This window comes from Alternaria hordeiaustralica (assembly GCF_023758085.1).
Source record: "Alternaria hordeiaustralica strain BMP 2776 chromosome Unknown scaffold_21, whole genome shotgun sequence".
Taxonomy (NCBI): domain Eukaryota; kingdom Fungi; phylum Ascomycota; class Dothideomycetes; order Pleosporales; family Pleosporaceae; genus Alternaria; species Alternaria hordeiaustralica.
Genome location: NW_026056793.1, coordinates 1 through 60,772, shown reverse-complemented (window position 1 = coordinate 60,772; position 60,772 = coordinate 1). Strand labels below are relative to the sequence as shown.

General features: G+C 48.5%; 17 protein-coding genes across 17 annotated transcripts; 11 read left to right on the top strand and 6 right to left on the bottom strand.

Moving 5' to 3' along the window:
• Positions 1 to 5,439: 5,439 nt before the first annotated feature.
• On the top strand, positions 5,440 to 7,688 carry J4E84_008335 (uncharacterized protein; the record flags this gene model as incomplete). Its single annotated transcript, XM_049390911.1, has 5 exons — positions 5,440 to 6,989; positions 7,041 to 7,053; positions 7,108 to 7,361; positions 7,449 to 7,610; positions 7,664 to 7,688. The coding sequence occupies 5 exons, from the start codon at positions 5,440 to 5,442 to the stop codon at positions 7,686 to 7,688; spliced, it is 2,004 nt and encodes a 667-aa protein (XP_049241253.1).
• Positions 7,689 to 10,334: 2,646 nt separating this feature from the next.
• On the bottom strand, positions 10,335 to 12,005 carry J4E84_008334 (uncharacterized protein; the record flags this gene model as incomplete). The annotated part of the gene is made up of 1 exon (XM_049390910.1): positions 10,335 to 12,005. One exon carries the CDS (start codon positions 12,003 to 12,005, stop codon positions 10,335 to 10,337), a length of 1,671 nt encoding a protein of 556 aa, XP_049241252.1.
• A 1,546-nt stretch (positions 12,006 to 13,551) lies between these two features.
• On the top strand, positions 13,552 to 14,049 carry J4E84_008333 (uncharacterized protein; the record flags this gene model as incomplete). Its single annotated transcript, XM_049390909.1, has 1 exon — positions 13,552 to 14,049. One exon carries the CDS (start codon positions 13,552 to 13,554, stop codon positions 14,047 to 14,049), a length of 498 nt encoding a protein of 165 aa, XP_049241251.1.
• A 724-nt stretch (positions 14,050 to 14,773) lies between these two features.
• J4E84_008332 (uncharacterized protein) lies at positions 14,774 to 16,459 on the top strand (the record flags this gene model as incomplete). Its single annotated transcript, XM_049390908.1, has 2 exons — positions 14,774 to 15,043; positions 15,512 to 16,459. 2 exons carry the CDS (start codon positions 14,774 to 14,776, stop codon positions 16,457 to 16,459), a joined length of 1,218 nt encoding a protein of 405 aa, XP_049241250.1.
• Positions 16,460 to 20,725: 4,266 nt separating this feature from the next.
• J4E84_008331 (uncharacterized protein) lies at positions 20,726 to 21,265 on the top strand (the record flags this gene model as incomplete). Its single annotated transcript, XM_049390907.1, has 1 exon — positions 20,726 to 21,265. One exon carries the CDS (start codon positions 20,726 to 20,728, stop codon positions 21,263 to 21,265), a length of 540 nt encoding a protein of 179 aa, XP_049241249.1.
• A 2,072-nt stretch (positions 21,266 to 23,337) lies between these two features.
• Positions 23,338 to 24,933, top strand: J4E84_008330 (uncharacterized protein; the record flags this gene model as incomplete). Its single annotated transcript, XM_049390906.1, has 3 exons — positions 23,338 to 23,392; positions 23,441 to 24,558; positions 24,607 to 24,933. The coding sequence occupies 3 exons, from the start codon at positions 23,338 to 23,340 to the stop codon at positions 24,931 to 24,933; spliced, it is 1,500 nt and encodes a 499-aa protein (XP_049241248.1).
• Positions 24,934 to 25,376: 443 nt separating this feature from the next.
• Positions 25,377 to 26,090, top strand: J4E84_008329 (uncharacterized protein; the record flags this gene model as incomplete). The annotated part of the gene is made up of 2 exons (XM_049390905.1): positions 25,377 to 25,819; positions 25,883 to 26,090. 2 exons carry the CDS (start codon positions 25,377 to 25,379, stop codon positions 26,088 to 26,090), a joined length of 651 nt encoding a protein of 216 aa, XP_049241247.1.
• Positions 26,091 to 29,471: 3,381 nt separating this feature from the next.
• On the bottom strand, positions 29,472 to 31,694 carry J4E84_008328 (uncharacterized protein; the record flags this gene model as incomplete). Its single annotated transcript, XM_049390904.1, has 2 exons — positions 29,472 to 31,073; positions 31,689 to 31,694. 2 exons carry the CDS (start codon positions 31,692 to 31,694, stop codon positions 29,472 to 29,474), a joined length of 1,608 nt encoding a protein of 535 aa, XP_049241246.1.
• A 53-nt stretch (positions 31,695 to 31,747) lies between these two features.
• On the bottom strand, positions 31,748 to 34,480 carry J4E84_008327 (uncharacterized protein; the record flags this gene model as incomplete). Its single annotated transcript, XM_049390903.1, has 8 exons — positions 31,748 to 32,170; positions 32,230 to 32,755; positions 32,807 to 32,994; positions 33,044 to 33,316; positions 33,370 to 33,553; positions 33,600 to 33,835; positions 33,884 to 34,306; positions 34,355 to 34,480. The coding sequence occupies 8 exons, from the start codon at positions 34,478 to 34,480 to the stop codon at positions 31,748 to 31,750; spliced, it is 2,379 nt and encodes a 792-aa protein (XP_049241245.1).
• Positions 34,481 to 36,203: 1,723 nt separating this feature from the next.
• J4E84_008326 (uncharacterized protein) lies at positions 36,204 to 37,621 on the top strand (the record flags this gene model as incomplete). Its single annotated transcript, XM_049390902.1, has 2 exons — positions 36,204 to 36,433; positions 36,478 to 37,621. The coding sequence occupies 2 exons, from the start codon at positions 36,204 to 36,206 to the stop codon at positions 37,619 to 37,621; spliced, it is 1,374 nt and encodes a 457-aa protein (XP_049241244.1).
• A 752-nt stretch (positions 37,622 to 38,373) lies between these two features.
• Positions 38,374 to 39,798, bottom strand: J4E84_008325 (uncharacterized protein; the record flags this gene model as incomplete). The annotated part of the gene is made up of 5 exons (XM_049390901.1): positions 38,374 to 38,967; positions 39,020 to 39,090; positions 39,139 to 39,303; positions 39,356 to 39,441; positions 39,506 to 39,798. 5 exons carry the CDS (start codon positions 39,796 to 39,798, stop codon positions 38,374 to 38,376), a joined length of 1,209 nt encoding a protein of 402 aa, XP_049241243.1.
• A 570-nt stretch (positions 39,799 to 40,368) lies between these two features.
• J4E84_008324 (uncharacterized protein) lies at positions 40,369 to 41,688 on the top strand (the record flags this gene model as incomplete). Its single annotated transcript, XM_049390900.1, has 1 exon — positions 40,369 to 41,688. The coding sequence occupies one exon, from the start codon at positions 40,369 to 40,371 to the stop codon at positions 41,686 to 41,688; it is 1,320 nt and encodes a 439-aa protein (XP_049241242.1).
• A 473-nt stretch (positions 41,689 to 42,161) lies between these two features.
• J4E84_008323 (uncharacterized protein) lies at positions 42,162 to 42,839 on the top strand (the record flags this gene model as incomplete). The annotated part of the gene is made up of 1 exon (XM_049390899.1): positions 42,162 to 42,839. The coding sequence occupies one exon, from the start codon at positions 42,162 to 42,164 to the stop codon at positions 42,837 to 42,839; it is 678 nt and encodes a 225-aa protein (XP_049241241.1).
• An 858-nt stretch (positions 42,840 to 43,697) lies between these two features.
• Positions 43,698 to 46,244, top strand: J4E84_008322 (uncharacterized protein; the record flags this gene model as incomplete). The annotated part of the gene is made up of 3 exons (XM_049390898.1): positions 43,698 to 43,932; positions 43,982 to 45,936; positions 45,996 to 46,244. 3 exons carry the CDS (start codon positions 43,698 to 43,700, stop codon positions 46,242 to 46,244), a joined length of 2,439 nt encoding a protein of 812 aa, XP_049241240.1.
• A 1,897-nt stretch (positions 46,245 to 48,141) lies between these two features.
• Positions 48,142 to 49,149, top strand: J4E84_008321 (uncharacterized protein; the record flags this gene model as incomplete). The annotated part of the gene is made up of 1 exon (XM_049390897.1): positions 48,142 to 49,149. The coding sequence occupies one exon, from the start codon at positions 48,142 to 48,144 to the stop codon at positions 49,147 to 49,149; it is 1,008 nt and encodes a 335-aa protein (XP_049241239.1).
• A 1,012-nt stretch (positions 49,150 to 50,161) lies between these two features.
• On the bottom strand, positions 50,162 to 50,838 carry J4E84_008320 (uncharacterized protein; the record flags this gene model as incomplete). Its single annotated transcript, XM_049390896.1, has 2 exons — positions 50,162 to 50,553; positions 50,616 to 50,838. The coding sequence occupies 2 exons, from the start codon at positions 50,836 to 50,838 to the stop codon at positions 50,162 to 50,164; spliced, it is 615 nt and encodes a 204-aa protein (XP_049241238.1).
• A 1,001-nt stretch (positions 50,839 to 51,839) lies between these two features.
• J4E84_008319 (uncharacterized protein) lies at positions 51,840 to 53,771 on the bottom strand (the record flags this gene model as incomplete). Its single annotated transcript, XM_049390895.1, has 1 exon — positions 51,840 to 53,771. One exon carries the CDS (start codon positions 53,769 to 53,771, stop codon positions 51,840 to 51,842), a length of 1,932 nt encoding a protein of 643 aa, XP_049241237.1.
• Between the last annotated feature and the right edge of the window lie 7,001 nt (positions 53,772 to 60,772).

Sequence of the window (60,772 nt, the reverse complement as noted above, 5' to 3'; positions counted from 1 at the left end):
TAGTTAGCTATAGCTTTATTTTAGTACTCTAGTTACTTAGGTAGTTAGTTAGCTATAATAGTAATATATAGTTCTCTAGCCTCTCTAGCTCTATAAGTAATATTCTTACTCTAATAGCGTAAAGTAGAAAAAGACAGCGTACTAGTTTAAGATAGTAGACTACTAGAAGAAAGAGGTAGAAAAGAAATAGTAGATAATAGTAAGAATAGAAACGTATATGCTATACCTCTAGTAATATTATCTACTCTTCTAGTAATATTATAGAATAGTTCTAGTCTAACTAAAAAAGAAGTATATTTAGTAGCTAATATAGTAGACTTCTACTTAATAAAGTTTCTTTAGTAGCTAATATAATAAGCTTCTACGTAATAAAAGTTTCTTTAGTAGCTAATATAATAAACTTCTACTAATAGATAGTTATTTAGTAGCTAATAATATTTACGTAAGCTAAATAAGTTAAGATAAATTAAGTATAACTTTCTATTCTTTTACGTATCTAGAATAATTAGTAATACTAGTAATTTTATAAAAACTTCTAAGCTAATTCTTTCTAGTAAGTATAATACTAGTAATCTTATAGAAAGTTCTAAGCTAATTATACTAGCAAGATCTATATATAGCCTCTACTAGCCTTAATATTAATTCTATCTTAATATAGTTTTAACTATATAGTAAGTAGATAGTAACTTTATTAATACTATAAACTTATATATACTACTATATACTTCTATAAACTTCTATAAACTTATAGAGTATATTATATATAGCTATACTAACTAAAGACTTATATAAAATTAAGCTAATTAATACTAGTTAATAGATATTTATTAGTAGTAGTATTTACTTAGCTATTATAGCTACTATAAGTAAAGTTAGCGTACTTACTAATATTAATAAACTTATTATAACTATTACTAGGTATTACTACTAATATACTATAAGGTAGAGACGTTAGAGTATAAATATACTAAGTATTAAAGGTATTAACGTTAGCCTTAAAACTATCTATACTATTTATTAGATATCTATAGAATTATATATTCTACTACTAGCGTTAATAGAAGTGTAATAGCTAGTATACTTATCTAAGAATAGATTCTAACTAAGAAAGAATATATTATAAATAGCTTTATTACTTATATACTTACCTAATATAGATTCTCTATACTAATACTTAAGTTTAGTATAGAGTTTACTTAGATACGCGTTATAAAGAGCTTACTACTAGAATATAATATTAAAGTTATATATAAAGTTCTTTTAGTTATAGAGATTAAGCTTATAACTATAGTTAAAGTACTTAAGATATAGATTAATAGCCTTAAAGATAGACTACTACTTATACTAGTTTATAAAACTTAATAATAATATTAACTACTAGAAAATAGGCGTATTTATAAAGAATAGACACTATTAATAATATAGTATCTCTTTACTATAGTTATACTACTTTACCTCTAAGAATATAATAATAAAAAAATTTACTAAGCGCTATAGTATACTAATATTACTATACTTAACTATATAGTATAGTATTAAGAATAGCTTAATCTCTTATAAAAGCTAATATATAGTATAGAAGTTAACGTTTAGACTAGAAGACGTCTAAGCTAATAAAATAAAAGTAGTAGATTAGATATTTTTAATAAGCTTTATAAATTATAGCACTAATAAGTAGAATATAGTATTTCTAACTATTTTACGCTAGAAATTCTACTTAGTATTAACTAGTAGTAGTTTATAGTTCTTTATAGCTATATAAAAGAGTACTCTAATTTATAAAGTAAACTTCTAGATAATAACTAGCTCTATTAAGTAGTACTTTATATTATCTCTAGTACTATATAAATAGTTCTAATATATTATATTAGTAATAAAAGAGTATATAGTGTAAAAACTAAAATTAGCTATCTAATAGGTATAAATAATAGTAGCTAATAAGTTTATCTAGACGTAAAACTAGATAGAAAGTAGTTAAATTTACTACTATCTATTATATAGTAGCTCTACGCAACGCTACTTCTATAAAGTAAACTATATATAGTTAGTAGTAAGCTAGTCTCTATAATATAATATAAAGTAATAAGTAAAGTTATTAACTTTACTAAGCTTATTAGTAGCTTTTAAGTCTAACTAATATAAGAATATATCTTTATATATAGTATACGTACTCTTAATAGTACTCTTATTCTATAGAATACTAGTAAATTACTAGTACTAAGTAATATAAGATAGTAACTATTTAATAATAGAAAAAGCTAGATAGAAAAAGTTACTATTATAATTAAATACTATCTTTACGCTCTCTAGATATAAGCGTTAGACTATATTAGTAATAAGTAAGCTAGATATATAATACCTAATATTATTACCTTTAGTTAACACTAGACTAGTTATAATATTATAGAGAAAAAAAGATATAAATAGATTATATATATCTTAAGTAAGTTTATTAGTAGGTAACTTATTATATATAATAAAAGTTATATTAGTAAAAGCTTAATAGCTTACTATATAACTAGCGTACTTATATTATTTATAATCTATAAAGTTAATATTATTATATATAATAACTATATAAAGATTTTATATCTATTATAGTAAAGTATTAATATAGAGTAGAGTAATAAAATATAGTTAGTAACTCTATATAGTAATCTTAATATAGATATATTTTCTAAACACTTTATACTTACTATATATAACTATAGAAATTAAAAAAACTCTTTCTATAACGTTTACTATAGATATAGTACTTTAATAATAATAATAATATACTTATAAGAGGTAATAGTAATAGAGGCTTTTCTAGTAAACTTAGAAGTAGACTTAGAAGTAGTAATAGGTAAGCTATAAAGCTATTAGACTATAGAAATATTAAAATATTCTTAATTCTAGAATTTAACGTAGAAATAAGCTTTCTAAAGTATAGATACTAATAGTAATAATAGAAAGATCTTAGTAGAAAGAGTAGAAGGTAGAGTGTAGTATAATATTAAATAGAAGCCTTTCTATTAACTATAGAAGTAGATAGAAAACTATAGTAGAGGTAGTGTTAAACTATAGTACTATGTAAGTAAACTTTAGTTAGTAATAGAGTTAAATTATAGTATAGAGAATAGTAGTCTAGAAGAGATTATATAAAACTTTATATATAGAGAATACTTCTCTTTATTCTATATCTTTCTTAACCTCTATATACTTCTAATCTACTAATATATCTACTAAATACAAAGAACTTTCTACACTAAACTTCTCTTCTATACTTATAATAGAGGCTCTAGTTCTTATAATAATAATAATAATAATACCTAGCATAATAGAAAGTGCTACTCTAGTAGTTCTTACTAGTTATACGCGTAGCGTGTTTAACTTTCTAGTCTATTCTAGAGAGTTTTTAATAAAAGACCTATAGAATATAGCTATAAGAATAGAGCTAGAAGATTATATACCTATACTTATAATTAACTCTACTACTAGAGTTAATAAATAATATATAAATAGAAGATTCTAGAAGATTATAGAAGTTTTAATAATATTATAGAAGTTTATATACTAGAAGAAGTTATATAAAAAGAGTACCTTACTTATATAAGTTAACTAATCTTATCTATTCTACTATTAATATAATAGTATATATAGTATATACTAAAGCTAGTAAGAATCTTAATAATATATTAGTGTACGCTAGATTTCTATAAATAAAAACTAATATAAGTAGATAGTATATTTAACTTTTTTTTTACGCGTAAGAAGTACACTATACTAGTAATAAAGTAGAGTTACTACTATAGCGCTTTATAGTTTTTTAAAACTTTTTCTTATTTTTTATTTTCTAAATAGTAAAGAATAAACGCGTACTAAGTAAGTATATATTTCTTAATAGCTTATATAGTAGTATAGTAATTAACTATATTAATACTTATACTAGCTTTAAATATACTAAACGCCTTCTCTTCTATAAGTTATAATAACTTATATTTATAAGCTAATAGTATATTCTTACTATAGATACTATAATTTAACTATAAAGTATATACTACTTTAAGTAGCGTTTATTATTATCTTTTATAACTACTAGCTCTTATACTATTTATTATATACTACTTTATTATCTATACGTAGATAAAGTTCTAAAATAACTATTTATATTATTAAAGAACTTTAACTACTTAAGTTAACTTATACTATATAGATACTTACTATATATATAAATACTAAGTATAATAAGTTTATTTACTAGTATTATCTTTTATTATAGTTTCTTTAGTAGTATCTATTAACTTATTATTACTATACTTATTATAAGCTTTATTTTACTTATACTTTAAATATAGCATAAATATATATATTTAACTAAAATATTATAAGCTTAAAGACTAGAAAAAGAATAGTAGTAATAATATAAGTATTAATAAAAGAAGTAACACGTAAGTAGGTAAACTAGATATAGTAATAATAAATATTTTAAATATAGTTAAAAAAGCGTAATAAGCGCTATTAAATAGTATATCTAATATAATAAAGTAATATTATAGCGTAAGTAAAGTATAAAGTTAAAGTAATAATAGTATATTATTATAATACTAAAATCTATATTACTAATATTAGTACTATTTTCTTTTAGATACTTTATAGAAATTTATATTTAAGCTTACTTATTAGTTTAAAAGTTTTATAGTATTTAATACTTTTATTTTTTAAGCTATAATTAGCTTAGTAGCTTTAAAAAGTTTTTAGTACTATACTAGCACGTTAGTATAGCGCTAGCGCAAGAGTTAAACGTATAGAATCTTAGAGAAGCGTATAATTTATAAGATAATCTTAGAAGGCACACGTAGGTTAGCTAACACGTAACAAGGCTTAGCAGGTCTTTAACTTTCTTAAACTAGAAACGCGCTAATATGCTGCTTAAGTAAACAACGACTTGCGCATGATGCTGTATACATCTGCAGACGCGCTTTAGTTTGTCTGATCTCTTGCGTGTCGCTTCCGCATGATGTGTTCTCAGCCTTGCCCCGCCTTCCTCAGCGGACGTCACGCTGCAGGCGGGCTGCGCCTTCTGCCTGGGATTCTGAGAATGCATGCAGGCTCAAACTTCAGCTCTCGGAAGCGAGCCCCTCTCTCTTTCCCTCTAATGTAGCAGACGACCGTCATAGTTTGCGACAAGTCTATAAAACATGATGCTCACGACCCGCATGAGGGAGCCGCCCAGTCAAACCCCAGCCACCAGCCCGAAGTCATTCCCATCATTCCGCCTATAGACGCGCAAATTCAACAACCAGGGGAGGAGGACCCAGGCAGAAGTTCTGGATACGGGCGCCGACGCTTCCTCATCAACAAAACGCCGCGCGCGGCTGGCCTATTCTAAACCCGTCTAGAGAATTGGAGGGTTTCAAAGTTCCTTCCATCACTCGCGCATGCGACTACACCGACGCAATGCGGCTACTATATACCACAACCGATGGGGGAATCGCATGGACAAAGGACATCATTCGCAGCGAGGACATGCCTCGCTATGCGATCCTCTCACATACTTGGGGGGAGCAAGAGGTAACCTTTGACGATCTCAGAAGTCTCGGTAGTATGAATGATGTGGAGGCTAGAAATGAGGCGATAGCAAGGAAAAGAGAGGGTTGGGACAAGATTCGCTTCTGTGCAGCACAGGCAAAGCATGACGGCATCGACCATTTCTGGGTAGACACTTGCTGCATCGACAAGGCGAATAACACGGAGCTTTCAGAGGCGATCAACTCCATGTTCCGCTGGTACCAAAACTCGCAAAAGTGCTACGTGTTTCTCACGGACGTCAAGGGCAAATCCTCGGACGAGACCGGCGAACCATCTTCAAGATGGAAGGCAGCTTTTAAGACGAGCAGATGGTTCACTCGAGGCTGGACGCTTCAAGAACTTTTGGCTCCGCGCCTCGTCGAATTCTTTGCTGCAGATGGAGCTTGGTTAGGGGATAAAGAGTCGATGGAACAGGTTATACACGAGGTTACCAGAATACCCATAGAAGCTCTGTCAGGGAGTGATTTGTCTGCGTTCAACGTTGATGTACGGCTATCTTGGGCACTCAGTCGCCAGACGACACGTGAAGAAGACGGGGCCTATTGTCTTCTGGGCATATTCGACTGCCACCTGCCTTTGATCTATGGTGAAGGCAAAGAAAGCGCTTTCAAGCGCCTGAGGAAAGAAATACAAGGTGAAGAGCGTCTCAGAAAGATAAGCAGCTGGCTTTTAGCGCCTGACCCGACCATTAACTACCACAAAGCGCACGAGCAGCGGCAAGCTAATACCGGACTTTGGCTGCTGGAAGGCGCAGGCTTCAAGAGATGGAAGCTGAGTGCAGCGTCGAAACTGTGGCTGTATGGGATCCCAGGATGCGGCAAGACGATTCTGAGTTCTACTATCATCGAGCATTTGCAGCAGTACTGCGATGAGGACGATCGGATGGTGACAGTATATTTTTACTTTGACTTCAACGATGCGCAGAAACGGGATCCAGGATTGATGCTTCGCTCACTACTCCGCCAGCTCTTGGAGCATTCGGTCATGATACCCGAGGGTGTTGACGCGCTGTTCTCGTCTTGCGGGAATGGACGACAACCGCCGTCAGTGTACGCACTTCTAGAGGTGGCACCGCAAGTGATAAGGATGTTCACCCATGTCTATGTTGTTCTTGATGCCCTAGACGAGTGTACACAACGTCCACAACTGATGGACATGCTCGAAACAATGTTTGGATGGCAGCTTGGCACGTTACATCTGCTTGTAACCAGTCGCAAAGAGCGGGATATCGAGATGTCTTTGGAAAATTACGTCAAGAAAGATGAAATCATCTGTCTGCAGAGCGATGTAGTAGACCAAGACATATCGCTTTTCGTCCAAGAAAGGCTACGTGAGGATAAGAGGCTGGCAAAGTGGAAGATGAACGCCCGCATTGTACAGGAAATTGAAGCTACACTGATGCGCGGTGCTCGGGGAATGTGGGTGTCATCAACCATTCCTCTAAATGTCTGAAGCTGATTCCAGTCCAGGTTCCGATGGGCGGTATGCCAGCTTGATACTCTAGCAAGGTGTCGCAATCTAACGACACTGCGCAAGTCACTTGCCGCTTTACCGCCAACGCTAGATCAGACATACGACCGAATTCTCACTGCCATAAGCGAGGACGACTGCGTCTACGCGAAGCGCATCCTGCAGTGGCTAACTTTCTCTACAAGACCGTTGTATCTCGAAGAAATCGCGGAAGCCGTTGCTATTGATGTCACTCGCGAACCGGGTTTCGATCGTGACGAAGTGCTCGTGGACCCGCTCGAAGCATTGGACATTTGTTCCAGTCTGGTTGCTATCACAACGTATGAAACGGGAAATAGATGGCGGCCGCACAAGCGGATCATCGCTCTAGCACATTACTCGGTTCAAGAATACCTAATATCAGACAGGATCAAGCAAGGGCCGTCGGAGCAGTACAGCATGCAAGAAGTAGAGAGTCACGAAGCGCTGGCGAGAGCTTGTTTGATTTACTTGAACCAAATTCCACGTAATTTCGTCCCAGAATTCGACCAATTCGACTTTGAGCTCGCTCAGTACTCCGCAGAGTCTTGGTACAAGCATGTCCAGAAGACAGGAGACGAGACGGAAGAAGTGATTCGGCTAGCTATGCGTCTGTTCTCGATGCTTAATCCTGCATACAGGAACTGGAAAGAGTTGCATAATCGAAGCTTGGATCTTCCATGGGGGGAATGGAGTTGCTCGGACAGGGACCAGCAAGCACCTCTTTACTCAGCAGCATTATTGGGTTTAACCAAAATTTCGGGGTTATTGCTAGACCAAGGTGCTGACGTGAACGTCTCTGGTGGTTATTATGGCAGTGCCATCCAGGCAGCGTCAATTGGAGGACATAGTGCACTGGTGGGGTTATTAATTGACGCGGGCGCCGACGTCAACGCCTCTAGTACGGATTTCCAAAGTGCACTACATGCCGCTCTCTCAGGCGCATACGAATCCACAGTCATGTTACTGCTCAAAGCGGGTGCCAGTGTTGGTCTGGATAAAGACTTCAGAGGCGCTATTCATCATGCTGTCGATAATGCGCGGTGTACACCTTCACTGGTCAGCATACTGCAAGACCATAGCGCTGCAACAGACACATTCGATGTGGCTAGCATGACTCCACTGCATTACTGTGTCAAATGGGGCCACGAGACTATCGCAAAACACCTTATCGACAGAGGGGTACCGGTTGACTCCAGGAGTTACCCATCGGAATGGGGATGGAACAGAGATGTACACTATTACAAATCTGGTCAAACAGGAACCCCACCCATGACCCGGCAATATTATGTAACGGGCCATACTCCCCTGCACTTCGCAGCCTTGCAAGGCTCTCTCAAGATGACCAGATTTCTTCTCGACCGTGGAGCCGATCCTAATGCCGTTTCCAAGGACGGTAATACCCCTTTACATCTAACCTTATGCCTCCAAGCTCGGGAGAGGATCTCCTATGAACCGGACCGTACGCCATCAGGGAAACCAGGAAAGGAAATTTTGATCCAAAAATTGATAACGAGTGGAGCGGATCCCTCACGTCACAATTTGAATCAAGAAACTCCGTTGCATCTTGCCATCGCAGCTGGCGATTACGCATCAGTCATAGCTCTACTCAGTGGGGGCGCAAATGTGGCAATGGTCGACAAACATGGTCACAACTCACTCCATTGCGCAGCTCGATATGGACACCACGACATCATAGTGGCTATTGTTGAGACAGCAGGCACGAGAAATGTCGATATTATAGCTTCGAGGGACAACCAAGGGCAGAATGTGCTTCACCATATATTTCATGGCGAAATACCGCAGGTTAAGACGGTACAATGGCTACTTGATCACGGCGCAGATGGCTCAGCCCTTGACAACTCCGGAACCTCCCCGTTGGCGAAATACATTCAAACCTCTACGTGGGCACTCGACATCGAGATCTGCAGGTCACTTCTCAAGAGTAAAGGGACTGCGTCATTGGTCGATCGTCATGGGCAAACGTTAGGACATTTGTGCACTATGAGATCCGATTTCGGGGTTCAGATCCTGCAAGCCCTCCACGAGTACGATGTTGATCTATCAGCAAGGGACTGTGATGGGAGAACCGTATTGTACCGCGCCGCTATGCATGGCCATCTCGATGAACAGTCTCTGGTGTTTCTTGGCGATTGCGTCGGCATCGATCTAGATGAGGAAGATAATTTTGGCCGCACCGCTTTGCAATACGTGGTCGAACAGGCTGAGAGAAGTAGGAGTACCGGTGATTACGGAAGTTGGGCAAGTTGGGATACGATCAGGTACATGTTGTTGGAATATCAGGCTGAGAACATGAGCAAGACTTATATGTCCATCTCTCAGCGCTACTAAGACCTTTTCAATATACAGGCTTCTCGTACATAGGCGTACATCTATGATTACCACGCTTGCCTACCCTCCTTTACAGCTGAGTGCCAATCTTACTGTACTATTGCATGCGAAGACTTGAAGCTCAGTTTGCGCTGGAATAAACGAGGCGGTAAAGGTAACGAAGGAAGTGGAGTGCACTACTATGAGTATGTTTGTAAAATGGAGCACCGTGATCACTACCTCACTCTACCTCGCGCGCTCGCGGATCTGATGTATCATACAATACGGAATCTGTCTTCGACTGTCATTCACGGAACACTGCTTTGTCTCTCTCGCACCCACGCAAGCTTACACATCGCCCCCCTCCCTCTCCATCCTCTCCATCCTCTCCATCATCTCTCCTCCCACATGCCCCTTCTCCACCTACTCGTCATCGTGGATCCAAGACATCGTGATCGGGTTTCTCGGCGGCGGCCTCAAGCACATGTTCAAATCCCTCTGCAACCACGCAATATCCCATATCCCCTTCGCAACAACATACGTCCAGATACCGTACATCAGAGGAAATATGACGGATTTTTTATCCACACGACCATGCCAGCATTTATTGATGAGCACCTTGCAACGCAGAAGAAAGGTTAGGATGAAGAGAGCGAGGATGACCAAGGAGAGATATGAGGGTGTTGTAAATTGAGAGGGGTGGTATTCGGTCGCCATGGTCGTTTGTCTTGGTGATAGCGGTGGTGGTTGGGAGATGGGTAGTGTGTTGGGGTGCGTTGGGGGGAGAGCTTTTATGTGGCGGAAGTTTGCGTGAGAGCAATTGAAGTTGTGTGGGCGCTTGTCTTGGACTGTACTGGATTGCCCAAGAAAGTTGTTTTTGCATGGCGGCAGAAATTGCGAGAAGGATGCGCCATGCGTATGTTCCGGAAAAGTCGAGGAGGATCCTACCTCCGCAACTTAACCTTCCCCTTACTTAGCGCATTCAAATGATACTGACACCCCATCCCCAGCGGCCTCCCCTCCCACTCCTCCCTCCAAAACCTATCCACGACACCCAACTGCGGATCACCCCGATCATAAAGCGTCGTCTCCTTCACCAAATCCCAATGCTCCGCCTTCTTCCACCTCAGCAACATAGGCTTGAGAAGCCTCCCCGTGATATTCTTATTCCGACAAGTCGTCGCAAAGTCTTCGATTTGGCCGTCGAACCACTCAAGCGAAGGATCGGCAGGCTGCCAGACAGACATGGATTCTAGAGTTGGCCAGAAGTCGAGGAGAGAGAGGGAGGCTTGGAACATGTAGGATACGTCCATTCGGGCGTTCATCAGGCACTGCGCTTCCTGTTTTGACTCTTCGAAGGTGAGGCCGTTGGGTAGGATGGAGGAGTCGAAGGGGAAGGGAAGTTGGGCGTGCGAGAGATCGGGGCGTAGCGTGAGGTGGCGAAGGTTTGGCGGGAACAGGGGATAAATGTCCTTGGTGATGGAGAAGTCGACGTCGCCAGTCAGGAAGGGGAAGGCAACTTCAAGGGTATGTAGTTCGGTGAAGTCGGTGAGATCAAGGAAGCCGCAGAGTCTATCGCCGATGCGTGGTTGGGCGAAGAAGAAGGCGTCTGGGTCGGAGTATTCCGCGGTAAGGACTAGGACTTCCAGGGTGGATTGTAGGGGTCTGAGGTGCTCGTTCCAGGCATCTACCATAAGCAGATCTCCTCGCTGGGTAGTCTGTGCCTGGGCGTTGAAGTAGGAGTCGTACGTAAGAGACCTTAGCTTTGGTGTGCATTGGAACAAAGACTTTAGACCCCGGTTGAAGGCACCCGAGTGTCGGAAGACCAACGTCGTGATGTTAGTAGCTGTCGGAAAGGCTATCAGTGAGTGCGATATAGCCACACCATGTGCATGCGACTGCCCGCCTAGATTGAACAGTTCGAGTTTCTCAATGCCCGGAATGTTCAGAAAGTGGCCGATTGGATTGCGATTGTTGTCTCCTGGATACCAAACCCCAGTCTTGCGGTCAACCATGAGAGATACTTCTTTGATGGATGAGAGGCGATCAAGAAGAACTTGCGATGGATAGCGCCGGTTCCAAAGAGTTCCGGGGTCGAGATTGCGGAGGACATTGTGGAGGTGGTCGAAGGTGGCCTGCTTGTAGTCTGCTACGTCGAGTCGACGGAGTTTGGGAAGGACGAGAAGGGCAAGCGCTGCATAGGCAGAGTACTCGCGCATGTAGATGGCGTCTCTCAGATAGTCCCCGGCAGCCACCAACGTCTCATCACTCAACGCGACCATGGCTTTCCGAAACATCTGCTTGTCGTCGAAAGTCTTGTCCGGTGCCAGCCACCGCTGACCTTGTTTGACATCTTCGCTTGGAGATAGTCCCAGGCGGACTGACTCGACATTGTTGGCCTTGCGGCTGTCGCTGATGATGTTTAGGCAGAAGCGATCGATCCTGGGGAGTTTGTTGCCGGGTGGTATGAAGAGATCAACATGCCGGTACAAGAATGGTATGGCTAGATCTGAAAGGCTCTTGTTGATTCGGCAAACAGCGTAAATGTCGTGCTGAGCGAGATAGGATACGATGTACTCCACGAGCTCGGTGGGGAGGAGGGAGAAGGTCGCCATAGTAATAGCGATGTATTGAGAACGTGTGGTACAATGACTGAGTGCTTGGGAGCGCTACACAGAATCCAAAGGAAGCAGTCGCAAGAAATCAGTAGCAGGAGGGTGTTCGTGATCATTGCGCCACGCAAAGGGTTGCCTGATTGAGGGGATGCGAGGCCCGTGCACAAGGCTGACGGGGCTGATTGGTTGCCTTAGGAGCACATGGCAGAAGCATTTGGATTGCCATGACGCTCGTGTACAGCGAGATGGTCCTGAGAGGCTGATGAGTATCCGTCGTGCAGCGATGTGCCGCCATGCTTGACCTGTCTGCCGTCTGTGATCACAGAGACTGCACATGGCTACGTCACAAGCGGCTCTACAGCACGTGACAATGCTATGCCGATCATATGCGTTCGCACATGTCAACGAAGGTGTGTGAGCACCGCGCCATGAAGAGTGCTGGTGCCGTGTCACTCTTTATGTGATATCCAGATCTGGGGAAGACGGGCTAATTCTCGGACTACCCCGCGTTTTGGTGGGTATGGATAGACATGACGAGGGTTAGCTCAACCGTCGTGCGTCGTATGAGATGCGCGGTGTTGCAAAGCGCATGTTCCTCGTGGGTGTTCCGGGCTATCGGAACCACTCGGAGCTGATTTAAGATGCGTGGGCGTTGTTCATACCTCTAAGAGAATGCGGCAGGTAATAGCCGGCGACACAGCAGGGCATCGCGATCGCATATCGAGCATGACGGCCCACTACTGGGTTTTACTTGATGGTGCACGATGATTTGCCTCGATAAGGCCAAGCGGGATAACGGCATGCGAACGAGTTCTGGCGATGTGCGTGGTTGGCGGCGTAGGTGGCCGTTGCGATGTGGGCGGCCATTCAGCGGGCGTGGATCTGTCAGAGCTGCACACCATGGCGAAGCGAGACCCAGACAGCCAGGCCAAACAGCGCATCGTGGGTGAAGTCGATGGCTCCGCTATCTTGGAATGGTGGTTGTTAGTAAGGTAGGTACTGGGGATGGCCTCGGTCAAGGCTCGGGAGGCGCACTGGCATCTCGTCAGGTGCGTCGCGGGTTCCGACATGTTCCTCTCCAGCAACGGTCCGATGCGCCAAACCTGCCAAACCTCCTTCCCCCCGCCGTCTCCCCAGTCTCCTATAAACACAGTCGCCGCCTACCCCGCTGACATCAACGGCACCGCATACCCTCCCGTATAGACGCGTAGACGCCCACCCCAGCTGCAGCTCGCCTACGTCACACGCACATTCGCGCCGATAATCGCCAACCATCATCAACCATCACTCACGACCCGCCCCTGTTCCGCGGCTCCCCCTTGGATCAGCGCATGGAATAGAAAACGTCGCAGTGCCCGAGCTTGACGGCGCAGTCGGAGCGCCGCCTGTGCTGTTGTTATTTGGTCGCTGCACGAAACGCCGTTGCGGAGCCGCCAACACACCACACACCTCTACACCGCCGCTAGTATTCGACGTTTATAGACGCCATCTTATGCCCCAGAGCCACCAGCGACCCTCACCACATCAGACACCCTCCGATACCACCATGACCACCAACCGCCCATTCTTCGGCGGCTTCCTGGCTGCCTTCCGCGCGCAACAGCCCAGCCTCCAGAAGACCACGGCCTCCCAAGCAGCGTCTGTGGCCTCGTACTCGCAAAACACCACTTCACAACAAAACAACACCGTCGACACAACAGCCGCGTCGTCACGGACCATCACCACAAAGACGCGTTCACCATCGCCCGGTGCGACAACCGTATCCGTCCAAGCGACTGGCCACTTCCAACCCACCCGACAACACACGGCCCCCTACAACCGCTCCACATCACCCAAAGCCCAAGCCTTCCCGATACCAGGCGCGTCGCGTCGAGGCAGGCGGGGCTCCGATAGCTCATCTGAAGGCTTCCACGAGGCCATGGGCGCCGAGAAGTGGTACATCGGCGGGCGAACAGCGACGGGCGAGGAGAAGTTCTACAAGCTGGGCATGGTCAAGCGACACAGAAGTGCCGACCGTCTGAGTCTAGACAAGCTCAGCATATGAGCTGGGAGAGGGTTATTTTGCTTGAAAAGCGCAACTGCATCATCGGCGTTCAGGACACGGGATCTCACCGCAAGATCCACGTTTGGGTTATCTAGAATCTTTCACCGCACAAATTTGGCCTGTCGCATGGCTTACGAATACACGTATATATTTGCGGGCTTTTCGCCTGAGCTCACTCGAGATGGTCGTCTGCATCATGCATGTGAAAGTCTGGTGTGCCAAGGAGTCATGTGCCGAGGTCAGCATTGGCTAGCACTCATAAGGCGTGCACTATCTTACAACTACTCTAGTAGTGTATCGACATTTTCGAGAAGATACTTGGTACGCGGATGCACCATACTTCGGAGCACTTCCATCGTCGGCGGCAAAGTTTCCGACCGGACATTCTTAGCCCGACACCCATGTCGGCTACTCCACTCACCGGATATAACATCTCGACACGATGTAGGCGAAAATCTTCACGGAAAAGACGCTCCTTGGGCAGCGACAGTCTCCACCCGCGGATATGAAGCCGTTGCATGAGCGCTAATGCACCAAGATAGCCCAACATGTACTCTAATCGTGAACATATCTAACGTCTCTCGTCACTTGCTCCCTCTCTTCTTCATTCTCCAACAACTCGAATGTCGCTGCAAACACTCTAACCAGCAGCACGAGTCCCTCCCAGACTCTTCAACCCACATCGACTGATATTCTACTATCTCGCCTTCTATGAGTACACAAAATGGCACCCTCTTCCACATCCTCCTCAGCACCCGCTGGCCAACCCTTACCCACCAACTCCTCCTCCACCGAACCTGAAAAGACGACCGAATACGCCTCCATCATCCCCCAACCACGCAGCAATGAAAATAACCAAGACCGTCTCCAACTCCAACGCACAGTCTCCTCCGTCAGCCACCACGACATGGCCAACGTCCAATACATCGCCACGGGCGACAACGACGTCATCTACAACAAATTCACCGAGCGCCGCAAAATGGTCATTGTAGCCGTAGTCTCGTTTTGCAGTTTCCTGGCCCCGATATCAAGTACCACGGTGCTTTCTGCTGTTCCTGAGGTTGCGGAGACGTTTAATACGGATGGCAGTATTATCAATGTTTCCAACGCTTTGTACATGTTGTTTATGGGCTTGTCGCCTTGTTTTTACGGGCCGTATGGGAATATCTATGGCAGGAAGTGGGTCAGTGTTGTGAGCGCGGCGTTGTTCACTGCGTTTTCGATTGGGACGGCGTTGGCGCCGAATTTGGCGAGTTTTTTTGTGTTTAGGATTTTGACTGCGTTTCAGGGGACGGCGTTTTTGGTGATTGGGAGTGCGGTTATTGGGGATGTGTATAAACCGGTATGTACACCTTTTCTGATCTGGTCTTGTCCGGGTCAACCCAAGAGCGCTGTGTATAACACTCGCCTACATCAAAGCTCTCACACACCCCCATCATCTCCCCTACTAACACCCACCTAGACCGAACGCGCAACAGCCCTAGGCTGGTTCCTCAGCGGCACCCTCATCGGCCCCGCCCTCGGCCCCTTCATCGGCGGCATAATCGTAACATTCCGTTCCTGGCGCGACATCTTCTGGCTGCAAACCGCCCTCGCCGGCGCCGCAACCCTCTTCTGCTTCTTTCTGCAACCCGAAACCATCCACAAGAAACGCGCCGACGAACTCGTCGGTCTCCCCACTAAACAACGCGCCCACAAAATGTGGCAGTGGCTCAACCCGTTCCGCGTCGTCAAACTATACCGGTACCCCAATATCCTCTTAACGGCACTGGCGAGCAGTAGTCTCGTGTGGAACATGTACAGTCTGTTAACGCCCATCCGCTACGTCCTAAACCCCCGCTTCAACCTCCAATCCCCCCTCCAATCCGGCCTCTTCTACATCGCCCCCGGCTGCGGCTACCTCCTGGGCACCTTCTTCGGCGGCCGCTACGCCGACCACATTGTCAAAAAATACATCCGTCTCCGCGGCCACCGCGTCTCCGAAGACCGGCTCCGCTCCTGCGTCTTCTTCCTCGGGGTCGTCATTCCCGCCTGCATGCTCGTCTATGGATGGTCTGTCGAGAAAAGGGTTGGAGGCATCGCGCTGCCGGTTGTAATGATGTTTCTGCAGGGTGTGGCTCAACTGTTTTGTTTCCCCAGTTTGAATACGTATTGTTTGGATGTTATGCAGGGGAGGAGTGCGGAGGTTGTGGCGGGGAATTATTTTATGCGGTATATGTTTGCGGCGGGTGGGTCCGCGGTTTGTCTTCCTGCGGTCAGGGCGATTGGGGTGGGGTGGTTTAGTACGATTAGTGCGGGGTTTTTGGTAGCGGGGGCGGGGGCGACGTGGTTGACTGCTGTGAAGGGGAGGGAGTGGAGGGAGGGGATTGAGGAGGGGAAGAAGAGGAGGAAGGAGGAGGGGATGGCGTGAGATGGTGGTGGTGCGGGATTGGAGGTAGAGTAGCGATTATGAAACATATCGTTCGATTCTCATCACGACTTAATATCAATTGCTAGTGTTCGTCGAAATGCAAGATAAGATGTTCAAGTGTAGCTGACTTCAAGGTCAGAACAAGTTGAGTTTAGAGACGACCAATCATCCTAGCGGACAGCCTTGACAAACCATCACCTGGGCATGGTTGAGGTTCGTGGAGATGCGATACTTCTCTCTTTCGTAGAGTATCTCCTGATATGAACCCACTGGTATACAGACTTGAAGTCCTTCGCGAAAAGACTTGAAACTCCAGCGCGAAGCCCTGAAGATTAGGCTAGGAGATATGCAATACGAGATCCAGCGGATGAGGTTAGTCTGGCCGACAGAAGGATCTGGCGGCAATTCCAAGGTTGTCACCCCAACAAACAACATGACGCGAAAGACCCACACGCGACACCACCTTCCTACCTTCCTGCCCAAACCACTACCACCCAGCACTCATTATGCGCCTCACTCTCCCACTACCAGCAATACCAGTTCTTCTCGCCTGCATCAGCGTCGCGTTAGCGCAACAATGCGACAGCGGCACAGCATGCGGTTACGCCGCCCAACTGTGCTGTACTGGCGACGAAATCTGCATGACGAACGAAAATAATCAGGCGCTTTGCGAGGTTCCTGACACTGTCAACTCAACACTAACGCTAGTGGTCAGCACGAATTCTGGTACTATGACGGCTGTTACTGTGACATCGACGCCGATGTTGACGCAGGGCACGGGCGTGGGAAGTTCTGAGTCGGTGTCTGAGACGGGGGTTGGGGGTGCGAGTGGTACTGCGCTGGGCTCATCGACCGGATTAGTATCATTGTTTTCGAGCGCTACGCAGAGGGTCGATGCGAGTGCGGAGTCGAGTGCAGGTGGTGTGGAATCGACAGCATCGACTACCAGCGCGGAGCCGACGGCGTCGACTGATGCGTCCAATGCATCTGATGCGCCGGCTTCAACGACGGCGGGTGCGGCTGCAAAGGTCGGGAGGAGTTGGTACGGGATGATTGGTGTTGGTGTTGGTGTTGGGATGGTGACGGTGTTGATGGGTTGAGTGAGGGAGACATGGGGATTACCATGAGGCCGAGGATACCGTGCACATCGTCGCTCAGCATATATTACCTCCTACCGCTTCCCGAACCAAACATGAACGTGCGATCTTGCGACATTTCAAGACAATCTCAGACAATGTTTTACTCTACGATGAGCAAGCGATGCTGACAAGATGGCAACTACAAAAGCAAGCGCTCGACTAGGCATCTTCGTATTTCGCATCCACTATCACGGCATCGAATATCAGCATCGAACATCGATACAAGAACGAAGAACCCGTAAACGTATCTATCCACGTTCATCCTACTGTAGCACAGAATGTCATCGTACTATCATCTCGCCCAACAACTCCCCTCACTCATTGCAACCATCCTCCTCGCCTTGATCTTCCGCAAGATCTTCTACAAGTACCTCAACACTACTAGAAAGCGCAGGTTTGCTGTCAAAGTCGTTGCGGCTAATGTTGGTATCGCGTTTCTCCTGTATGTTGTCGGTAGGAACGTGGTGATGGTGGCGGACATGCAGGATCGGCTCGAGATAGAGGGCATATTGGGAAAGTGGAGGTAGTATAGGTAGTGGGCGAATGTTTGGGGGAGGTTTGGATAGCGGGGCTCGAAGACGATTGCAAAATGTGTACGAAGGGGTGTAGAGAAGAAGCGGTGGTTGTTCGAGAGGGTTAGAGAGATAATAGGAAGAATTCAGACCGAACGCGTGAAAGATGTTAAAGTTACTTTGTACTAGTTGCCTTCCCCTCAGCTAACTGACCGCGCAGTTTTCCGACTTCCAGCATCCCGTGAGAATAGGCGTAGATAGTGAGCGCCATGACACAGCTGAAATTGAGCGCACCTCGATTCGGCCCCTCGTCCCGCAGCCGATAGAGGTAGATGAATGCGAAGAAGTAGACGAATAGAGAGACAAGTACGGCATAATCGAGGAACAGATGGAGGAGTTGGGTGGTTGTCATTTTGTATCGTGTTTTGGTTGGGTTTGCGGAAGAATTTAGATACCTAGGTACCTAGGTATGCGAGATTGAATAGCCCGGGCTGTAGAGACGGGCGGTCGTGATGATAGTGGTATTAGGCCGGACGCTCACGAACTACGCCTTTTAATGCATGCGACAGTGATGCAAAGTTTGCTAAGTCATTGTTGGCGGTGTCGTAGGATACCCGCGAAGCGGTTGTGAGCCGTTCCGGCGTTTGTAGAGTGTCAACTTTGAGCGGATATCTTTGATGGGGACAAGGAGATGTTGTTTTCTTGAGAACCACAATGTCTAACAAGGCGAAGATGCATGGTAGTTTGCTTCCGAAAAGTGGCTACCAAGTGGAAACTACCTAATGCATCGCAACTGGAAACGAGTTGCAGCAAGCGTCGGATTGACGCCGTGTTCACACAAACGTGTTCTTGGTCGTCAGTCCTAAACGCGACCGTCACTACAAAGCCACATAACCGCCCACCTTGATTCTCTACTTACCGAGCATATCAAAAGCTCATTCTACATGTTCAACACAATCATTCAGTCCCTGTGGTACTTCTCCTTATGCTCCTATTGAACTTCCATTAGCTTCCGCCGCTCTTCTTCGCACATCCTACACCTAATCCCGTTCTCATACTTGTGATGACATCTCGTGATTTCCCTATCCGACCACGCCAACTGGTGCCGTAGCTCCGTGTCTTCCGATAAGTCACCTACATAAACGCAGATAGCGAGAGCAGATGCAACAGTGGCAAAGACCCAAGCTACATCACGTTCCTGAATAGCCTTTTCGTAAAGAGAGATGAGCATGACGAAGACAAGGAGGAGCCAGAGGAGGACGATGGTTTGGAGGAGCTGCCAGATGAGGTGTGTGGTGGGCATCATGTTGTTGTTTGGCTGGATGGGTGATGGGAACGTTGGTGGTTTCACTGGGTGCAAGGGATAGATGGATGGATGGATGGCGGTTTGTGGTGGTGGTTAAGATGGAGATGAAATGCTCGTGTTCGCCGGTCTTTATGGATGCGACGACAAGGGAAGGGGTTTGCTGGCGTCTCTTTCGCAGTGGTGTAAGGTCTTGTTCAGCTTCACCACTTTACGGCCTAGCAATCCGTCGATCTTCCAGTTTGAGCGTTATTCTTTGAAAAGAACAAAAGCTTAAGGTTCTCTCCCTAGCCAGAATCGTTTTCTGGTTCAACAACGCGCGCTAGATTGCCCCCAAAGGTATCTAAAATACAAATCGCTCAAAGCGAAGGTGTTTGCGCATGCCAGAAGGCCAGAGAAGCAAACTTGAAGCAGATCCCGCATCTATACCATCGTGTCAGTGTCCACCTGTCGGCATCATCCATCACCTCCTCTCCCGTCTTCAGCCAAGTACTCACCAACACATCCATCCACGTACTCAAACACACCACACACCAAAATCTCATCCGAAATGTCAGATACAATCATCCACCTCCTATTCTACCTCTTCTTCGCCCTAGTCACACTTTCCAGAACCATCAGACAAGCCATCTCCAACGGCCATACATGCGAACAGACTATGCAGAATCTCATGATCGATCTCTGCTATATATTGGCATGTGCCCCGGCGTTTGTTGTGTGCTACGTTATCACTATTGCTGTAAAGAGAGCGGTAGGTGAAGAGAACATTAGACTGCCATGGATGCGTTGGTTGTAAGATGAGGGGGGGAGGTAGTGGCATGTCGGATGCTATGGAGGACCGTGAGATGGAGTATGTTTATGGAGGACGATATCGGCGAGACGACTGGAGAATGAGACTTTGCAAAGTCATGCGGCGGTTTACGTATGCAAATGTCGAGTACATAGTGGGGTTGAGACGAATTCTGACAGTATTAGACACGTGCTGTGCCTTGCTAGCTCTATGTGATACACTGGTCTATGATGGAAGTGTCTTGTGGGAATTAGTGCGTCGCTCGACAGTATGCGCTGGATGAAATATGCTATGTAACGATAAGACTTCGATGCATCGCTTCGTCCTACATCCTAACAGGGAGAAGGTTCTAGTCATGTGGGAATACGTATGGAATGTCATCGTGACATCTTAAATTGTCTCGTTCTTTCATCGTTTTGGCTTGACAAGAGTATATAGCAAACCCAAACCCACCAGTTATAGGTATATCCACACAGTGCGCGCGAGTAGATCCCCATCACACAACGCAGATCCCGCTACATCATGTCAACATATGCTATCACCGGATTGATTGCTCTCGCAATCTGTTGCGCTCCCTTCACTATCCTCTCAATCATCATCTATCCCCTACCCATTACACCAGATCCGAAGTACGCTAGGTTTGTCTTCATAAGCACATCCGTCCTCGCCGTGATTGCAGCCTACCAACTCTATACCACCAACCAGTCCTTCCAAGCATGCACCCACGCCTTCCATGCAAACGAAATCGAACTTCACAACGCCACACAATACAACGCCGTACTGCAAAGCAAGCTAGAGAACAGGCCAATGAAGGGAGTCGCCGCTCTAAGAGCTGAACTAAGCAAATGCGAGACGGAGAAGAGCGGACTGAGATGGTTTCGTGATGATTGCCGCGCGCATTGCGAGGAGCATGGGCAGGATGTTCTGTGGGACATTGGAATGAAGGTAGATGCTATGTTTGGGGAGATGAGGGAAGTGGCTTTAACGGGTGGGGAGGAGAGTGGGAAGGAGGATGGGAAGGATAGGAAGGGTGATGAGGTAGAGAAAGATGAGAAGAAGTAGAGAGCGGATTGATCGACGGGGAGGTGTGCGGATAGGGCGATAGGGGCCCGGGCGGGCAAGCTGGGCAATTGTAAAGGCGATCCTAGCTGCCTTTTCCGACCTGACTAGTTGTATAAAGGGCATTGATTATCTGTGCTCCATCAAGTTGATGCTCGTTCTTTCTAAGATTGTCATCGTTTCGTGCTTCGTAATCTTTAGCAAAGAAACACTAGGGCTACTTTCGAAAGGAGAGAAGCAACTAGTGACTCAGAAGTGATCAGAAGAAGCAGATTGAAGAACGAAGAAACGACTATTAAGTTCGGATCGCTGGGTTGAGTTCCTGCTCATTACATCTCACCCTCTCCTCCCCCTTCCCTCTCCTCCCTCTTCCGCCTCCTAACATCCCAAATCCCTCCCCTCATACCTTCCGGCAAACAATCCATCACCTTCACTATCCGGTCATCCTCATCCCCATGCTCTTCAAAGAATGCCCACCACTTCTCAACCACCCCCTCTCGGAGCAACCTCTCCAGTTCATCATTCCGTTGCACAACGACACTGTAACTATGTTCGTACTCTTGGAGTGCCTGGTGCTTTAACTCAAGAGCATGTTTGCATGCTTGATAGGCCGGGTCGTTTATAATGTGTCTGAAGTCGTCGCAGCTGGTGAGCGTACATGCGAGACCAAGTATGACTCTCATTGCTTTCGAAGCGTGTTTACTGAAGAGGGCGTAGCAGTAGCTTGCTAAGATGATGGATTTGATGATTATGGCGTATAGTAACATGGATGGATGGAGTATGTGGTGTGTGGTGTTGATGAGTCTGGGGCGATCGTGATGAGATGGCTGTGCTTGAGTTGTTTGAGCCGATTTGCTTTGATAAGGTGGATGAAGTGGAGTAGAAGAGAGGTGTTGAAGCGAAGCGATGAGGATGAGATGAAGGGTAGTGGACTTTCGATTTAGCCTGGGTTCGAATGGAAAGAAGGTCCTAGTAACAATGAAATGCTTCTGGAACGCTGGAGTGGCTCGTTGCATTCATTGATCTCTGTGGTTTAGCGAGAGTGTGTAGCAAGCTCAAATGCACAGGTATATTTACATCAACAGAAGAAAAAGAAGACATAAACCCCATCACACAACACATACCACCTCATTATGTCACGGTGGCTCGAAATCGCCGCGTCAACACTGCGGTTCGAAATAGCCGCGTCCATCACCCTAGTTCTCTTGATCATCATCTTCATCCCTCACCACATCGAACTCAATCGGCTCCTCTTACTATGGCTCCCCATCATCGCCGCACTTACCGCCATCGAGATCTATTGGAACGACCAAGCCATTCAAGCACACAGCTTTGAACTTCAGACATGCCGCCACGACCTCCACACATGCAACCACGCCCTTAACATGACCCTGCAGGGAGGGGTAGTCCAAGCGCACAGGCACAGTCACCACATGGCTGCTCTAAAAGCTAATCTAGGTGAATGTCTAAGAGAGAGGGATGTGCTAAGACGGATCGAGAAGGAGTGCAATGTGCGTGACAACGTGGACGGGGAAAGCGTGCAGTGGATAGATAAGATAGTAAGTGGTATGAAGGAACAGATAAAGGAAGACGTTTGTGCGGTTGGGCAGGAAGGAAAGGTGGAGAAGGGAGAGTAGTGGGAGTGGAGTGTGGAGTGTGTGGAGATGGATGTTGGTGTAGCGCAAAGGTGACGCGATGAAGGCCAACGAAACGCTTGAGGAGATGAAGCGGGCAGAGAGAAAGGTTGGGTAGTAAAGCGATGCTCGTAGTTGTGGCTGCAGTTGCTTGCGCAGGCGTTGATGGGCGAAAGGGATGGTGGCATATCGCCGTATGGTTGTGAAACATGGGACGCCGTCGGGATATGGGATGCTGTCGACGTGACATGTAGAGATATCTGAGCATTCTATGACTCTTGTGAAAATACAATGAATGCGACCTGGATGGAGAAGGGTCGTCATGATGAAGGTGGGGTTCGGCATCTTGCACGTGCCGTCGCGTGCTGTTAGCGCGAATGGCGCGTCATAGCGACTTGCATCCCGCGTTATCTGACCCGAACACTTACATGAACATCCGCAATGACGGATATCTGGAGCGGAGATATTCTGCTACCCGACGGCAATGTCATTAGAGGTACGTATCATCATTCATCGAAGATGTACAGTCGTTGATCCCCCACAGACGTTGGCCTCGCGTCGCAAAATGTCGCGTCTTCACCAGCCCTCCCCGCGACGGCCCTGCGCTTCCTCACCACGGTCGATACCGCCAAGATACCACTATACCTTGCCGCCGGCCCCAGTCTAGACGTATGGACGACGGAAGAAGCTACTCAGGCTTGGTTTGAGGCAGTCCTGCTGAGTAAGCCCACGTTGGCGGACGCGTCCAGCAATGCGACAAGAGAATGGTGGGACCTGGCGCGATCACAGTCGCCAATTGGCTTTCTTGTACAAGTCCAAAGAGTTGAGGAAGAAGGGCGAAAGCCCAGAGTGACCGAGGTCCTTTTCTATGGCACCATCGCGGCTCCTACCACAGCTGGGCTACTCACACCACCGTCATCGTCTCCGTACATCGACAATGCGCACGCCGAGATACTTCCTGAGCTTCGAGTTCACGCACTGCCACTTTCGTCTGATCTTCTAAATGTCACCAGCATCGATCTGCCCATGGACGCCGAGCCTCAGTTCCTTCCACCGCAACACGATTTCCACAACCCCCCAACATCACCAAAGCGAACGAGAGACATATTTGAAGAGGCTACCATCGCAAACAAGAAGGCGCGAGGAAGAGGTGGGAGAGCAGTGTCGGCAGCAGCAGCCCGCGCAAGCGAGTCTCAGCAGGCATACAGCCACCGAAAGTCGTCGCTCTCTATCGATCTGAAAGCCTCGTCTTTCTCCGACTCCAGACCAACGTCTGCTTCGGACCATCTAGCCCGCTCATCCTCGCGCCCACTCTCGCGATCACCGAGCATAACCTCCGACTCACGACCCCTCAGCCGAAAGGGTCAACCCGACGCGCATGCCAGGCGATCGAACCTGTCCCAGGTCGCTACGGTACCCATACAGCCCGAAGAGCCGACAACCGAGTCGCGAAACAAAGACGCACTAGTCAAGGTGGTCATGGCAGCGATGCGCATGCACGGCTTGCAGCAGCGGAAACAGAACAGGTCCCGCCGCGCCTCCGTGGCTGGTGCCGAGGAGAGTCAGCAGCGCAGTGAAGAAGCAGCTGCAGAAGAGGCGGCGAAGGACGACGAGTACAAGTTGATATACCACCAAACCTTTAAGGGTGCACAACTGGCACTGGTAAGACGCATGATCCGACATCCGAGACCTTCGCTGACAATGTTATAGAGAAAGCACATGTCCGAGAAACCGCTACACGCCACGCCCGACCGAATGCGCGACATCGTCGAGAAGCTCCTGGCGCTCTTTCTCTCCGACCCGCTGGCCGAACCTCCGCCCCCCGAGATACCTGCGGACCCAGTCGCCACACCCGGTAGTAGACCCAGATTCGTGATTCCTGGATCCACACATGGCCATGCCAGTCCGTTCGACTTGCCTAGTACACAACGACGTCCTGGCATGATGAGATCTGTTACCGATAGCCATGTTTATACAGGCTCGCCAGTGAGCAAGAAGAGAGTTACCACGGGCGAGACATTGACCGTGCCTACGTGACGGGTTGTGCGAGGTGCCAATACTGGATACGAGGACGACCTCATCACCATCAGCTATGATGATTCACTCTCATCGGGATTGAATACGAACCACGAACGCGTCACTGGGGTCCTGCAGTTGATCTATTCTTGCATGTTCCCTTTCTTGGCACCCGCTGCCACGCTTGTCACCATCAGTAAGCACTGTGGAACGATCATCAACCCTCCAGAAAAGGTAATTGTTAGAGTAGTGCCGTAACGCCGTAGCCGTCGTCCAGCGATGGTCTATGTGCCCTTGCAGCGGAGCCTTGCGCATACGAGTGGCGTCGCGAAGCACTGAAAGCAATGTCGACATGCATCGGTTGCCTCAGATATCTCGAAGCACCGTGGCTATGCGACGTCACATCGGCTGCACCATCATGAAAGCGACATACGATTTATGTTGCCACGATCGCCTCATATACGATGAGTAGGCCTATAAAGCCCCCTCGTCGCCTGGTAGGAGAGGAAACCAACACCAACAAGACCAACAAACTTCGCATACACTCATCCCGTTCAATCATACTGTCACTCATCATGCTCTCCAAGATCACCGCCCTCGCTCTTCTCGCCACCGGCGCATCCGCAACGGCCCTCCCCCGTAGCGCAGACTGGACCTGGGACGTCACCGACTTCAGCAGCGTCTGCAGCGCATCCGCCTGCCGCTACTCCTTCAACATCTCCGCACCCGCCGGCCCCTCCGGCCAGCCAGCCTTCGATGCAGAGTTCTGCTCTGGCACCAGTCTCCAGGGCGGCTACAAATCTTGCGATGTGGTTGGTATCGATAGACCGGGCGATGTGCAGACGCAAGAGTTCAATCGCGGGAGTGATGTTGGTGCGACTGTTAGTGTGCAGTACACGTTTACGCAGTGAGTATATCATATGGGAGGAGGGAAGGGGGTTTGAGAATGGCGAGAGCTGACATGTTGTAGGGGTGAAGTGAGGTACACGTATACGGGTAACGAGACTGTTAAGCATACTGGATTGGGTCCGGCGGTGGATTTCAGTATTGTGCCTACGGAGGTGACTGCTGTCGCTAAGAAGGCCAAGAAGTCACTGGACAAGGACGTACAACCCCGTTTTCTCGGCAAGATGTCCAAAGGGGTCAAGTATGTGAACCCGCCTGGCTCACAGGAGTAAGCTTGATAGCACGACGGTGGTAGAAACGCTCATACGTCGAACAACATGTTTGTACTTATACACCGCCTATGTAATTCTTACTATCGAACAAAGAGCGGACACTCGTAAGAGCAGGTCCTGCGTTCACAGGACCTATCGCATTCCCCTCTATCATCCCGCCCCTTCATGCTCTTCTTCCCCTGATTTGTGCAGCCCCCGTCCGACTACTCCCACACTTACTCCACACGTTCCACCTCCCCGAACACATTAACAGTCAACTTTCCGCCCTGCATCATGTTGATGTACATGCTCCCACCCCGGTGTATGTGGATGTTGATCTGCGTAGAACGGATTTCGGAAGCGGCTCCCTCCTCGACGTTCCCTTCTTCTGGCTCCTCGCCGTGCTCTTCATGTTCACCCTCCCTATCACTGTCGTTGTTATTTTCTTCCGCATCTTCAAATCTCTCTGCGTCGTTGATATGCGCCTCACCATCTCCCGCCATCCATTCAGCTACCATACCCTGTCCCACACCCTCTCTTAGCTCAACAGCATCATCTCCATCATCTCCCTGGGCTGCCGCATGGATCTTCGCCAAATAACGGACCCCCAGATACAACAACGCGGTCACCACCGCTAGACTATTCGCTGCCCACCAATTCGGGAATAGGCCAAAAATTCCCAAGTCGAAAAATGCAATAATACAGTAAATTTTGATGATCCAGGACCTTTTTTCAGCAGCGTGGCGGGCAGCGGGTGTGTCGTTGGGAATGTTTTGGTCGGGCATGATTTGGATGGTGGGGGGTTTGGGTTGGGTTGGGCGATGGGTTTGGGGTTTGTGGATAGGTTGGAGATGGAATGATGCGGGATGGGTGGTGAGCCGGTGGTTTCGGGTTGTTGGGAATGAAGAGTGGTGCGGAAGATAATATGTAGCGTGGACTGATGTTTGCTGCAGGAGGATGGTTGGCAATGTTGCTTGTTACTTGTGCGGGGAAAGATCTAGTGGTTGCGTTTATTTATTGCGCTGCGCGAACATCGGATGCGAGGACGTAAACTAGCTGAGTTATCCCCCTGCCCTGCTACCTAACGATCTTAGATACAAATTGTCTCTTTCTATCCCTGTAAATGCCTTTCAATCTTCAACCCTATTCTATGTCTCAAGCCTTCGCATCTCCGATGAATGCGATGTCTGTTATCAGAGAACTGCCTATGCTCATAGATTGGTTATGCATTGCGGTGGTCCCAAGTAGCTAACCGCTCTGCATCATCGCAGTAGCAGTTAATGGAGTCGATGACAACCAGTCTCGACGTGTATTGTTTCATGGCCGTCGTTAACCCGATATCCATTCGTACTACAAAGGTGATAATTCGAAGTTAGTATGTGTCTCTCGTGCATCTCGTATAGCCAAAACGTACCCATGCGGTGCAGATCTATGTTAATAATCCATCCAACGATTAGAAGGATAAGGAGGATGAGAAGGACAGTGATGATAATCTAGCGCTCTTCTCGCCTCCGGTCTCTGCATTCTCTCCGTCGTTTCCGCTGTGCTTACAGTCGTGTGAACTGTAGTCGAATACGGCGTCTCGTGTGTCGAAACCGTTTTACAAATTCTCTTATCCACATGCGTTCCATCGGCCCCATACCCTGAGGCATCGATAGGCGCAGGGTCTGCGGCCCGGTTAAGCGCCTTCATCTTCTCAGCCTCTCCGCGTAGTATGGTAGAGTTGATTAGGCGCAGCACCAAGACCAGTGACGCGCCAATTAACATATGGTTTATCCACCGTGCCACTCCGAGGATTATTTTGTGGGACCAAGTCTGCAAGTCTATCGCGATGTTTCCGCCGTCTGCAGCGCTGGCCACGTAGGTGAACGTGATGTTCGAGATCTGGATAGGGAGTTTGCCAGAGGAGGGCACGAACTTGAGGGCGAAGGTTGCTAGTTTGATAGCGAAGGTCGCGAACGCGGTTGTCGTTGCGAAGGAGGAGGTAGCGGCGAGAAGGGCGAACAGTGCGAATGTGGCGAGCAGGACGATGGAAAGCTTCCTTACTGACGGAAGTCTAACGTTCATGGCGCGAAAGGTAAAGCCAGGGCCGAGAGTAGCATCGGAGTAGTCTTCCATGGCAAACGGAAAGATACGGTGTGCTGAGAAGAGCGGATGTGGTGACCCTAGGTCAATGATGATGATGGCGATGTGATGAATGGATAGGACTATGTGTCGAAGCAACTGGATCTCACGGAGAACGAGTGGAACTATTTATAGCGGGTATGTACAGTAAACAGACACGCGAGAACGTAGGGCGAGTGCCGTTGCTAGGATAGAGGAGAATGTCTTACATTGATCTGCTGGCCGTCATCACACGCGTGTGCCCGGAGATACGCGCATTTGGTTTCAGATGAGTCGTGAGGTTCCAAAAATAATGCGCAGAATGAACGGTGTGTGCCGAATGTCTAAGGTGATATGCGTTGTGATAGCTCGAATGCATGTAGCTGTGAAAGGCTAGTGTGCTACGTGCGTGCATACTCAGGTACAGAGGGGATACCGGGCTTGAAAAGACGCAGCAGTAGTAGTGATTTGCGCACACGATAGATGCAAGTCTACACCATGTTCTCCAGTCACTCGGAGAGATGTCGTCTCTTCTCAACGTGAGATGCAAGCGCTCCTGCTAGCTAGTTCGGCCGAGGCAGCGACACGGCCGTGCGATAGTAGGAAGGAAACCTTTCCGGGGGTCCGTAGCAGTTCATGTATGGCAAGAGATGACATGAAGTGAGGTCTATGTGTATACCTAGGTAACTACGCGAAATCATGCTGAGCCAGGCCGGCTGAAGGCGATGTCGGGGGCACCGCTTGGGGCGGGGGGGCGGGAAGATAGCTACGCGAACACCGGCACCGCTGACTAATCATGTTCCACACACGCCGCTCGACGCGTCGCGTCTTCTGCATCCCACTCATCGCGTCCTCAGCGTCAGCACACCCGCTTTCGGCGACATCGCACTATGACTAGCCCGGTATCAGTAGCAGCTCAGGATTTATCATTCTCAGGTTATATGCGACACGTCGTGTTATTAGCCTCGTCCGTCGCGCAGTTGGCGATGAGTGAGATCCCCATGCGGCTTCCTCAATTACATTCATCACAGACTCGCGATCAAGGGAGATTTGGTCAACAAGTTTTATATCTACTCAGTGTCTACCTAAATCTGCACCAATTGCTTACCGCGTACAAGGGAAGAGATAAATGAAAGTAGACAATCCAGACATCTACCTCATGTTGCCCCAGCATGTCGCCGAGTATTATTCTGTGTACTAATGTAGCCTGTAACGCGCCTGCTCTAACTCTCCCTTCTCGAGGCCTTCCAGCGAATATAGCACAACAACACCAAGTCGCCCGTCAGCTGAGTGCATAGCTCAGTACTCGACATACCACGCGCGATGCAACCTTACATTATCCAACCGGCCCTGCACCGATCCGCAAGTAACAGTCTTATCACCCTTTTGAGGATCGGCCGCGAAGTTCAGTTCTAGACCACCTCCGCACTTGAGAAACCCAGGACTGTTAGCGCTGGATTCGAAAGAACAGTCTTTCTCGCCATCGATCTTAAGAGGCCACTTCTTGCCCGCCGTCACGTAAGGTGGATCGTGGATATTGGCGTCGTTCTGATACATGTCCTTCTCAAATTTTTCTTCGTTAATGACAGCATCCTTGAAGCGGCCATCGTCGACACAAAGTTTGACTGGTACACCTAGCGGGCCCTGGTAGATCTGCCACCACTTGCTAGCGCCGTAGCTGGCCAGCAAGATCTGGATCGAATGAGTAGCCTTCGGTTTTGATGGAGCGGGAGCGGGAGCAGGTTTAGGTGGGTAATCGATGTCAAGCTTCTCTTTCACTTTCGCCATGATCGCCTTGGCCATCTCACGGTAGCCGCTCTCGGTGGGGTGGAAAGGTCGAAGAGTTAAGCCGGGGTAGTTCTGCTGATACGGGCCGATCACATCGAGCCACTGCAGGTTATCCGGATCATCTGCAACGGCTACATCGTTGCCCGACTGGAGTGCAGCAGTCAAGTTGAACTCGATCTCGCGAGGATCGTCGGTAAATCTACCGGTCTCAAGCCAATGCTCGAACTCGGCTTGCGTCGGCTGGCGTCCTTCCTCTATGTTACCATCGCCATCGTCTATACCCCCCACCATTTCGCCCTGCCAACTGAAGATACCGCTTGGAGACATGTTCCAAAGATATACATTGTCGCCAAAGTATTGGTCATACAGCGTGTGACCAGGTTGGCAGAAGCGGTGACCTTCAAGATGCTGGTCGGTATCCACAAAAGTTGCCCGCTCAGGGTGGAAGCTACCTTTGACCCCGTCTTCGATAGCCTTGTTCAGATAGCGAATAAGCGCATTAATACGCTTCCTCAAAGCAAGACTAAGCCTCGGGCGATCACTAGACCGCAGACCAAAGCTCACATTACTACACCAATCGCCCTCGCCACCCTCATCGAAGAAGAACTGGAAGTAGCCAACTACAAAGAGCCGGAACTTGGGATTCTTCTTCACCTTGGGGTGATCGAAGACTTGATTGACGATCCATCGCGCGTCTTGGAAAAGCTGGTCGCGGCCTGTACCGAGAATGTACTGCTTCGTCGCTTCGAGTTCTTTAAAACATTGACCGTTCTGATCGGGGTACTCGGGACCATAATCTGCTCCTTGTGGCGCGAAGATACATGCGTATGCGACTCGTGCGAAGTTCGCGTTGTTGCCGCCAGCCTGTAACACGATCATGTCGACGTTGTCAGGGACGTCGTTGAGTTGGATATGGCCCAGATGCGGCTCAGCGTCAATCTGTCGCCAGCGGGTGCCAGAACAGGACTGGAAGTGAAACTCCTGTTCGCGGCCTTCGGGGATCCAGGAGTTGTCGCGGCTCATCTGCGGGGCGTACGCGTGGTGAATTCGGAGGCAGTGGTCCATGTTTCCGTCGTAGTCGGTTGTTCCGAAGAAGCCGTATGAGACGCCGCTCTATTCCACGTTCAGCGAATGTCTTCGACGAGGCGATAGCGTATTCAGGTACTTACTGCCCACGAGTCGCCGAGACCAGACCAAACGTACTTGGTGGAAGCCACGTTGAGTTCCGCGTCGGCTACCACTGTTGTGTTCTGATAGAGACTTGGAGTCGGGCCATCGACAGGAGCTGCATATGATGTACTAGCTATTAAGGCTGTCGACAGAAGAAAGAATAGCCAATGCATTGTCGCGAGGACTTAGGGTCTAATCGGATAGTTGTACACGCGTCTTGTTGTACATCTAATAGCCCAGTCTAGCACTAACAAGCACTTTCAAGTGCAATCAACACTTGGAGTAATGCGGGGTGAGTAACTCGTTAGTAGCGAAAGTGTGGGCCAAGCTAACTGCATTAGTGAAGGAGTTCAGTCGACACTACTAGCGGAGAGCTTCGTCGCACGGATCAAGACTATACCCAGGGCCCAAGTACGCTTGAGACGTCGACATAGCATTGGATCCTACACGAGCTTTGAATGATGCAAGGTCATGGAGATGACAACGAAATTCTTCAACTACTCGAAGCGGACAAGGATATCGCAAAGACTGCAAAGTACATGATCCGCCATCGATCACTCCCATTATGGCCGAATGTAGCCTGACGCAAAAGACAAAAGACGTAAGAAAAGCGGGTCTCACTGCATCTCCTTCCCCACCGCCTCACCGACCTGATCGAACGGCCCAAAAGGATGCTGCTTGCGCTTGAAACCAATCTTCACGCGACCGACACGCTGCATCTTATCCTCAAATTGAGTCCCGATCCGCAACACAGTCTCTCTGTACATCGTCGCGGTGGTCCAGTCGTAAGAACAGCCGATGATGCGCTTCATACCGCCTTCAGAGCCAGCCATGAGGAAGCACACGGGTGGACGCTCGGCGAGAAAGAGCGTTGCAGTCATGTTGCCGGTGTCGACGAGAGTAAAGACGCGTTGCTCGCCTGGTCCAGCAGTCTTCGCTCGTTGTACGAGAGCTGCGACAGCAGGGTCGGAAGTCGGGTCAACGGGGACGCACTCGCCGTGAATGTTGCGATGATGCCTCGACAACGGGCTAGCTGCTGCCTATGAATTGCGACGACAAGATTAGCACGACGTCATTAACAGGACGAGAGCACACATACGGTCCACTTCATGCGCCCAAGCCTGCCACCAAAGATCTGGCTCTCGATCGTGTCTAGGTCCATGTAGCCTTCGAAGCCAAAGAACCAGCATTGCTGTTCCCAGAACTTGCCAAGGAAGAGAAGGCGTAGAAGCCATGGTGATAGGCCCATGACCACCAGGGAATAGAGTAGCAAGATAATGCCGATAGTCTTCGAGGGATCAGGAAAAGCGACAAGCACGCATGCAGCAATAAAAATGACACCGCTGAGACGCAGCATACCCTTCGCGAGGAAGCGCTTCCAGGAATCACGCCGGGTGTGGGCGACAGGTGTAAATGACTTCCACCGAACGTTCGCAGCCCGACAACCATCAAGGATGATGCTGTCGTCTTCCCCAACACCTGCAATGCCAACATCTTGTGGCAGTATGTCCCAAAGCTTGGCGTTGTATGCATCATCCATAGAATGCCAAGGCTGGTCTGGATGTTTGGGCAACATGCAGATCAGGCGCTCGAGAAGCTGATCGCTGCCATTCGCAAGAGAGAGTCTGCGAGATGTTAGCAATGCGACGAGTGACTGCAATCGAGTCACGACATACCGAGCGAACGCTTGGAAAGCAGAGTCCGTGCGATCAATTTGAGGTCTGACACGGAGCAAGCCCATCAATGCGTAGCTGTGATCTCCGGGAAGATGCTCCGTGGTGTCGCGGTTATGCAAGCACTCGAGAGCAAGCGTGACCAGCTCGAGCTGGCTGAGAATCAAGTTTCCCTCGTAATGGTCGATCAGCTGCGGGGATTAGCGGTCATGTGGATGTCGGTGTTGGATGGCATCTTACCTGTCGCGCGATGTGCGCATCGTTCTGCCAGAAGCGGGCAGCGAACTGGTTCTTTGGCACCCGCAACGGCTGCGACAGATCGCTGTCACGTACATAGACGCAGATGTCCTTGCCAGCCGGTGCCAAGAGGACTTCAGGAAAGGTCCATACGCGGTAGCCCCATTGCTGAAGCATGAGATCAGGTGTGTTGATCTCATAGCAGTTGTTCGCTGGAGGGCACACAGCGATTGCAAGAGATTGCGCGCCTCGAATGACGTCGCATATGCGGTAGACCTACAAGAGTTGTTAGCGAAGCTCCAGCCATATCGACTGGGTTATGTGCTTACATCCTCCTCGAGCTGATTGTCGGGCATGCAAGAGCACCCCACCCAATACGCAATAACGCCGGCATTGCGCGCCGCTACGTCAGCCATTTGATGCAGAACTCCAAAATCCTCGGGCGTGTTGAACTGCTCAGCTGTATACGCGATGAAGACGTACGAGAGATCGTGAGCATCATGTTGAGCCAGCCTGCAGATGTCAGAGATGAGCTAGAGGTACGGCATTGTTGACTTACCAATCGTCAACCTTGGTGATGATGGCCGGCCTTCCCGGCTCTCGCAAAAAGCAGAGGTATCGAGGACGCAACACACGTTCGGCAACAGGATTCGCTTGGCTCGAAGCATGACCTTGGGGCCTGTGCATCTCGATCGCGTTCTTGGCGACCTTGGGATATCCGAAGTACTGGTATGGCAGGCCATCGTAGCTTCCACCGTTGCGAGACGCGATCTCAGCGGGGCTTGGGCTGGAAATCTAGACGCCATCAGCTGGGTGATCAAAATGCGGATGTAATGGACTCACAAAGATCGTGATGAAGCAGGATGCGACGAACCACTTGAGACAAAGCATAGGAAGGTCTTCGTTAGGGATGTTGCCGCCATGACGCGAGAAGTCGATGTGATTGAACGGCCAGTTCGCCAGTCGCATGTAGATAGGTGCGACGTTGCGGACGAAGGTGCGCCTGTAGGTAGATCCTGTGTTATTCTCGTAGATGTCGTCAACAGCTTGTACGACAAGCTTGGAAACCTTTCCGTCCCAAGACGAGATGTAGCGGTCATCGTAGTCACCAGTCCATTCGCGGTCAAAGATGTCTCGATGTCGGTGCTGGCCAAGCTTCTGGTACGCAAGACCGGGCTTGCGGTAGAAGTTGGGGCGCTCCCACTTCATTGTGGTCCATGGTGAGAAGATATGTGCGTATCCCTTGGGTGCGATCAATCCGTTGCGCTGGATTGCGTTAGCGGATCCTAGTACTTGGAGTTTCAGCCTACATACCTCTATTACCGACTGCCCTAGACGCCTCTCGTTGGCTTCATGGTCGTCTTGGGAGGCAGGGGGATGTCCATATGGTGCGACTTCGCGGACGGATGCCTGAGCATCATTGGCGACCATCTTCGCCATCACGCAAGTGATGCTAGGCAAAGCAAGCACACAGTCGATTTATAAAACTTGGCGGCTGGCTAAAATGCTGGGGCGGCGGTTGTTGATACTGTTGATAGGGCTGATGATAATATCCAACTGGTGCCTGTGCATCTATCAGAAAGGCACGAAGAAGGGAGAAGCGGAAACGTACTTGAGGCGCGAGCGTTGGCTGTGGGTGTGGGACTGGTTGGTGTTGCACAACAGCTGCAGGCTTCAGAGCAGCGTTGTTTGGGTCGTAACCACCTCCACCGCAGTGATGCGATTGCGTCTGATGAATGCTGTCAGGCGGGTGTCGTGAATCATCGGGACTGGAGCGAAGACGTACCGGATAAGATTGCTGATACGACGGTACTTGTACAAAGGTGCCACTGCCGGGATCGAAGCCACCTCCGTGTCTTCCAGAGAGATTTGGAGGGTAAGCCTTGAGATGGTTAGCGGGTGATCGACGTGGAGGCCGAAGAGTCTTTGTACCATTCAACGTCGGTTTGTGAAACTGAGCGGCGGTAGTCTTGAACATACACTTTGGAGACCTTGAGGCCGGCGATCGTGTCTAGTCTTATCAGTTCCAGGTCCGTTAATAGAATACGGTCAGGTGGCACGAGGGTAAAGCGCCTGCCTGAACGCGCGCGTTGCTGGAGTCGTTGCTTTTGACTCTATCCTAGACTTCAGCTCAACCTTCACCTTTCTTGGATTGGCCATTCTCTCGCATTAGGACCCTCTAACTTCCACTTCACGATATCGTGGCGTTTGCTGTGGACCCTGTATGCAGGAGACATATCCGGAATGGGTCGAGGCCCTATCGATGCGGCCTTCAGTACTACATGGTGGTGACCCTCCATGTAGACATCAGTCGTCGGACTGGGTGGTATCCATGTCTTGGCTTTGTTGGCACGGTGGGCAACCTCGGGGACTTTGCATATTCGCCTACCCTAGTACGCTGGTGTGGCTTGAAGCATCATTCATGCGTACGGTACGCGGTGCTTGCCGCTCGCCATACAAACGGTGAACAACATGAGGCCATTCGTTGGAGTTCAGCTTCTCAAAAAGGTAGGTACCCTTAACATCCACTACAAACGTTCGCGGAAGGTTGTTGTATTTTTCGAAGCCATGCCTGCATCTAATGGGTATAGCAGCGACATTCGCCCGGCGGAGAGGTCTGAGGGACGTACTGTCCTTGGTGCGCTTGAACACCGACGTGCTGTAGAATTGAACTTGACAGGTACCGCTTCTCGCATTCTCGCGTACAGTACCATTTCGAGGGGCTCGGCTGTTTACCAGCTGCCATCTTGGCATGCTCAGCCTGGCGCCACCAATAGCGTAGCGCTGACGGCCTCAGCCGATAGGCTCGCTCGGACACTCCCTTCAGCTCTCGAAATTGCGTTTACCGCTTCGGACCAAAGCTGAAGAATGCCAAGTGCAGAACCGCTGGCCCGTGGCCGCATGTTCTCAGGTATCACACCATGAGTGCGATACTAGGCAGATCTTCGCTTGACCAGGTGCGCGGCTACCGTTTCGTCGAAACCTGTGGCGCTGGCTCTGCCCGCATGATTGATCGGGGCTGATAAACGAGCAGTGCAATCGGACAGACGCCCTGGTGTCGCCGCTATCGGTAAAGTACTCGTGCAACGTAGGCAAGTGCAGGAGTATTGAGAGCTCTCCACAAGTCATACTATTCGCACTTTTACTGTCACCTTAGACCGCAATGAAACCAAACAAGAAGACGACTTTGTGTCGGCAACTGAATGCCGATCGCCAACCCTTTGACGAGTTCCGGAGGAGAGCTGTGGCAGCTGCGGCGAAGCAGCCAAAGACCGCTGGCATAACACTAGACCTCTGCGAATGGCTTGATGACGCCGATGAAGGAATCGAGATACCTGGCCTGAAATCCGGATCAGATCTCGAGTCGGCGAGTAAAGGGATGGTTCGCGTGATGTGAGTACATCCGCCAGAAGCATCCAATGTACTGATCATCATAGACTTGCGCCTCGCGACACACCAACACCAGGAGCAGCTGCGTTGGTAGAGCTTTTCGACTCATGCAGTATTCCCAGCGCCTTTGTGGACGAGAGCCTGCGAGACGTTTCTCAATCTTTCGCAGCGTGCGAAGACGCCGATGGCACGACGTGGATCTGGTTCCACCTCTTGTGTAAAACGTTAGCAGTGATCGATAACAAGATCGCCCCGGGCCCAGGTTTCGTGGAGGCTGAGGGCAAAGAAGCTAAGAGTCGACAGGCGGCGCGAGCTCAAAGCCAGGCGAACTTTTCCTGGATCAAGACAGGCATCGTGTTGAAGATCCGGAAACAATCAGACGACCCGCCTCCGCCTGTACGAACATCGAGTTCTGACAGCGATAAGACGTTGGCTCCTACCCCGACCAAAGCCGCGGTAGAGCTGATATGTTTCGGCGCACCCAGTACCCTACGGGACCGAATTCGGGCACTGACGAAGACGACATCGTGCGAGGTATTGCTGGAAGATCCGCATATGCTGCTCGAGCTCGTGTTCGAGGAGATGTACAAGCTCCTGGACTGGACAGCCTGGGCTGTGTCGGATACGTTCGGGCCTTTGGAGACGGTGCGTGCGCTCCTTTTTCGACCAAGTGTCATGCTAATGTACTGTCAGCAAACCTTAGGGATAGCCAGTAGGGTTGGAAAAGCGACAGAGGAACTGCCGAAGGACCTCTTCACTGGGCTTCACAACCTGGCCAAGCATGCCATATATCTCCACGAGAACTGTGAAGCAGCATTAGCCACACTAAACGATCTGTATACCCATCATACAGCGCTGATGGGCACTGATCCAAATACCTTACAGAGACAAACCAAAGAAGCACTCAAATATCGACAGACTCTATTCGAATCGACGCAGCGACGGCTGACAAGTCTCAATGCGCGGATCTCGAACATCATCGGCTTGTCGTTCAACATCGTCACGCAGGGCGATAGCAAGTTGATGCAGTCGGAGAACCAGAGTATGAAGACAATCGCCGTCATGACGCTATGGTTCATGCCGCTAGGCACGGTAGCTTCCATCTTCGGTAGCCAGTTCATGAAGCTGCAGGATGAGTGGCCGCATCATATTACCGTCTCGCAGGACTTTTGGCTGATGTGGGGTATGTGAACTGCCACGACCTGCTCGTAAGACGCGCGCTGATCCTTTATCGCAGTCATCGCGGTTCCTTTGACCCTCGCGGTCCTGTTGAGTAAGTGCAACCCGGATCCGAGGCCGCTGAAGACGTGCGCTGACCCAACCGGCAGTTTGGCGGGTGTGGTACATGGACGCAAGGCACAGATTGATAGACGGAGTGGAAAAGAAGCAGGGTGAACATGGCTATATGGGGTGGAAGACGTTGCCTCAGACGCTGCGCAGGGTGAAGGCGAGAAGAAGCGTGCCAGATGTGTGAGCGCCGAGGTGCAAGGTCGATGACGTAATATGGGCGGAGCGACCTCGGCAGCTGCCGCCGCGGCTCCATGGGCCCTTCCATCTCGGACTGCCCTGCCATCGCTCCATACCTCGCCAGCGCTCAGGAGTGTAGCATGTGCTGTAGATGCGCCATGGCGACTTCAGGTCTCGGGCCCATGGCAACAACTATACAACGCTTCAGCTCTTATCATCTGTATTTCAATGCCACAACGAGACGTATCCTTTCATTGGAATGAATCAATACAACCACAATCTTGGGATGGGACGACAACGTCATCTAGTCGTTTCTCGCCCACCTGAAACGAGCGATGAGCCCATGCGTCCCGTAACCCCATCAGCGCGTACTCCCGAGTCGCAGCTGTCATTAGAATCGGACCTCGGGATGGATTAATGAGAGAGCTTACACCCGCCACTACTTCTGCCACGCAATATCCCCATCTCCACTACCCTCATATCATCCCATGATCCACCCCCAACCCCAACCCCACCATCCCCTCCCCATCCCTCTGCGCAATATCCACCGCGCCACTAACCTCAATAAAGTCCTCCAACTCCTCACTCGTAGTCTTCAGTTTCTCCTTCACAGCCGTCACACCCTCGGTCCCCACAATATGTCTCGCAGGAGGATTATCATGCCCCCCAATCGCCGTAAGCGCATGCACCGTCTCCGCGATCAAATTGCTCTTAACCCCCACCGGCAACGGCGCATACAGACTCGTCACCGTATCTGAACTCAACAAATCGCCCATGGTGGGCTCCGCATCCGGGTTGGTGTCTGACATTACGCTTTCGTCTCCGGGGGATTTTGTTGTATTGGTTGTGTTTTCGTCGAAGGGGGGATGGGCAGACGGGTTGTTGATTCTTTCTAGTTTGTCGAGGAGGCCGGAGAAGATTTCGCGGGCTAGGGGCGCGGGGTTCTCGCCTTGTAGGTATTCGGACATTGGGGGGACGGAGGTTATTCGGTTGGTGAGGACGTTGACTTCCATGTTGGCTTGGACGAGGGACATTTTTACGTTGAAGGGGGCGATTTCGTAGGCGAGGCTCTGGGTAATGTTAATTAGGGCGGTAGCAACGGCGGGGATAGTGCTTTCGTACGTCGCAGTAGCCTTCGACTGCCCATTGAGAAGAGCAGTACATGCCTAGACCGGGTGTTCCCAGATGGCCAGCTGGGAAGGGTCAGATAAGGAAATCTTCGAATGGTGATGGTGACTCACTAATACCAGTTATCACGATGATGTGACCATTTTTCCGTTCGCGCATGATCGGAAGTACGGCTTTGATGATGTTGACGTTCGCGAAGAAGTTGATCTCAAAGATCTCGTCGACCAGACTTCTTGTCCGGCTAGTCTGCGCGAGTTCCTCTACGGAGCCGATCACAGCTATATGAATGACATGTCAGTTTCACCTGGGGAAGCAGGGCAGGATCGCAACCTTCGCTCGCAGCACACAATAACACGTCGATGCGCCCAAACGCCTCCACAGCCTCAGCAACAGCTGCTTGACATTGGCCGACCACCCTACAAAAAAAAGCCGTCAGCAATGCGCAACACCTCACGAGAAATACCGGTATCAGATACTCACCTACTATCTAACCCAACGACCCTCAAATGCTCGCGCCATCGGTCCGTTTGTTTCACATCCTCCAAAAACGTCCGAAAATCCTCACTCTGGCCTTCTCTTTTCTCAAACTCCAGCGGCATAACGCCCGCGACAACATAATCGCCATGTTCCAGCACTTGCCGCGCTAACGCGATGGCAATAGGCGATGCGCCTCTTGTGATGAACCAAACGCGCGGAGCATTGTGGGGCGGGAAATGCGGCGACTTTGGCCGTGGCGGCTTCGACGACGCAGATAATGGCGCATTACTTGTCATGTCGGGGTCGGAAGGAATGGGGTGTACTTCATGTTGGCGGGCGCGTCTTCATGCTGCGGCGATGGGGATGCGCGGTGGAGACCGGGTATGTGGGGCAAGGAGGGCGCAACGCCGCTAGTGGTGAGACTTAGCGTGGTCGAAAATGACTGTACGAGCAGAAACACCATCACGACTCTGCCAAGACTTTGAGATATTGCGCATTTGGCAGTAAGAACAAGCAGAGTCTTGAAAGGATATATGTAGAGATACTGGAGATCTCCTTTCCGTTGTTGTTCTAACATCCAACCTCAACCTACCTCCTGCACACACAAACAAGCCGCCCTTTCACCTTCACTTCAGGTATGTCAACTCAGTCGTCATCGGCCGGCCATGAACCAGCCTCCTCAATTACAACTCTTCTCGTTACTCCCAGCCCCCTGCCGCACAGATGAAGCAGAGTCTTCAGCTCCTTCAGTCTCAAATCTTTCTCTCCAACCTACACTCAACTACTACACTCCATTTCCACAATTCTTCAATCAATTCCCGAAAAGCACTTCTGTCTATATCTTCAAAACATCCATCATCTACACCATGAGTCTGCTACTAGACCAGTTCACCAACAGTTGGACTGACCAGTTTCCGGACTACAGCAATCAAACCACCTACACCTTGCCTTCCGACGGCACTGTCCAGTTTGATCTGGCAAAGTGGTTGGCGAACGCCCAAGAAGAGCTACAGATCGAAGAAGAGCGCTGGCTCGCTGACGATTTCGACATCAACGAGCCTGCTCCGCGACCGGTCAAGATCCGAGCTAGAGACTCCGCGCAGTGGATCAAGAAAGACAACCGCAACTTCACTGGCCGTCGCAAGCGTAGACGTGAACTCCCTGTTCCGCGCGCCTTCAACAAGCCATTCACGCTCATGCAGCACCAACGCCATTCCATCCACCTCATGGGCAGGGTCCTCAATGTCCGCACCAATGGATCACCCTTCACGCTCGTCCTTGATGACCTCAACCAGCGTGCCGACATCTTCATTAGTGAGATCACCCGCCGCGCCCTCTCTCGCAACGTCAACGTCGTCTTCGTCACATTCGAGTCTGGCCAAGCCATGGCACCGATCCGCACCGTTCAGGGCTTCGGCATGACGAGCGACGAGATCCTGAAGGCTTTGCGCAAGGCCATGGACGATGCCAAGGAGAGCATCGTCGTCATCGACAACCTCCACGAGCTCCTCTACACTTACGGCGTCGACATGACCGCGCTATTCCAGCTCGTCGTCCACAAGTACGCTTCCACCCTCGTCGGCATCTACCACCAAGACCTGCTCGACAACCCGACCGAGTCACCATACGCCCCACAACCCCTGGAGCTGATCAAGTACATGGCCACCTCCATCATAACCTGCAAGTCCTTCGCGCACTGCCTCGCCGCCAAAGCCGCCGCAGAGCGCAGCCTTCCCGAGCCCACCTGGGGCATGCTGGAAGCCGCCGAAGGAATCATCCAAGACCTCGACGCCAACGACAACCGCGGCATAGTCATGGAAGCAGAGTTCCGCCGCAAGTCCGGTAAGCCAGAAGGCGAAACCTACTTCCTCCGCACGCCTCGCCCAGAAGACTATCACGACCCCATGCCTGGCATCCCCAACGGCACTCTCAAGCAGGAATACGTTATCCTCCTGGATATGCAGCCCGCATACGCCGGCAACGTGTCCGGCCTCATCCAAGATGCCGCTGAGAATCCCAACTCGACTTTCAACCTTGCGCTCACGGAGAAGCAGAAGCAGGCGAGGGAGGAGGTCGTGCTGCCTTACTTTGATGCGCAGAAGGGTGAGGGTGCTGGCGAGGGTGGGCGTATCTTGTATGACATGGGCTCTGAAGATGACTTTGACGAGGAGGAGGATGAGATTTGAGGATGCTTGGTGCGTCATTGGGTTGAGGATATGGGCGCTGGTCGCAGGTTTGAGTTGAACTTCTGAGATACCCTGTCTGGTAGGGCGACGGCGTTACGGCAATCATTGATGGGAGAGCGAGATGCGCGATGCGCAGGCAATGAGATGAGAGCACACTGCGAGAAAGCTTTTGCCTTCCATTGGGAGACGGTCTTACAGACGGATGGTGTTGCGTCTTCTCAAGATGCAGCAGTCGTACATAACGAATAACATGATAAAACCTATCGATACTGCGCTTTGCATGACATAATCGAAGTGCTTCTCAGCCTACTAACCTATCTCTTCGACTTCCACGTATCGTGATCTCGACTCGCGCATAGCACCTGCACCATGGTAGGGCTGAACCCTCAGCCTTGGCGCCCAAACTCCCCCAACTCACCAAATAATTCCCTTGCGCCAACTACACCCACACCCCCCACACCCCCCTCCCCACCATGGCAGACAACGAGCGACCACGCGCAGCCTACAGCGACCCCTTCGAGCGCGACACCCGGCGCGCACCCCGCGAAACCCGCGATCGAGGCGGCACACCCACCGAGCGGCGCGGCAACCGCTCACGCAGTCCACAAGAGCGCGGCGCCCGACGCGACAACCGGTACCGCTCGAGATCGCCTTTCCGAAAAGACGAGCGCGATGGTGGAGTCAGGGGAGGAAGAGGACGAGGACGTGGTGGACATGACCGCGGACGGGGCCGCGACGACAGGAGAGGAGGTGGAGGTGGCAGAGACGAGCGCCCCAACTTCCGCGACCGCTCGCCCCAACCGCCCAAAGGGCCTCGAAGCGATAACGCGCCTCCTGCTCGCAGCTCCCGACCTCCTCCAACCGGTCCCCGGTCCTCCACCGTCGACCCCATCAACCCCATCAAAAGGGAAGAAGAAGCCTCACCCGATGTCGAAATGAAAGACGAGCGCCAGAAGCCAGAAGACATGGACGACGACGAATGGGAGATGCTGAAGATCATGGGGTTCGGCGGGTTCAAAAGCACGAAGAACACAAAGGTACCCGGGAACGATAAGAACTTTGGGGTGAGGAAGGATAAGCAGTTGCAGGCTAGGCAGTATATGAATCGGCAGGGTGGATTTAATAGGCCGTTGAGTCCTGGTAGGAGTTGAGGAGGGGGTTTGGGGACTGAGATTTAGGATTACAGGGTTGGGAGGGATGGAGGAGACCGGGGGTTGGGGTCGGATATGGAGAGATCGAGGAGGAATGGCTCATTTGCAGAGGGTTTATACACTACTTGGCGGTGGCTACTGGGGTCACGATGTCTTTTGTCATTCACATGAGGCACTACCTCGCTGAGCCGGACGCACTTATGCCGCCTTGGGTGACTGGTTGAGTTGTGAGATGCCATGGAAGGGTCTACACTCATAATCACGCGGCTCATGGTATGGTGTCTTCTCTCCCTTTGTACTTGGCGCGGTTTCTTATGAGTCTGACCGAAGCAGAGGAATTTGGGATGCATCAAACCTGGTTGTGAGTAACAGGTACATCAGTCGAGGGAATTTGGCGGCATTCGAGCTCGATAGACTGAGACAGCTACGATATCAATATTTCGTCCGCCTCTTACCGCATTGTGGTGACACATTGAAACATAGATTCATATGCGCACTGATAGTACAGTCGGTGTCATTTTGCTAATTCATGATAGCAGACGAATACATTTGGGCGACGATGGGTGGGTGGGGGAGGCGGAGGGGAGGCGGAGGGGAGGAGGCGGGGAGGTGGAGGAGGTCTCTTTCCTCAACCAAGCCCAACCTAGAACCAGACCGCAGTCTGAGTCAAAGGCGCACTCTATTCTTTCTCTTTCCTCTACCGCTGTGCGTGTGTGGTTGAGTTTGAGCAGGAGTTGAGCGGGTGTGGGTTTGGGACGACCTCGGCCAATCAACGGCCGAGGAAGTTGCGGATGCTCCGCGAAATGTGTCCCAATCCCCCGCAAAGCTCCAGCTCCAGCTCCAGCTTCACTCAACACCATGACACGCGAATCTCGGCATGGCACCCTTTGGAAGGGGCTCACGTGCCTGTTCGCCCTTCAATTGCCCCTCGTGAGCGCGCAGGTCGCCGAAATCGAGAAAGCCACCAATGCGAGCTTGCTATGGGGTCCCTACCGCCCCAACCTCTACTTTGGCGTCCGGCCGCGCATTCCCAAGAGCTTGATGGGCGGTCTGATGTGGACGCGCGTTGAAGACTACCAAAGCGTGCAGCATAGTACGTCTGCAATCCTAAGCTTGGACAAAACCCATTGCTGACTGTACAGACTTTCGACACACGTGCGAACAACACGAGCTCGATGGCTACGGCTGGGACGAATACGACGTGCGCAGCGGCGGCCGACAGACGATCCACGACCCGGCGAATAAGATTGACATCACCACCGAGTTCATCAAATTCCCTGGCGGAGAGCATGGCGGCAGCTGGGGCGCGAGGATCAAAGGCACGCCACGAGAAGACGCTGGCCCAAACCTACGCACGACTGTCGTCTGGTACAACACGCTCGCTGGATTTGGCAACTTGGGCATTGAAGATGTCGACCCCGAAGAGCCTGGCATCGAGGGCGATGTAGTTCTGAAAGGGCAGACGAAGGAATTGGGCGAGTTCGAGCTCACTGTCACCAAGGGCACCGGCGAACATCCCATCACTGGACACCCAAGCTACGACGAGAAGCCTCTGGACCGGACACTGGCACACAGCGGACAGGTGCCTGAGGATGCGCTGTGGCAGGTCAAGGCCATGATGTTTGCGCACATGAAGGGCCAGATCGACGTCCTGGTCCCCAAGTACGGCGAGGACAACCCACCACCCCCTGCGCAGGTCTACACTATCCAGCATCTGCCGGGCAAGGGTAACATGCACCTGGTTCAGAAGGTCTTTGAGGGTCCCTTCGAGTTCGACATCATCTTCTCATCTGCATCGGCGCCGGAGAAGATCACATCCGAGCATCTCACTGAGCAGATTGATTCAGTCACTTCCAGCTTCTCGACTCGCTTCACGGACATCTTCAAGCCCCAGACGCCATTTGTCAAGGAGCGCTACGAGGAATTCGGCAAGTCGCTCTTCTCGAACCTTATCGGCGGCATCGGCTACTTCTTCGGTGACTCTCGCGTCGACCGATCCTACGACCCCGCCTACGAAGAGGATAGCGAAGGTTTCTGGGAGGAGGCGGCTGAGGCGCGAGCTAGGAACCCAGCTCAGCTGGAAGGACCGTCCGAGTTGTTCACTGCCATCCCGTCGCGACCTTTCTTCCCTCGTGGTTTCCTTTGGGATGAGGGCTTCCATCTGTTGCCTGTCATCGATTGGGATGCAGACCTCACGCTTGACATTATTAAAAGCTGGTTCAAGCTGATGGATGATGACGGCTGGATTGGTCGCGAACAGATCCTCGGTCCTGAAGCTCGCAGCAAGGTGCCAGAGGAGTTCCAGATTCAATACCCTCACTACGCCAACCCGCCCACACTCTTCATGGTCATCACGTCGTTCCTCGACAAGCTCGATGCTATGAAGACTGACACTAGTAGCGAGAAGTTGCAGCAACAGAAGTCGTACTCGATGCAACTCTCGAACCGCGAAGCCGCCCTGGAATACCTCCGTTCGCTCTACCCACTCCTCAAGCGCAACTACTTCTGGTACCGCAAGACCCAGGCTGGCGACATCAAGAGCTACGACCGAGAGGCCTTCTCCACCAAAGAGGGCTACAGGTGGCGCGGACGTACGCCTTCACACATCCTCACCTCTGGTCTCGACGACTACCCTCGCGCTCAGCCACCACACCCGGGTGAGCTGCACGTCGACCTGATCAGTTGGATGGGTATGATGACTCGCGCAATCAAGCGCATCGCAATCTACCTTGACGAGCAAGACGACGCCGCCGAATTCGCACGCTATGACGAAGCGATTGTTCGCAACATCGACGACCTCCACTGGTCAAAGAAGGACAAGACCTACTGCGACGCCACCATCGACGACTACGAAGAGCACTCGCTCGTCTGCCACAAGGGCTACATTTCTCTATTCCCCTTCCTGACGGGCTTGGTCGACAAGGACAGCGATAGACTAGGCGCTATACTCGACCTGATAGAGGACGAAGAGGAGCTCTGGAGCCCTTACGGCATCAGGAGTCTAAGCAAAAGCGACGAGTTCTACCACACAGCGGAAGACTACTGGCGCGGTCCCGTCTGGATGCCTATCAACTACCTCGCTGTTTCGCAACTACTTGTAAGTCTCCCGAACCTTTTCCTTCCCATGATGCAGGTATACTAATTGCGCGGTTCTAGAACGTCGCAACATCACCCGGCCCTCACCGCGCTCGCGCCACAAAGATCTACACCGAACTCCGCAGGAACCTCGTCAATACTGTGTACGAGAGCTGGAAGGAGACGGGCTTTGCTTGGGAGCAATACAACCCTGAGACTGGCAAAGGGCAGCGTACGCAGCACTTCACTGGCTGGACTAGTTTGGTCGTTAAGATTATGGCTATGCCGGATTTGAGTGGAGGGGAGGAGCAGGTCAGGGATGAGTTGTAGATGGGTCTGGGATGGGGAGATGGGGTATCAAGAGAGGTGGGACTGGGGTCATGTCGTGGGCATGGACAAATCGACCAGGTGACGCGGTCAAGACGACTGCTCACGCATCGCGCGCATGTCTACGACCCTTCAATTCTACGTCCAACTGTGGAGGCTCCATGCCTAATTCGTTGAGACTGGGCAATTAACTGCTTGTACTTCGAGTGACGCCACGATCGCCATGGACTTCCAGGAGCGAATGTTAACCTCGGGGGCTGCGGTCGCTGTTCGATCCACCAAGGCATCTCGTTCTTCATAATGCAGCTGGCGTGCGGCGAGGTCTAAGTTAAGCCGGAAGAGCAAAAAGAAAAGTGATCTTACAGATTCTGCGCAAGGCAGGCTTTGTAGCCGGTGGCGCAATACATACATGAACGCTACCAACGCGTACAGAAGCACTCATCCTCAGAAGCCCACTAGTCGACTACGAGATAGTCTGTGGTGTATCTAGCAGGCAGATCTAGAGTGCACGTCAACGCCGTGCAGAACACATTGGAGTGGCGACGGCATGCTTTCCTGTCGTGGAGAATTGCGCTTGCTTTTTACCGGTGTATCTGCGAGAACAGCGGCCCGCAGCGACCTGCATCCGTCATGCACAGCCAGCTCCGATGTTTTGCAGGCGCTGTCGTTTGTGGTGGTGTGGATTGTCGTCCTTTGCGCGAGAGCGGGAAGGATCGCCCCACCTTTGCACTCGGCAAGACCGAACCGCAGTTCTCCGTCGGGCCAGGGAGTCCTTCCGACCACTTCATCGCTCAAGAATATAGACTTCACTTCCAGGCCGCCCCCAGGACTGAGCCCTCTTGTTGCCAGACATCAACATCAGTGCTTCAAAGAATGAGAGGTGGTCCCCGAGCTCCGATTGCATCGTGCATGACAGCTTCGTATATGCGAGCTTTCGGCATCGGCCCGTTGCGCAGTCCGCAGATTAAGCTGCAGCCACTTCATCGACCCATTGTCCTAATTTCGTAAGCCACGTCCGGGCCAAGCGGCGTCGTTAACGTCCTTAACAGCGTCGAGGGTTCTATCATGATAGGTACTGACTCATGCGAACGAACTAGCATTGGCGTTGATTGAACGGTGTGCGTCATGTCAGGCGCCTGCACAACACGTATAACTTCGGGATGATTGCGCATACGATTCTTAAGTCATCGCTGGAAACTAGTAGACCATCTTGGGAGTGCCTAGTAAGCGACTGGAGAGGACGGAAACTGTGTCGTCACTACGTACCTGCTCGAGGCTGCATGAAGTTGCGGTCAGCATCTCAAGCGACGCGAAGGTCGAGGGCAAAGACGAGACCAATCATGTTTCAACACAAGAGGCTTCAGCGCAATCCAGCATAGCATGCGATGGTGTGGTGTAGGGAAGGTCTCACGGACGGCTGCCGATGTCGCGATAGCAATATTTTCCATTGTGCGCATCAGTGCGAAGCCGACTCCAGAGTCCATTAGGGGCATAGTAGCAACACTACAGCGATGCTCACACCACCACGGCCTACTAGGTCTTGAGCTAGGACTTTCGTTGCCGGGCGCGCAGTGAGGCCGGTTGTTCGCTCCCGTCTTCGAGCAACCAGGACCGCTGCAGCAACTAATGAGCCGACATGCGAAATCGCATCAGAAGTTACCAATCGAGCTGACCGGTTTGAAAGCTTAGAAAAAGCATCGCGAGCTAGTTCTGAAACGGAAAAAGGGACTGTTAATGCGACGAGCCCTCCAGGTACCTTCGGGGTACATAAAGTACTGCAACTTCAGTACAGAGTCCTTATCCGCTCCAGGTCATTCTCGCTCAGCTCCTGAAGTGTCAAATCCAAAACGACTAAGGTCTTCTTCTCGATTTCATCACTACCCAATTCAAGCCATTCAAGATGACTTCCTCCGACGGCATCCCACCCCCAGAAGTCCGCACCCGCATCCTCAACATGTCCTCGCGACGGGCCCTCATAAGCAATGAGCGCGGTACCAACCATCTGAGCCACTACGACAGCACAGTAACCTACGACGACCACTACTGGTACATCAAGCCGGGCAAAGACGAGAACGCCGGCCTCTACCTCATCGTAAGCGCCTACACGGGCCGCGCCCTCTGGGCAAACCACCGCAACGGCGCAAACGGCGGAAACGGCGAGGTAGGCACCTGCGACCCGCCAGGTTCATACCCAGACCAATACTTCGACCTCGCACAGACCCAAGGCACGGGCGTGCGAAACAAGCAGTTCCGTCTGCACTCCCCTGCGGGAAATGGCAATGTCTTCTCGAGGACTCATTCAAAGCCTGAACTAGGTTGTTTGTCGGACTCGGACAAGATCTACGACGACCACTGGTTCACGTTCGAGATGGAGCCGTTGAAGTTCGTCAGGATCGACTATGACGAGCAGCATCCGGAGATCCTCACGTCGCCCCGCCCCAAGGAAATAGCCCAGCAAACAGCGATGAACCATTTGGATATTGAGACGACGCAGGAAGTGACGATTAGCAAGGAGACGGAAATCCAGTCGACCTTCACTTCGGAGGTTGGGCTTTCTGTCACGGCTTCGGTCGAGTTCAGTTGCGGGGTGCCGCTGATTGCGGAGGGCAAGGTGGGCCTTAGTACGACGCTAGATACGAGGATGTCGTGGGGCACTACGAATGTCACGAAGCAGAAGTGGGAGGCGAAGGTGGTGCTCAAGTGCCCGCCCAAGTCGGCTACGATTTGCACGGCTTCGGTGGTGGAGACTAGGTTTCGCATGCCGTTTGTGTCATACTGGAAGACGGAGGAGGGGGGGAAGGAAGTGAAGCTCAAGGGCGTTTATGAGGGGCAGAGTTGTGCTAGTTTGAGCACTGTGTCTTCGTATGGCGACTACGTGGCCGAGAAGAAGAAGGCCGAGAACAAGTGATAGTTCATTGTATGCGAAGGGTGGTATAAGAAGGCTTCTAGGGTAGGAAATCAAGGACACTCATTTGCAACGTAGCATTATGCATCACCCTCACGTACCTTACTCATGCCCATAACCTAGTCACACCTCCCTTTGTATTCCGTCTCCGCACCCTAAGCCCATCTACAACTCGTCCCTAACCTAAACGACTCGGTAGGCATAACTGTCACAGTCAGCGGGACGTATGCATAGGGCAAGACGACTATCACGAGGCAGAAGTGGGAAGTCAAGATGCCCCTAAGATGTCCACCCAAGTCTAAGGTTAAGGCCGTTACCACGGTGGTGGAAACAAGGATGCGCATGGCTTTTGTGTCGTACTAGAAGACGAAGTCCGGTAAAGAAGTTCAATTGAACGGAACTTACGAAGGGCAGAACTGTGTTGGCTTGCATACAGAAGTTCCGCAGACGAAGTACGAAGACCCTGAGAAGGACGGAAAGCCTAAGGGGCTGTTCTGAGCCAAGGGGTCATTCTACCCCATTCGATAGCCACACTTGTACCCTTACGAAGGGTCTCACAGTAGAACTTTAATAACACATTCATTTTGCGACGTGGCGCTACGTCTTGCGCAAGTGTGATATTAATCGCGAAGTCTACATTGTGCTTGTCGTTCTGTTCTATGTGAGCGTAGTTCGCTCGTCGGAAGACGCGCACGAGCGGGGTTTGTGTAATGTCGCGTCAAGTGGTCATCTATCGCCAGCGGATTGTCTTATCGTGATAGCTATTGCAGCAGCTCGAGACTTGTAGATCGATCGATACGAACGGAAGATGATATGGAGCATCGTCGGCGGGTGTTAAGTAGCACGTGGTGGTGAGGTATAGAATATATTAGGGACGACCTGCAACTACTAATAACTCCTAGGAATTCTCCTCCAGCCTCTGTGGCCCGACCTGCATGACTTCTCATCCAAAGGGGGAGATAGAACAAGGAGGCGCTATGCACCCCCGATCTCTCCCGCTTCCTCCGCTTCAAACCTACATGCCAGGAGTGAAGGCGTACTTCTCAAAGTCAGAGGGAACATCTGTGTTGTCGTTCCAAGCCATATCCATCAACGCGTCCGCATCCGCCTGGTCGATTCCCTTGACCTGATAGTGCTTTCCTCCAAGGTACACGCCATAGGGCTCAGTAGAACCAGTGCACTTCCAAACATCATCAGCGTCATCAGTCTGCCTCTTGGAGTTGGAGTCGCTGCCGTCCGAACCAGGCTCGGTCCAGCTGAAACCGTGGAAGTTGCCACCAGTGATGCAAGTCGAAGTCTCAGTGATGCGAAGCTTCTGGTCGATATTACCGCACTGGAGCAGGCCATCGTCGTTGGACTCGGGGCCCTCGTCCCAGGCAATGAATCGCTTCTCGCCACATTCTTGTACTGCAGATGGTGTGTTAGTACGATGTGGCTTTTGCGTGAGGTTAGAGCATGTGTAGACGTACCTTCGAGCTTGCCGGACTGGACGGTGGTTACGCCCTTGGCGATGGCATCGGCAATGTCAGTTGCGTTTGCTGTGATGGACACGGCGCAGATGTTGTGGTCGATGTCCTTGAAGAAGAAGGCGCATCCGGAGCATCCGGGCTTGGTGTAGGTGTAGATGTTGTCAGCTGCGACGAGGCTGCTGAGGGTACCGACGGCGGCGATGGTAGAGAGAGCGAAACGCATGGTGAATTGAGTTGGTTGTTTGAGTGAGTGGTTTGAGGCGTTGAGCGTTCGTTGCAGGTCTGTGGTGATGGAAGCGAAGGAACTGTAAGTTGTACCGATATCAACACGGGCGACGTGATGGCTTTTATGGTGGTCGTACCATCTTCACGATGCCATGCCAGCGGTTGATGCCGGCTACACCGTGCTGGCCGCTAGTAAGCACCGGATTACCACCTGAACTTTACCATCACACCATCCAACATCGCAGAAGGTTCTGATGAAGCGGGAGATTTGTACCGACATCTCACCCCGACCTGTAGAGTATTGCGATCGAATGGGCGGTGCACCCACGAGCGCGGTCTTGGTGTACTGGTCTGATGACATCAGCACCGGCTTACGACCTAGACCTTGGTATTGGGATCCCAAAATCAGACATTGCGGGGCAGATCCACAGCATCGAAATTGTGATCTTCTCGGTCATGCGATTGTTGCGCATGTTGGCCATCGCATGTGGTCGCGATGAAGTTGGGAATTGGAGGGGCGACACCGCCTTGCGCTCGATACTTTCGCCTGCGCTGCACTAGAACTCAACGAAACCTTCGAGAAGCAGCATTCCGGTGAGCGATGCGGTGAACCGACATGCGCGATGCGATGTGTGTACACGGCGAGTACTTCTATGGTAATTGTGAGGAATTGTACCGGCATTAGCCTGAGGGACATGCTCGGCGCTCTAAATCGCGTCGCGTCGCGTCTGCCGAACAGCTCCGCGTCTTGTTGAAGGTGAGATAGATGAACGAGACGGGCTTATGACGGATGATCTTTCTGCTGCGCCTTGTTCTTGGGTCATCGCCCGATCGCGACCGTCGCAATTACCTGAAGCTCACCTTGAGGCTATTCTACAGTACATGGTGGTGCTATGCCGTATATGACATTCCGATGCTTCCGATACTTCCGCAACACCCCACGAAACCTTCACAAACCCTTCTCAGTTATCTCATTGGTACGGCACGATATGAAGACCTTCATGACTGTTCCCACAGCTCGTAATACCGCCCTTTCTTCTTGCACAACTCTTCGTGCGTTCCCCTCTCTACGACACTCCCCTCATGCAGGACCAGAATGGAGCTCGCATCTACAATTGTACTCAATCGATGCGCGATGACAATTACAATCCTTCCCTCTTTGAGCTTCTCAAGTGCTGTCTTGATATGCCTCTCTGTCACTGTGTCTACCGCACTCGTCGCCTCATCCAGCAGAACAATCGGTGCGTCCTTGAGAAGCGCCCTCGCAATCGCAAGTCTTTGCGCCTCGCCACCCGACAGCTTGACACCGCGCTCGCCGACGTGCGTATTGTAGGCCTTAGGATAGCGCATGATGGTGTCGTGAATCGCGGCTGCACGACACACTTCGTAAACCTCTTCGTCGGTCGCGCTCTCGCGTGCGTATCGCACGTTTTCCATGATTGAGGTGTTGAAGAACGTGGGTGCCTGTGGAACCACGCTTACGGCGTCGCGAAGTGAACTCAATGTGACGTGTCGGATGTTCTGCTTGGCGATGGTGATGCTGCCGGATGTAACGTCGTGTAGACGTAGCAGGAGTTTTAGGATCGACGATTTGCCGGCCCCGGTTTGGCCTACGAGAGCGACGGTCTGACCTGGCAACGCCGTGAACGAGACGTCGCGGAGTGCGTAGCGGCTGGAATCGTACTTGAAGGACACGTCTTCAAATCGGACTTCGCCATCCTGCACGGCGAGCGGGTAAGCTTCTGGTGCGTCTGTGACTGTTGGCTGGGTTTGCAGAAGGTGAAGAACTCGTTCCGCGTCCACAAAGTCACGCACCAACCACCGGACATGTTCTGTCAAAAACTTCAGCGGATAGACGATGGAATCCCAGTATGTGAGGAAGAAGACGAAGTCTCCCGGGGATGCCGTGCCTGCAGCGATGCGCTGGAAGATGAGGTAAGCCAGGGCGAAGAAGGTCGTTGGCACTAGCAGCTCGACAACAGCTTTGATCAACGCTTCTCGCACTTCGAAACGTGTCCTTGCCGTCATATGGTCGCCTACAGCACTAGAAAGTACACTAGCTTCCCTCTTGAATTGGTTGAAGTACGCCACAGTCTGCCAACCTTGTATTGCTTGGTGCATCTTTCGTATCTGTATTCGCTCAGCCTTCGTCACTTTTCTTCTGAGGCCGGTTGTGAACCGCGACGACAAGGCTTCCCCAGCCAGGAAGGCGGTTGATGCGCCAAGCAGAACCATGCCCACCGCTGGAGTAAACTTCCGGTAGAAGATGGTACAAGCAACGACAACGTCGATCAAGGTCGGTAAGATCTCGATGACCACCATCTCGAGGACGTTTCCCAGCGCTTCGCCTTGCTCAACGGCCTTCATGACCTCGGCTGAGTCTTGCGTAGAGTGGAAATCGATCGACTGCGACATGACGTGACTGAAAGCAGCGTTGGTCAACTGCTTGTACGAGAACTGCTTGACGGGTATCTTTGACAGCTCTTGAACGAAGATCAATCCCGACTCGCTGTTGAGGTGATCCAAAAGAAGGAAGACGAGGAGTTCTCGGATAGGTATCGATCCGTGCGTGACTTTGTCCGCAATCACGCCAAGGACGTAGGGGATGGCGACTTGAAGGACACGCTCCATCGCAATCGTGATGAGACAGATAAGTAGACATATCTGCACTTTGACGTCTCGTTTGGGTATGACGTAAGGCAGGAAGATGGTAAAGTCTTTCAGGTAGCCAAGCCAGCCTCCGGTTTGGCGCAACCGCTCGGCACGAGTCTCCTTCACGTCTTCGTCCTCGTCTTCGTCGCTATCATCATCGCTGTCCTCGTCCTCGATCTTCAGGCAGTCTTCCCCCAGTCGCGGAGGAAATGCTGCCTCGAGCAGTGGGTCGGTATCCTTGGAGCCCTGGCCAGGCGACCTCCAGAATTGGAGTGGCATCGTTCGGAGTTGAGAGGGCGTTGTGTGACTCAATGTGCGATCACCGACCGCCTCTTGTATATTTACCTACGAGGGCCATGATGGCGGCGAGATATGAGTGACGATGACTCACGCCAGCCTCTCATTCATTGTGTCTGGACGCGACGCGCATAGAACGCCTTCCACAGACCAATCCAATCGTTGGTGTCGTTTGTCGGTAGTATTGTCAAGCGCTGCGCACAAGGAAAGTGCGCCCTTTCAACCGCGCGACCTTCGGGGGCGCACAGCCACGCCGCCGGTTCTCATGGTGGCTTCAAGGCACCTCTGACGCGATTACTCCTAGCTTGTGACTCAGGCCGTGGCGCAAGCACAGTCCGTGAAGTGGTGTTCTTCGAGACACGCGAATCAACATCAGAAGCGGACCGACTGCGAGCTGCCGGACATCGCAAAGCCCGGTGCCGCGGCGAACTGGCGTATAGAAAAGGGCGTCGCTAGTGGCTGGCCCGCTCGCCTGCTGTGGTCCAGTCTGCCGCGGCCGGACCCTCCGGTCCGCGTGCAGTTGCGAGAGCTCCACAACGTCATCCTCCAGCACAACCTCGCATTCTCCACGCGCATCGTGCAGCGCAATCCTCACGCCTCCAACGCGCACAGCAAATTCGTTCTCGAAGACAGCCCTAGCTTTAAATTCAGTCAGCGGCTCGAATACAACTGCAAGCGGCGCGATAGCCGATAACGCCAGCCTTAAGGCAAGCGACAACGCGCCGCGCTTAGAGCTCTACAAAGTCAACGCCTAGACGCTCGCGCGCGTCCACAACAGCATTAACAGCGTTGTTTTAGCCTCCGCCTAACGAAGGTTTGTTTCTTTGCGAAGCAGACATATAGAATTAGATATAGCAAGCACGCTAGGTTAAGAACCGCGCGAAGCCTACTTAGCGCATCGGCGTCGTTGTTAGACGCTTTAAGAGCAACATGTAGCCTACTCTAGAGAATATCTTAGGTCTACTAGACCTAAGCGATTTTTAGTAAGAGTAATAAGGCTAATAAGAAATAGAGAGGTAGGCCTAAGGTAGTAGCTCTAAGGCTTTTAAACTTTACTATCTAAAGGCCTTACTATAGTTAGAAACCTAATCTATATAAAGTAATAAGAATATATATTCTTACGCTAAACTAGGCTAAGCGTTAGAGCTTACTAATCTAGAATAGTAGAATCTAAAAGTATTCTTATTTAGTATTCTTATAAGTATTACTATTTAAATTCTATTATTTTTATACTATAGATTAATATTTTACTATTAGAATATATCTTTTAAGTAATAATACTAAAAATTATCTACTATTATATATTATATTAAGCTATAGAAAATATAGTATTCTTATAGATTACGTAACTACCTAATACGCTAGCTACTTAAGAAATATTAACTACTATAATAACTATATACTATTTATATAACCTATCTATATTACTTAATATAATTAAGAATATAATATACTATCTATATAAGTATAGAATACTTATCTATAAGTAGTATATAACTACGCTATAAAATCTTAATATATATCTATATTAATATTATAGTATTAGTAGCTAGCTATAGTAGTAGATTATTATAAGTTATAATAATTATAAATAGATTTGTAATCTATAAGAGATTTAGCTACTTATACTAAGTTTATTAGATTTATAACTTTTACTATTAAATTCTATAAAATTTAGTCTATATATATAAATATTCTAGTACTAGTTTTATAGCTTAAGCTAACTCTAGAAGCTTATTTAACTCTATAAGCTAACTCTAGAAGCTTATTTAACTTTATAAGCTAACTCTAGAAGTATATTTAACTTTATAAGTATACTTAGAAAGTATACTCTATAGTATAAGCTAACTCTAGAAGTTTATAAATAGTATAAGTTAACTCTAAAAGTATACTTAATAGTATAAGCTAACTTTAGAAGTATACTTAATACTATAAGTGTTGTAATAGGTATTCGAGCACCTATTAGGTTAATTACGTACTTTCTCTCTTTTATACTAGTGTTTTACGCACTTACCTATATATATTACACTACTCTTATCTAATCTTATAAAGGTAGTAATTATAATTCTAATTACTTAAATCTATTATTTCTAGCTTATTTTTCTCTATAGTTATAAGTCTAGCGCTTTAAAGTATAGGTATTACTCTCTCTACGTAATAATAATACTGTAAATAATATATTTAGACGCTTCTCTAATCTTTATTTAAACTCTCTTCTTATAATAAGTAAAGTAACTAGCTATTACTAGCTCTCTATACATTAACTATATATACCTACTATAGTACCTCTACATTAACTACCTACGCCTACAGCAGCACTTCTTCTAATAACTCTAAGTATATTAGTAATATACGCGCTACTTACTACCTTCTCTATAAGTAGCTATAAGTAACTACAGCCTCTTAGTAAGCTTAACGCTTATTCTAATAAGTAGCGTAATTCTTAAGAGACGCTCTACTTAGCCTAAGTAGTTTATATAGCTTAAATTTAACGCGCGCTCTCTAGAAGTATAGAAAAAAATTAACTTAGTAATACTCTCTTCTAGAAACAGCCTTTTTAAAGCTTCTAATTATTCTATCTACCTAGAAGAAGAAACTAGTAAGCGCAACAAGAAGGCGCTCTAGAATAAGAAACTAGTAGTGTAGAAGCTTAAATCTACTCTTCTAGTAAGTATCTAAAGTAGGCTTAGAAAGCTTAAGAGGTAGGTTAACGTAACTATTAACCTACTTCTACTACTTCTAGTGTAGATTAAGCTAGCTAAGAGCTAAAACTAGTCTTTTTACGCAATTATAAAGTCTCTTAAGATATAACTATAGCCTTATAATAATATAACTAAGAAGTAGGTTAGAAAGAACTACTATACTTACTTAGGTAAGACTAAGCTAGCAAAGACTAATCTAGAGTAGTAGTACTATAAGTAGAACGCGCTCTATATACGCGTAAAAGCGTATAAGCTTTCTAAAGTAGATAGTATACTTACTACTTATAACTTTCTTAACGCGCTAATACCTAGAATAGTAATAGACTAGGTAATTTAGATAAAGTATAATATAATTACTACTTAGGCGCTTAGTGTAAAGATCTTTACACTTTCTTAGCTTAGAATCTTCTTTTTAGCGCTTATATAGTATTAGATAGCCTACTCTAAGTTATATAGAATTTTTACTTCTATTAGAGAAGCTTTATCTACTAATAAGGCTAGCGCTAAGTCTAAGTTACTAAACTAGGCTAAGCCTACTATCTACTCTTACGCTACTCTAGAGTCTTAGACCTACTACTAGCTTATTAAAAAGTACTATAATATACTTACTACTATTAGAGCTAAGTAGAAGCGCCTCTAATAGCTCTTATAAGAGAACAAAAACGTAATTATTAAATGCTTAGGTATAAAGTACTTTAAGAAGGCGCATATAAAGCTTATTAGTAAGAGATACTTTATTCTAAGCCTTTTAGAAAGCTTACATAATAATAAAAGGTACTCTAGAAGCGTAGTTACTACGCTTCTTAACCTAGGCATGCTTTAGCTAACGCTAGGTGTCTACTCTACTATAGACTATAACGCTTACTCTTTCTTAGCTAGCACTATTCTTAATAATAGAGTAGCTATCTACTTAGTTAACTACTTCTTTCTATTATTAGACTTTAAACTAGCTAGAACTCTTAAGATAGTTAAAGTAGGTATATAGGCTTTTTCTATTCTTAGTTATAGTACGCGCGTTCTAAAGAGCTTTATTAAGCTTATAAGTAGTAAACGCGTTAATCTTACGCTTACTAGTGTTATAGTTATAAAGCGCTTCTATATTAATATAGTCTTAGAAGCTTGCCTTAACTAATCTAGAATCTAGTACCTAGGTCTTAATAATACTCTTTATACTAGGTTACTAGTAAGAAGTACTATAGTAGCTACTTTGTAGCGCAGGCTAAATCTTACATTTATAAAATATAAGCTAATTACTATTTATAATACTTCTATTATAAATATAATATTTAAAATAAAATCTAGCTTTATCTTTTAGCTACGTAGTAATTTAGAAAACCTTTAGTATACTTACGCTAGTTACTTAGGCTCTAAGGCGCTTAAGGCACTTATACGTAACGCTTAGAGAGTAAGAATTAAAAAGCCTACGCGCGTATAGTGTAAGTTCTACGCTCTATCTTATATAAAGTAAGTTATTTCTTATTAGCTAAAGAAGTAAGCTCTCTAACTCTTCTAGAGAATTACGTAGAACTTTTTTAATATACCTAAAAAGCGCTTAGAAAAGAAGTAGATTCTACTTATTAAGAATAAGTATAGTAGTAAAGTCTACCTTTACCTACTCTTCTCTAAGAAGATAGAAGAGATAATAAAGGCTCTTAAGAAGTTTTAAGCGCTTATCTAGACCTATTATTATCTACTTATTATAAGAATTAGCTCTAATAATAACTCTTTAACTAATCTATAGCGTAGTAACTTACGCTATAAGGTATAGGCAAGAAAGTATAGTATTATGCTAGAGCTTACTTCTCTTTATACCTATAAGCCTAATAGAGTAGCTAAAAGAGCTAGATAAGAAATTATTACTAAATAGATTAAGATAAGAGAAAGAGCTAATCTACCTAAGTACCTCTAGATAGAGGTAGCGCTTGCTGCTACTTAGCTCTATAATATAAGCTTCTTATACACCTATACTTTACGCTCTTCTAATAAGAAGTTAGAGTAGTAGTTTATAAAATACTTTAGATAGTACTAGCCTAAGCTTATAAGAAGAGCTTTTACTAATCTATAACCTAATTAGAGTAGCGTATATGTCTATAGGTATTACGCCTATTCTTTAAATAAGAATAGAGTAGCTAGACATAAGCTAAAGAGCTTTAAAACACTACTTAGAGAATATATTAGTTATTTAGTAGGCTATTAAGCTTCTAATATATACTATATATAAGTCTTATTACTAAGAAAAGTGTTTACTACATATAACGTAATGTTTAATAAGTAACTCTTCTATAGTAGTAGAGAGTAGAAGCCTTCTAAGAAGAACGCTTATATTATAGTTAATATTCTCTATAAGAATAAGTAGAAGAACGTAGTAGAGGCTTATAATAAGCTTTTATTACTCTCTTAGCGAGGTAACGTAGACATTAGTAAGCTACTACCTAACTAAATAGATAAGCTACTTAATAGCCTATTAGAAGCTTATCTAGAAGAGTTAGGTCTTATATAAGTAGATCTCTAGGCTAGAGAGATGTAGAGAGTATGTGTAAGGCTTACTAAACGCGCTATAGAACTACTATTACTAGAAGCTATACTAGAGCCTTCTAATATAATAAGTATTACTAAGTAGCTTAGTAATAGACGCGTTAATTCTAGCAAGTACTAGTCTATAGTAACTAGATTAGTAAGCTTATTAGGTGCGCAGAGAGATAACTTCTAAGGTAATAGACTTCTATTATCTATAGTAATAAACGTCTCTTAGAATAAAGAAGTATCTAACAGCTCTCTACCTAATCTATAAAACTTATCTACTAAGCGTAAGTACGTAAAAAAGGTCTATAGACCTTCTATACGTAGAAGTAAGCGTTACCTAGATAGTTATAATAATTATAATAATCTTAGAGGTATAGGTATCTACGTCTTACTATTTAACTCTAAGTAGCTTAATAACTTAGAAACTTACTATAGCGCTCTTAATTAGTTATTAGACTACGCGTACGTAATACTATATTATATTATTACTACTATAATTATAAATAAGCCTAATAAAAGCTAAGTTTATTAGAATAATCTTCTAGCGCTTCTAACGCTTTAGAAGCACCTCTATAACTATCTCTATAGAGATAAGTTTAAGGTAGTAGCGCGTTAGAAGATTAATACGCTACTTATAGCTAATACCTAGAAGAAAGTAAAGTATATAAGTAGTAAAGAACGCTCTCTACTACTTAAGTAGGTCTTTACGTACAAAGTAGATAAGAATAGCTACTTTATAAAGTATAAGGTACGCTTTATAGTGTGTAGAGATATATAGGCTAAGAATACGCTCTACTTAACTTATACTACTATACTTACTATATAATTTTTCTACTTTATAATAGCTATTACTACTAAATTTAATATAGAGATCTAGTAGCTTAACGTTATAGTAGCCTTCTTAAACGCTAAGGTTAGTAGTAATAGGCTAGTGTACTATAAGCTTTTAGATAGCTTTTAGAGAAAGAGCTACTACGCTAAGCTTAAGAAAGCTCTTTATAGTATACGTAAGAGCTCTCTTCTCTAGTATAATAACTTTTTAAATACTCTTTTAAAGCTTAGCTTATAAGCTAGTAAGAAGAAGCTTTATTTATACTATAACGCTACTTAACGCGTTTTTATACTTTTCTATATAGATAATATTCTACTTATATTTACTAAGTTATACTATCTAGAGGTAACTAAGCTACTTAGTAGAATTAAGAAGACCTATAAGATTAATAATAAAAGAGTAGTAAACTAGTTCTTAGAGGTACGTATTATGCGTAATTACTTTATAGACACTATTTTACTACTTTATAATACCTACTTTAATAAAGTTATAAAGAAGTTTAGTTTTAAAGATAGTAGACGCTTTCTAGAGATACCTCTACTAGCTAGTAAGCTTCTAAAGCACTAAGAGAATACTTTAAAGTAGAAGATAAAAGCCTATTAAGAGCGTATTAGCTTAGTATTATACTCTACTATTATAATACGCTCTAACGTTGTGTATATAGTTTTTTAGCTCTTTTAGTTTCTAACTAATTCTTCTCTAGCTTATCTTAAGGTAGTAGAGTATTTTATTATATACCTATACTACTTATAATATAAGAGTATTATATATAGTAGAGAGGTAAGGTTAGGTAAGAAGCTTTAGATTTATAAAGACGTAAGCTTTATAGATAACACTTTAGGGTTAGGGTTAGGGTTTTAGGGTTAGGGTTTAGGGGTTTAGGGTTAGGGTTAGGGTTAGGGTTAGGGTTAGGGTTAGGGTTAGGG